General features: G+C 41.3%; 1 protein-coding gene and 1 long non-coding RNA gene across 3 annotated transcripts; one reads left to right on the top strand and one right to left on the bottom strand.

Annotated features, from left to right (window-relative positions):
• The first annotated feature begins 3,746 nt into the window (after positions 1-3,746).
• On the top strand, positions 3,747-7,490 carry LOC140704793 (leucine-rich repeat-containing protein 28-like). Of its 2 annotated transcripts, XM_072991927.2 has the most exons (2): positions 3,747-6,677; positions 6,841-7,490. In XM_072991927.2, the coding sequence occupies exons 1-2, from the start codon at positions 5,783-5,785 to the stop codon at positions 6,903-6,905; spliced, it is 960 nt and encodes a 319-aa protein (XP_072848028.2). In that variant the 5' UTR covers positions 3,747-5,782; the 3' UTR covers positions 6,906-7,490. The 2 variants fall into 2 exon arrangements, with proteins under 2 accessions (XP_072848028.2, XP_072848027.2); XM_072991926.2 differs by having other exon boundaries at positions 3,747-7,490.
• A 23,425-nt stretch (positions 7,491-30,915) lies between these two features.
• LOC144586506 (uncharacterized) lies at positions 30,916-64,180 on the bottom strand. The gene is made up of 2 exons (XR_013541363.1): positions 47,476-64,180; positions 30,916-47,133 (listed from the first exon to the last, which is right to left on the bottom strand). It is a non-coding gene; the product is annotated as an uncharacterized LOC144586506 (long non-coding RNA).
• Between the last annotated feature and the right edge of the window lie 7,909 nt (positions 64,181-72,089).

Below are 72,089 nucleotides of genomic sequence, written 5' to 3'. Positions count from 1 at the left end.
AAATCCAGGACCAACATTTCTGTCTTGGTTTTTCCCCAAAGCACTTTGATTTGAAATAAAAAAAGAAGGGCTTAGAAAAATTACTTTTCCTGGTTAGGAATTAAAACGGTCAATCAAAAAGCTACATGCCTTCTCCTTCCTTTCCCCCTTCCAATGTTGGGATGTTCTTTCTATGGAGAGGTTTTCTTGGCAGTGGGGAATGTTTCAGTCTGCACCTGCATGTACTTCTAAATTGCCGAGACTTTGGAGGGGTCTGAATTTACTTTAGCCTGTGCTCAAGGCCCTCTTCAAAGCAGGCCCATTTTCGTTCTAGATCTGGAATGCCTTTAAAAGCCTTTCCACACCCCTAACCAACAGCAGCTTACCGAAGCATGTTAGACTCTGGAAAGGCTACTTCTTCCTTGATGAACTCATCTTACTCAGTTGTTGAAAATATTCCTGAATTGATTTTATGAGCAGATCACTATTCTGCTCATGGATCTGGAAATCTCTTAGTACCCAAACATTTATTTCAGACTGCTTCCCACAGACTAGGGCAAAGACCTTTTATTAGTCTTCTCATAACATGATTCCAATTAAAAACTTCTTCTTGAGTTTTTGACGATGTTATCAATGAGGCCCTCTTCTGTGCTGACAGATCTCCTTCCATATTTCTTTTAAAAACTCTGTGGGAGGTTGCCACACTGTCAGCAAAAGCCATCTTTCTGCATTCCCTGGTTCCTCAGAAATCCCAGCATCCTATTAAGCACATTAAGAGCCAATCATTGAAACAGGACCACAGGCATGCCTGACTTTTTCCAGATTGCCCTCACGGTCAGGAAATGCTCAAAGCTGTGCTGGCTATGTTTTTACAACCACTGCTTTCTGTTGTTAAAAAGCGTAATAAATGCTCCACGTCTTAATTGTTGCCCTTCAGCCACAGAACCAGCTGAAAATATCTTGCTGGATCCCAATACATAGTCTTCCTCCTTGCAAGGGTGTACACTTTAAAAATAATACTTTGTGGAATTAAAGTGGATGAAGCCACAGGTAGCTGTGCTGTCCAGAGCTTCTGGCAGTTGCAGTTCAAGAACAACTGGGTTTCCCAAGGTTGGGAACCTCAGCTCTAGAGGTTTCAGGAAAAGAGGACTTAGTTCAAAACAGAGCCTCCCTTGAATGTGAGTGTGTGGGAACAAAATAAGCTCTTCTGTTGGTGAAAGGGCAGGCCTGCATTCCCACCTAGTGTGATTTATCGGCTATCGTCAAATAGTCATATTCCTTTTTTATATTCAAGGTATTTGTGCCCTCCCGATGTGGCTGATTTGAGTGTGATCTAAAGCCAAGCCATGCATGGCTGGTTTTGCCTGTCAGGAAAGGCTTAGTGGAGGATGACGGGGTTTCAGTGAAGTACGCAAGATCTTATTGCCTGCTTAATCAAGGTTTACTTTAGTGGAGGTGAGTATTTGCCATAGAGCCATAGAACTCTTTGAAGAAAGCGCTGATGGAAGAAACTCAAAGCATTTCTTAGGTCATGTCCTGATCAAAGATATGTTCTGTCTGGAGAGACAGCGTGTGAAGGCGGACTATTCCATGAACATAGATGTGGCGAACTTGTGAGTCTCCAGATGTTGTTGAACTCAACTCTAGCAACTTTGACTGATGTCCGGGCATGAGACACACTTATAGTTTCTTTAAATCTTCTTAAATGATTCTATACGCTTTTGCTGTTCTTGTTCTTGTTGTGGCTTTAATGGGTTGAGAACTCTGCCACTACAGCCTAAAGTTAATTATCTAAAGATCAGCCACCGAAAACTTTTTCAAGCTGTCTGCTTAGTAACATGTTTCTTACTTGTTTGAAAATCAGTGTTCTTTAAGTTGATTGGTTATTTTCACGCAAGCACATGCTTGCCATTTTAACATGTAACTGGAAAATAATTTTCTGGTTCTAGATGAAGTATAACTGGGTGCCAGAAATATGGAAATCCACGTATCTTCTCCCAGTGAAAGGTGTCTCTGTTGTTAAACCTGAGGAAGCTTTATCCAGACCAATATGATTTGTGGTTGATTGGAATGACAGCCTGGATGTCCCTTTCAATGGCATGATTCTAACCCTGTGACAAGGAAGAAGTTATCTTACTGAGGGGGATCGAACTTATTGGACAGATCTGGCTTAGCCACCGCTATTGTTTAGGAAATTTTAAAATGTAATTCTATTCTTTCTTCTTCCCCAACCAGGAAAGTACTAATGATCTGAGAGGTTATATCAGGTTGCGTGGTGGAACTCCAGAAGCATTTGCATAGTGCCAAACTCATCCTAATGAGGGAAGCAGTATCTGTTGAAGGTGATTTCAGTTGAAATCAACACAGTAAATGTTAGAGGTGTTTTGTTGTCTTTGCAGCCTAGCTTGCTGCCTCTTATAGATGTGGCTGGCGGGGGGGGGCACCTTTCTGGACTGGGATGGCCGTCAGTCTGTCCAACACTAACCAATTGTTCCTTCCCTGCCTCTGAATTCAAAGAGAGCCCTGTCCCTTTGCTCTGTCTCACTTTCCTTCTCTTGGAAGCAGTGAGTCTGTTGAGGCCTATTGCTGCAGGTAGCCATGCTTTGTTAGGTTGCTGTTTGATTGGTTCAGAACTGCAAATAAAAAAAAATGGTTCTTATTCTTTCTCTTACTAACATCTCATTAAACTCATTAAACTTGTTATTAAACTGTAAGTGCCAGCTTCATGGGAAAAGGGGTGGACTAATCTGGAGAAGTTGAAGCTATTCTGCTCTGCAGCTGAGGGAATCTAACTAAAAATCCAAAACTCTGCAGCAGTAAATCTCTATGTATCCTCAGGCTGTATTTATGCTGAAAACCAAGCATAGGAAACCCCCTAGCCCAGATACAGTCTTTAGAGGTTTGCTATCTCTTCTGCAAAGCTTTTCTGCTATTGTGTCCAATGAGTGATTGGAGATAAGAAAGTGTTTAAACGCAACCTGTTGAATGAAATCATACTTTGCAGACACTAAAGCATCTGCAGAGAACTGGGCTATGTTTTGCAGACTTGAAAGGTATCACATTGGGAGTTACTTCTGAGAAAACATGCATGGACTTACATTGCTCTTTGCATGTACAGTAGGAAAATATTGTTATTAGTATATATGCATTATTTATTCATATTCCACTCCCCCATGTTGTTAATCATCATCATCATCACCACCACCACCACCACCACCTTAGAACTGTCAAGCTAGAAGGAACCCTATAGATCAGTGGTCCCCAACCTTGGGCCTCCAGATGTTATTGGACGTCAACTCCCAGAAATCCTGGCCAGCAGAGGTGGTGTTGAAGGCTTCTGGGAGTTGCAGTCCAAGAACATCTGGAGGCCCAAGGTTGGGGACCACTGCTATAGATCATCAAGTCCAGTCCTTGTCAGAGAAGCACTGTGTGGAATCAAGCTCCTGACCTCTGCAGCCTGAGACCTACAGTAAATCACTGAGCTATCCAGCTGTTCTAGAGGCCCACTTGGTGAGAATTGCCTTGGTCCTGGCCCAGTTTGCTCTCACTCCATAGCTCAGTGGTTTCGGTCTTTGGCTGCAGAGCCAGAGGTTGGGAGTTCAGTCCCCTACTGTGCCTCCCTGACAGGGGCTGGACCTGATGATCCGGAGGGTCCCTTCCAGATTTGCTGTGCTAAGAAAAGATAAATCCTTGGCTCTACAGTATTTTCATGGTCCCCGCTATCTGTGGGAGATGAATGAAATATTCTATCCAAATGAGAATTTGCTTCCTTCCCCAAATTCCTCTCTCTCTCTCTCTCTCTCTCTCTCTCTCTCTCTCTCTCTCTCTCTCTCTCTCTCTCTCTCTCTCTCTCTCTCTCTGTGTGTGTGTGTGTGTGTGTGTGTGTACACACCCACATAATGGGGGGAGAGAAAAAAGGGGGAAAAAAGCAAAGTAAAGAAAAATAAAAATTAAAAACTGTAAGCCCCTTATTCCAAGAACATCAAAACTTTGGCTAAAGTTTGATCCATAGCATTCTCACCAGGTGGAATATTCAGACATGAAAGCATAGGACCTGAATTGCTTGGGTATGGATCCTTTCACTGCTGTGAGCTAGACAATGTGAAGGATTCAAGACTGGCCTGCAGTTCCTTCCTGACAATCATAAATCAATGCGCTGTCAGGCATTGCTCTGGTTCGATGACCCTCAAACAACTCACATCCCAAGGAGGAAATCAGTCCCTTCCCTTTTAACCCTTGCTTGATCTCTTCTGTTTGCGAGAATGAAATACAAATATTGAAAAAAAAGATGTTCTGAATTCTTTTTATTCTTAGCCTGAGAAATCTAGATATAGGGCAGGAGAGAACTAAGGCAATAAATAAGGAAGAAACAGCCTTGTTTGATCCCACCAAAAGGTGATTTAAGGCAGTGTTCTGTTTTCAAGAGTGCATGGCTTTTCAAAGCAAACAGGATAGGGTCAAACTGATGGTCCATCTTTTGTTGTGCAGATCTAGTGACCAGAGATATACTGCTGTTGACTATGGAGGCTTCACTAAAGCAGTAATAGACCCCATGCTCTAGATGTTTCTCTAATCTTTTCTTTCAATAGCTATTAACTGCTGGATATCTTAGTGGTTTAGATCTCCGGCTATGAAGTTAGAGGTTGGGAGTCTGATTCTCCTCTGTGCCTCCTTGACAGGGGCTGGACTCCATGTTCCAGGGGGTCCCTTCCAGCTGTGGAGTTCTAGGGTTCTTCTAAATCGTATTCCTGCATCTGTCCCAATCGGCCGCTAGTGAAATGGAATCGAGTGACTCACATGTTCCAGCTCTGTAGGGAACTTTTCTCCTCTACTTTCTTTAACCTAATTTCAAGAAAGTGGAGGGAACAAACTAGCAATTTTGTCAACCTCTGCTGCCCTGCTGGCATCCTGCCCAGTCATTTCTTTTTTTTTCTTTCCCTTCTGACCTAAAAAGTCTGACTCCTGACTTCTTTGGCTTCGCCTGGTAGGGATGATGCTCAGATGTGAAACACAGAAGAGGCATTTTGACTGGAAAGATTCGTGAGAGAATGAGCCTGCCACCTTGATGGAGAATTGTAATGATGCTCGAACGGAACATGTGAATGAGCCTCTTTCCTTTCTGGGTCTCTTGAGGGATTCTTTAAATGTGAAACTGGATCATCAACCTATTTTTGCCAATAAATGTCCTGTCCTCAACTCAGCCTCAAATCTCACATTTACATCTCTATCTGAACACAACTGAATCTTGTGGTTATGATTTAAGTCATGCAGCTGTCTCCTTTTTGCATTTCTGAGGGAAACTTGGTGCCTGGTAACATTCTGCTCCTTTGCCCAGGCAACCTTGATGGGGACCTTTGGCCTGACAATACGGCACCAAGAAGAAAACAGAAACTAAAGTGTCATGTGTGTGTGTGAGTGAGTGAGAGAGAGCCTAGTGCCTCAGAGTGAATCACACAAAATCCAGACAGGAAGCCATGCAGACAGGCAAGCATACCTATGCATTTGTGGTCCTAGTAGCATAACTGTCTACATTTCTAAAAAGAAGAGGGGCAGGAAGAAAAGAACATGAGATTGTGAAGCTCAGACAGCATGATAAATGAGAATATGCTTCACTCTGCACTGCAGCCAGAGGAAAGAAAGGAAGAAAGACACAGACACAGTTTTTTTTCCCCCTTGCCCTCCTGTTGCGCATGCTGGTGTGTGTGTGTGTCTGTGGGGGAAGAATTGTCACCCTCACGCCCCGCGGTCGCCTCAGGCGGTCAAGGCAGAAATGGCCTTCTTCTACAACATGTAAAGTTTTACTATGGTGGCTGGATCCGAACCTGCCATGGCATCAGAACTCTGCAAAACCATATCAGAGGCAAAGCTAGAAAGGCACAAGAACTTATTCTTAAACTACCGGAATCTGCATCAGTTTCCTTTAGAACTACTGAAGGATGAAGGTCTGCAGTACTTGGAGAGACTGTATATGAAAAGAAATTCATTGACCACCTTGCCTGAAAACCTTGCCCAGAAACTTCCAAACCTTGTGGAGCTGTACCTCCATTCAAACAATATTGTTGTCGTACCTGAAGCAATTGGGTCCCTGGTTAAACTCCAGTTTCTGGACTTGAGTGACAATGCCCTTGAAATCGTTTGCCCAGAGATTGGCCGCTTGAGATCTTTGCGCCACCTTCGATTGGCCAATAATCAGCTGAAATATTTGCCAGCAGAGGTTGGAGATCTTCGAGAGCTACAAACACTGGACATTTCAACCAATCATTTGATAACATTGCCCGAAAGGTTACATATGTGCCTCTCCCTTCAGTACCTAACTGTGGATAGGAATCATCTGTGGTATGTCCCTCGTCACCTTTGCCAGCTTCCAAGTCTCAATGAATTGTCCATGGCTGGAAACCGTCTTGCGTTCTTGCCACTTGATTTAGGTCGTTCCCGAGAACTGCAGTATATTTATGTGGATAACAATGTTCACCTCAAAGGGCTTCCCTCCTACCTTTATAATAAAGTCATTGGTTGTAGTGGCTGTGGTTCCCCTGTCCTCAAATTGGAGGTGAAGCTTCTTTCCTTTTCATCGGGGCAGTTGACGATTTTCCTCCCAGCAGAGGTGAAGTCAATAGGAACGGAGCTGGACCATGTGCTTCCCTTGCAAGAGATGGCCATGCGGACCCTGCATTGCACGTACAGCAGGTTTTTAAAAGGTGTGAAGTTCCTGACTCCCATTTCATTACCCAGAAGTCTCTTGGAATTGCTGCATTGCCCTCTGGGACATTGTCACCGCTGTAGCCAGCCCATTTTTACTATTGTCTACCCAAAGCTCTTTCCCTTGAGGGAGACACCGATGGCAGGATTGCACCAGGGGAGGACAGCTGTTAGTTTTGTGGCATACTGCTGCTCCACCCAGTGTCTGCAGACGTTTGACCTATTGAGTTGATAAATACTTAAAGCTGTTCAGGAGCTGTGCCAGTTTAAAGCTGCATTAAACAGTGTCTCCTGATGGTGCTGGAATACTGTGAGCGTGTGTGTGCCAAAGCAGCAGGAGGAGTGCCCAGCTCGGAACATGGAGAACCGCTTGAATCCTGTGCCCCTATCAAATTTGGATCGAAAGAAGGAACTCTCTTGGAAGCGGTTGATGCTCAAGCTTCGGGAAAATGTCAACACCTTTCTATTCCTCCCTAGGCAGAATGTGAACCAAACAAAACATGCAAGCAAATGAACCTCCAGGACGCTCTTGTGTCTTGCATGTACAATTCTAGTCACATTCATATTTTGTTCAAAGCTGTTTCACTCATTTGGACAATGTAAACTCGTGTTTTTAATAAGACATTTGCAAAACTTGTAATTTCCTTTCTGTTTCCTTATTTGGCTGCATTCTGTGAACTTTTTAAGAACAGCCATTTAAGGTGACAGTGAGATCCCTCTTTCCACAATTTTCCATTCAGGATAAAATGTATTCTTCATCCCCAACTGATATTTTGACATTAGTGACAATTACAAATCTACTTTTGGAAAAACGTTCTTTCTAAAGACTATTTTCTGAAGTTTGCCTGCAAAATTCGGTAGGTAGACAACATTTGAAATTTACCTTCTCTGTGAAGTTGAAGCCTTCAGTAGCATGTCTAACGAAAACAAAACAAATGCAAATGTGCTTTGGCACCTTTTTGGACGGACAGATTTATTTCACTGTATACATTTGTGAGGAGAAGGAAAACTCCGATTTCAAACCTCCACTGCCTTGTGGCTATATCCACTCATGGAAAAGGCTTCAGGAGTTAACCTCGAGGCAAAATCCGGAGCTGGAGTCCCGAAGGCAGCATGTGTCATTCTGCCGACTCCTGCGACATTGCTGAAACCAGTTGTATTGGCTCTTGCCTTTCCATTGGACCATTTCAGCAATGTGGAGAGGGGGGATCTGCTGCTTGGGTAACAGCCTATCCTCCATATTACTTTACCCAGGCTTCATGCTCTGGAGAGGACACTCCTCGATTCAGAGCATGTTACCATAGTCTCTCGAGACTGAAGGATGCCTATGCAGTCTTCCTCATAAAATATTGCTACTTTAGATGCCCCTTTCCCCACTCTTAATTGCCTGGTGCCTTTTTAAATTGCACCCCGCCTTCCTTCTAAATGTCAGATTTAACATGAGGAATCTGTGGGAGGTATTATTTCACCATATGAGTACTTGGAGGGTGTCTTTGTTTCACCCCATGGTCTCCCTGGAAATGCAGAAACACTCCTGATTCATTCTGTATGTACACATTAGTCTGTAGACAGTGCACATTATTTATTTATTTAATCTATTTTTGTCCCACCTTTCTCCACACAAGGACATATGAACTGTTGGATAGCTCAGTGGTTTAGGTCTCTGGCTGTGGAGCCAGAGATTGGGATTCCTCACTGTGCCCCCATGACAGGGGCGGGGACTTGATAATACATAGGGTCTCTTCTAGCTCTATAGTTTTAAGATGATGATGGTGATTATAGACAGCCTTTGCTAGTTGGGCTGATACCTCAAGATTTCCAGACCCCTGGGTAGAAAGGTCTGAATCGTACTGGCAGAAGGCAATACCAACACTTCCTTTTTCTCTGCTTCGGTTGGGTTTGGGTGATGTGGGGCTTCTTGGGTCCTTCTGGGTTGAAGTAACTTTTGGAGAAGCCTGGGGTCTTCATAGATTTTAAATGAAAGTATGGAATTCACGACCACAAGATGCAGTCATGGACACTAACTTGGATGGCTTTAAAGGGAGAATAGACTGATCTATGGAGGATAATGCTTCTACATGGCTCCTAGTCATGATGAATCTGCATCCTCTCCAACAACAGAGGCCATATGCCTCTTTATATCCCATGCTGGGAAACAGAAGCAGGAGGAAGAGGCTGTATTCATATGCTGTTTATGGGTTTCCCATAAACAGCTGGTTGATCCCTGTAGATAGTGAATGCTGGACTACTTTTGGCCTGACCCAGCAGAGCTCCATTTGATGATCTCATCTTCTGAATATGAGTCTTGCAGCTATTTTGCAACCACAAAATTTGGATCAACCACATTTCACATGATTTCCTGGCCTGTAGGACCCAGGGGCTTTTAGAAGGTGTTGGATTACAGCTCCCATCATCCCTGCTCAGGTGGCCCTGCTGGCAGAGGCTGATGGGACTTGAATGCCAGCCATATTTAGAGGGCCCTTCCTCCCATCTCCCTGGTCTACACACTGCTAGATACTGGCTAGGGTGTTTTTCAGCTATGCCTTTATTGGCAAGTCTGTACGACTGGGTTTGGAAAATCAATTTGTACTAAATATTTTTTTAAAATGTAAGGTTTTTTCCCCTTAACATTGAATTGGGGGAAAAACCCACTTGGTGAGAAAATAAAATTGCTCCAATGTTTCAACATCGCAGCTCTTAGGAATACCTAATATTACTTGAAGGGAAAGAGTTCCTTGCATTAGTCCGTCTCTTAATAGCTTTAGTATTAATTAAACCATGCCTGAAGGTGTGAAACTGTCAAAGAAACCTAATCTTTTGAATAAAACATTAAGCAAAGAGCAAAATGTTACTTTTCTCTGGTTGAAGAGGAAGCAGCTGAACCCCCCTGTAGAACTGGCATAGCAGTGATAAGGAGGTTCTTCTGCCACAAATTAGTGAGTATAATTTTTTTGGTGATGATTATATGTCACCTGTGTGTCGTTTGCCCCTCCAGTACCACTGGCTATGCAATGAGTTACTGACATAGAATACAATGAGATTATGCACAGGGCATGGGTTTAGGATAAAATGCCATGCTGGGTGGGAATGTGGGGAATAAGTAGGTCTGTTGTCAAACAGATGATTATCTGGCATTGGTGGTGAAGTTTCCTAGGTTTAAAGCTTGGGTGTAACTAGTTACAAATAACTAGTTACTTGTCATTGATTCCGTTTTCTCAGTTACTAAGATAAAAGCAAGTTATGTTATACGGCACCTCACTTAATAAGGGGTAACTTTATAGTTTGCATTTGCCTTGTTGGTGGTGTTCAGCTGAAAAGGAGATGAATGAGAAGAGAATGTCTTCTATACCAGTGGTTCTTAACCTTGGGTTACTCAGGTGTTTTTGAACTGCAACTCCCAGAAATCCCAGCCAGCACAGTTGGTGGTGAAGGCTTCTGGGAGTTGCAGTCCAAAAACACCTGAGTAACCCAAGGTTAAGAACCACTATTCTATACCATATGTCAAAATGGCTTGTGGCATTGATCCTATTTTAGTTATATTTGAAAAATTATAAATAGCTACTTTAAACAAAAATTGTAACACTAACACTAATTACCTTTTAGGGGCTTGGAACTGTAATAGTAACTAATTCACTTATAACATTCCAAACTCTCTGTAATTTACTGGTTTTATTCCCCCACACCACAATACCACTGGTGTTCAGAGAAGGGATGGGAAATGTGCAGCTGTTGTTAAGACTGTAGCTCTTCTCCTTGCTCACTATTGGCTATGATAGCTAAGGCTGATGGCAGAGTCCCAAAACATCTGGAGGGCCACATGAGGACATATCCTGACACCCTGTCCTGGTGGCACCACACTTGGGGAGAGATGAGGAGAAATGCCAGCGCTGCCAGCAGAGAAACGTTGACCCTCTGTTAGACCCCATTCCAGCTAAGCCGGGGACAAGGGAAACCCAAACAGAGGCAGAGAAGACCAAGCTGTTTTGTTGCCCTATATTTGATCCCTGCAAAAGGCTCTTTTTTCATCTTGCAATGCTTCATCATTTATAATTTGGAGAGTTAATGTTGTGACACTAGTTGACCTAATTGCTTACTGATTGATCGCATGATATAAATGGTACATATGCACTATATTGAATCCATGGACAGCACACTTTTAATACAAATCACTGGTAAAGTCCTTGCTCCTCCAACATTAAGACAGTATCTAGAGATGCCTTTTAATGACCCTGTTGGTGTGAGTTGCTAGAGCTGGCATTGTTCCTGTTTGCATGCTTTTCTCCAGTCCCCATGAATATATGTAAGCTAAGTGTGGGGTAAACCAAGTGCAGAAGCAAGCATACACACATGCATGGATATGAAAGCACCATGTTGTCCTGTTTTACATGACTTGCTCCGTGAAGATTATGGAGGGTACTGTTGATAATTGCAGGGAAGCTCACTGGGTGACTTTAGGTCAGCAGGGCTGGCCCTGCCATTGGACAGAGAAGCAATGCTTCAGGTGGCTGATGCTGGTGAGCAGCAGCTTCCCAGCTATTCCTCCCGATCCCCCCCCCCAGCCATGCTACTCATGTGTGATACATGTGAGGGCCCCTCTACCTTAGCATTCTGCTCTTCAGTGTGTACAGTTAGAGGACGCTATCCCATTGGCAGAGTTGAAGTAAAATTTGGCAGGCAAGCCAATTCACTTCGAGACCGTCCGCTATGTGGAGGATGAGGGTGTCATCATCACCATTGCACCATTGCAGCACAACAGGGCCTGCTCAGTGGTTCACCCCACCGTACTAGAGATGGGCACGAACCAAACCATGATCCAGAAAAAGCCACAAATTGGGCTGGTTCATGGTTTGCTTTGGGAATTCCATTTTATCTTTTACCAAAATGAAATGATGTGCCAAACTTTCCCCCTTGTTTTTTTTTTTTGAATTTTTTTTTTTTTTGCTTTGGCAAAATGGAATGCCTACCCCCTCCCCCTGAACTGTTGACTCCTTAGCTTGTCTTGAAACGGCCTCTGCCACTGCCATCCTGAGAGGCAGCAGGCCTGGCTCCATGCATGACCCTGGCACGAACCCCACAAAAGGAACCATCATGAACACTGGTTTTCTGCTTCTTGCCCATCTCTACACCATACCTTAGCCTAACCTATGTTGCTGGCTTGTGGTGAACATAACAGGAAGGCAAGGGAGGAACTACCTATGTGCCTTCAACTTTTTGGGGAGTAAAGAGCAAGATATATATAAATAAGAACAAACAAACAAACAAACAAACAAACAAATAAGAGAGGCCGTGCGTATGAATTTAAAAGGAACACATGGCTGAGTCTGAGCAAAGACGGATCCTGACAAGCCCTCTTTCTCCTCTTCCGGGGTCTCCGAAAAGGTGTCGCAAAAGATGCTTTGTCCCTGGCTGGAGCCTTGTCATGATGCCAGGCCAAAACCACCGCCCCCTCCTTTGGCAAGGGTCAGGGGCTGTGCTTTTATCTTAAACATCTTGAAAACAGTCCTCTCTAGCACACAGTCATTCCCCTGGAAGGTCGCTATCTAAGGGCATGACTGACGTCAGAGAAGAAAAAGACGAAGACGAAGATACAGAAAAAGCAAGTCTCTTTTACATTAGCTGCCCTGGATCAGCTTCTGTCTCATTAGTGGAAAACAGCAGGATACGCTGCTTCTCCATCCCGGAGACGTCTGTTGATGCAAGTGCTCAAGAAAGTCAACAAAAAACTTGTGTGTGGGGGGGGGGGGATCTGTGACCTGGTGTCTGTAATACTTCAGAATGATTCCTCCAAAGTGCATCCGCCCTTCTGCCCTTTTAAGCTAACAAAGTTGCTCCTTGTAAACTTAAGCAGAAGAAAACCATATCCCTCAACTCAGACACCCTTTTATGACTCAGCTCATCCAGAAATATCACTTCAAGGAGAGAGAGAGAGAGAAATATTTCCACTTACAATCTTTTGCTTTTTACACTTGAACATTGTTAAGGTTTAACCAAAACTATCCAGGTCTCTCTAGCTGCGCGCTGGTTTCCTAGTGTCATGTTCGGTTACCCTTCCATGTGGAATCTTGGATTGTCCAGTAGTACGTGATGGACTGAGTCAAAATATCCTCAGGAATGAGGCTTAAACCATTACCATGTCAAAATGTCCCACTGTAAAACTCATTAGAGTGAGCGAGGATGATTGACTGCAGGAGGTCTTGAACGGGGACCTTCTTTTGTGTTGATCTGGGCATCTCTCTAGAAGAGAGGGACATGAACCCAGAAAACAATGAGTCATTGTGGTTTGTGGTTACTTATGAATCATGAATCCTGAATCCACCCACTCCTGAAACCTGGAAAAATGAGCCATTATAGATAAGAAAATCTATAGTAAAGAAAAGGAAAGGGAAACAGGAAGCTGGAGTACTGAGGTGGTGTGAGAAGACAAAAAAGAGGTTAAGGAACTGTGTTTCATGGACTGAGAGCATAGTGTCCAGGTAAAACATAAATGACTTGTCCTGCATTCTGCAATTGCTGAGGTGTGAAGTGGATCCTTAGCAAAGTCCACTGGAATTTTTTCACTGAAGTTCGACCTGTGGCGAGGAGAGATGTAGCATTGGCTTGTTTAATTTCACCTTCATTTAGGACTGAATGTACGTTGGGTTCTTGGATTCTTGTCTGGGCATTGAGCTGTTAGGGTTAAGTTTTAATGCAGGAGGATCTCTTTTTCACTCTTTCTCTCTCTCTTTGGATTTGGGGTTTCCATCTGTTTAAATTCTACATTTTCAGAATTGGGGTTGGTCTTCTGTTTCGTGTTACCCAAAGCACTCTTGCTACTGCAACCTCTGGGCTGCCTTGGGCATTGTACAAAGATTGAGGACACTGTCTAAAGATGTCTAGCTTTTCCGTTCCTCCTTTGTGCTACATGAGAATTCTTACTAATGTGTAGAGCCTATGCATAATCAAGGCCTTCTCCTCTTCAGACTCATCATCCCTTGAATGGAAAAAGTGAGAACAGAGGAATCAAAGCTGGCCATTTTTGGGTGGGTGGGGGGAGAGAGAAAAGAAAATAATTGTATGTGAAGAAAGTGGTCCTAGATCAAATTAACTATCTCTGAAGGCAGAAGTGCTGAAACTGAGGCTGTCCTACTTTGGGCAAATAATGGGAAGGCAGGTTTGTCTCTGGAAAAGAAAATAATGCTGGGAAAGGTGGAAGGCAGCAGGAAAAGAGGAATACCAAATATAAGATAGACTGACTCCCTAAAAGAGATCATGGACTTGAGTCTACAAGAGCGGAGCAGGCCTGAAGAGGACAAGACATTCTGGAGATTGGAGACATTCTGGAGATTCATAGGGTCGCAATAAGTTAGAGGAAACTTGATGACACATAACAACAAAAAACAAAATTTAGAGGTTGCTTTCAGATCTGAAGACTTGTTTATTTGCCATTTGGCACAGTCAATCTTCTCTTTGTGGTCTGCCATTCTATCATGTTTCATTGCACTGTGTAAACTCACCCACCCACCCCAATTATTTCAAGTTATGTTTCCATTCAAGTAAATGGAATTTCTGGAGTTTTGGAAATCTGAATATCGGTGTCACAGGACCTCCCTCCCTCTGAGCCTTTTCCCAGTGGAACCTCCAGAGACCAGCACTTTCTCCTTCACAGCATGGGAGTCCTGGTAAAGCATCCTTGACTTGGACTCACTGAGGCTTTTGCTAGAGCTGCTGCTATCCCGAAATGAACCAAAACACAAAAAAGAACTCTTAACATGCCTCAGAAGCACACCTGGTAGGCATGGTTGACACTTTGACAAGGCTATGAGACTTAGTTAACCTGTGGCTGTCTTAAAAGCACTCTCCAGACCAGAAGGTCTTTTAAAAGTTTAGTTTACAAAAAAATAAAGAAAAGAAAGGTAAAAACAAAATAGAAATTATACCTGGGAAAGCCAGAAACAGAATGGTTGCTGGGTTAGGTAAAACAGTTACAAAATCAAAGAGCAAACTCCAAATAATGACGAAAGGTTTACAAGCAATCAATTCAAAGCAAAGCAAAACAAAGCAAAAGCAAGACGTGCTACTTATATACTGCTCCATAGTGCTTAAAGCACTCTCTAGGCAGCTTACAAGTTAATGATACAGACTATACATTCCCCCCTGCCCCAAGCTGAGTACTTATTTTACTGATCTCTGACGGACAGAAGACTAAGTCAACCTTGACTCACCTAGGATTGAACCCTAGGTCATGAGCACAGTTTTGGCTGCAGTATAGTAGTTTAACCACTGCGCCACGAGGCTCTGGATCCTATCATGATCTGGAGTGCCAAACGAGTTAATGGATTAACTCAAAAGATCCATGTGATAATGAGGAATCAAGTTCTGCCTGCTGCTCTACTTGGTCCATGACCCCACCCAGTCATCTAAACTCCATTGCTAATCTTGAAGTTGCCTGTATTATCCTCTTTACCAAAACCAAGCAAACAGTCCATGTTCCCTTTCCACTGCTGTTTAAACACTACCACAGCTAGAAACTGATTTCCACAGCCCCTTTAAAATATTATTTTAGTAAAAGAACCCTGATCATGCGTCCCAGTATTAACCAGCTGTTTACGAAATATATCTTGTGACTGCTATTTTCAAAAATTAAAAACAGGATTTGTAAACCTCAAATAAGTTTATTTAAAACACAGAAGAAAGAATAGGACAGTTCTGTATTACCATCTGTCTAGTTCTTACCCTACAGCTGAAATCTCATTTACTTTAACTTCTGTTTAAAGTTTAAACATGAAGAGTTCTGTTTTCATTAATTAAAGACTCCCCCGCTTTCCTGCAGCCTCCATTGCTTCCTGACATTATAAGGGATTACACGGAAGCCTCGGGATCTTTGGGGGAGAAGTCTTATATGTTTAATTTCTGAAAAATCACCACTGCAAATGGCATCATCAGCCTTACATGACGTTAAGCCACCCAAACAAGATTTCAGCCCCTGTTTATAATGAGCAACGAGTAGCTACAGCAAAAAGCAGTAAGTCGCTTTTCAAAAAGTAATGTTCCTGCCATTCTTCTTCTCTGTCTCAGACCGTCATCTGAGTGCAAGGAGAATTCCTCCCACTTCTCTTTTTATGTGCAGACAATATAATAACCACATGCCATCAAGTAAATTCTGACATGTGGCAACCCTTTCCAGTAGAGAGTACTCAAAAGTGATTTGCACCTTGGAACTGTGCAGCTTGCCCAAGGCTACACAGGCTGGCTCTACTCACAGGAGGTGCAGCAGAGAATCAAACTCCATTTGAAGCTCCAAACTCCGCCGTTTCGTACCCATCTCTAGTGATCATGGTCAATTGTTAAGAAAAAGAGGAAGAAAGGAGTTGGTGAAAAGACTTGGCAGGCTCTCCTACTCTTTCTCTCCCTGCCTCTAAAGCAGCAATAACGTCACTGTTATCCCTCCTGGTGGTGTAGATATTATATCCAAGGAAGGTGTCCAGAACCATTCAGATATTATGGGAATGATTCAGGCCATGCTATGCTCCTGATTAGGTTGTTACAAAGGGCTGGTAGAGTGATCCAAATTCCAAGGTCCTCAAACAGGACCACAGTAAGGGCAGGACTAGATTCAGGAGTATCAGCTCCAGCTCTGGACACTTTTATTCTCTGCTCTTGAGCTCCATCTGCCCCACTGGTCTGCCTGCCTGCTTTTATGGTCTACTGGGAACTGACCTCGGTTTGAGATCCTGACAGTATATCTCCCTTCCCCCTTTTGCCAGGCAGTTTGGTGATTTCTTGGCCTTCCTCTTCTGAACTGGCTTCTAAAGTTTGAGAACTCCCCAAGGAACCACTCCATGTGGTATGACACTTGCTCAGTGTCGTCCTTGATCTCGGAGGAGTTGTGGAGCCCTTTGAATGTACACCTCAAGGGAACACCGAACATCTGTTGGATATTAAAAAAGTTATTGTTTTCTAGCAATTCATTTTGTGGCGCTGATCTGAAGAGCGAGACTCCTGAGCTGTTGCCTCCCTTTAATTTTGCCCTTCCAGCCCATGTTCTTACCTTACAGCATAATAATCAATGTGTTCATTTCTTTCTACATCCATCCACTTATTTTCAAGGAACAACCTGCCTTGATTCAAGTGAAGATACAGGTACGCATTTGGATTGTGCATGGTTTTCTTCCCAGGGGAAAAAGAAAGACAGATTTGGGAGGACAGGTGCTGCTTGTCTCAGGTCTGTTGCTCATCCTAGCACAGCATGGTGTGCGGGATGTGTTGTTTTAGGGCTCTGTTGTCTTATTCTTCCCATATACCGTAACTTGGGACTATGACTCACTTTGTGCTAAGGAATGGTAATGATGTAGAGACAAAATGAGGCATGTCTCAGCCTAATAGTTTAACCTATTTAGCTTTCGGACGGAGATCAAACCCAGAAATGAGATGAGTTTGGGGGAGAGAAAGGAACAACTTCAGCTGCCTCTTTAGATGGCAACTAACAGAATTCATGACATTTATTATTTATTTTTGTACCTTCCTCCCACTCTTCATTATCCTGCTTGCCTTCCAAGATGGATTACAGGGTTCCTGTCAGGTTTGGGATAAACCTGAAATGAAATTGTTAAATGCGGTTTGGCAATATGATTTAAGTTTTGTAAGGATCAGAGCTATAAAGCTAAGCATAAGTCAATGCAGCTGAGCTGATTGTATCAGCAGGATGAACAATACCAGGATTGGCTAATCACTGGGATATAGCTGGGAGACCAAGCAGACACCATTGTGGGTTGTTGAGGGTATTGCTATGGTCGTGGAGTGCTGTTGTCATGCTGGAGAATCCTGTGGAAGCCGTATCTACGAGCTTGGGAGGAACTCTGGTGAACCGGACTGACTGCATGGTATATTGACCTTGACTATTTCCTGGACTCTGACACTGATTTATGCACTCTGTACTCTGTGGAACTGCTGTGTATGACAATTGGAACTGGAACAAGGACCACACTGTGTATATATGTAAATATCCTGTATATAATACAAGATATTCTACTATCAAGATTGTTTGCTGCCTGTGTCTTCACTTCACTTTGGAAAGCTCTGCTGGTTATCACCTCCTGGGGTAATCCTTGAAATACCGCCACTCTGTCAGTTCCCCTACTTTTATCCTCACAAGCACTCTGGGTAATAAATTAGGCCGAGAAATAATGACTAGCTCAAAGTCACCCACTGGCTTCCACCGCTGAGTGAAAATTTGTACCATAGCTCTGCAACCCTAGTCCCTTCATTCCATGGGTGTGATCACACAGGAAATAGATCACAAACTGGACTGCTTGTGGAATGGTCCAGCGGGTTATTTTCCGCGGCGATCACGTGATAGAGAAGGAAATGCACTCCAACCCAGCCCCAGCCAGTCCCCAAGCTGGACCTTTTTGGACTAGCTGTAGGGCTTCTACTTTTGGGGGCCAGGCTGGAGTGATTCCCCAGCAGATGGAGGAATTACTTTAGGGAAGATCCCTCCCACAAAAGCAACCCTTTCTGGTGCAATCAGGTGGGTATCTTTGCAGCCCTTGGATCGCAGCCTAAGTGAGGGATGGGTTGGGGACTGGAGACAGATGCACCAGAGGAGGATGGAACTGTCTTGAGATTACAGGTGGCCATGAGTGAGTAATGTCCTCAGATGCTTCCTCTTATGGGAAAAAGGGCCAGGAGGAGCCTGAACTGGCCTCATGCCCTCCACCCAGTTTCATTCTCTTTCCTGAGGATGCCCTTTTGGAGGTGAGGGAGGCCCACACTGAGATGGCTCAGTCGGCTGGGAAGTAAAGCTCCGCACAACAGCCCCATTTGTTGCCGGAATTCTTTTCAAGACTTGTAGATCTGGCAGTGACGGGGCCTGGTTGGCAAAACGGCATTTCCTTTTAGCTCTCTGCAGAGTCAAATCGAATAGCTCCACGGCTTAGGTCTCTGGCTGCGGAGGCAGAGGTTGGGAGTTTGATTCCCCACCAGGCCTCCCTGACAAGGGGCTGGACTCTACATAGGAGCCCTTCCAACTCTACAGATCTAAGGTGATGATGATGTTGATGGAAACCATTTCCTGGACCCTTCTCTCCTTTATGAGGCAGTTCCTGGTGAAGGTCGGGCTCTGGTTACACTGACAGCTTGAATATTTATGTTCTACCTTTTAAAAATCAAATTCATGTCACACGATGCTCAAACTGGTGGCCACATTCACATGCACTGAATGGAAATGCATTTGTTTCTGGTGATTTAAAGCAGTTTGGGATCAGAACAGCTGAAATCAACTCATTTCCTTCCTGTTTTGGGAGTATGCTGTTCTTAAAGTGATACATCGATAAATTGAGTGTCTAGGAGGTGCTACCTGGTGTCATAATAGTCGCTAGAAACCACATGGGAAACACCAGAGAGGTGACTCCAGCTGATTAATGATGAAAAAAAAAAAAGGAGACCAGGGAGGGGAGTAAGGCTTCCAGCTGTGTTGTGGGATGATGCTCCTAGCATGCAGACCGTCCTCTGTGTCCAGGTATGCCTGATCTCCACCTGCTCTGCGTCCTCTGGTCTTCTGCTGCTCCGCCGGCGCCTTCATTGGCTGAATGGACAGAACAGGTAGGTGGTTGTAATATTGAACGTACTGATGAAGTGATGCAGCAATAAATATTTTAGGAAAGAATTTAAAAAAAACATTGAAAAGAAAAACGGCAGTGCCCCTGCCACCCAAAATCCACTTAGGCACAAATTAAAATGACTGCAGCATTTCATATCCACAAAATATCAGTGAATTGACTTTAGAAGCAAGGTACTTTAAAAAGCCCCTGCCAGCCAGCTGGGGGGAAAAAAATACTAATTTTGCAGCCCATATAAATCGATTTCACCCTTGCATCATGTGAACAATAAAGTCTAAATCAATTTAATTGACACTTAATTGTGGTTCTTATTGCCAGTGTGGCTGCAGCCGCAGTTGCCTGAAGACTTACTTCACACCTATTTGGCTCTCAGCCCAGCTAGGATGGGACGATCCCATAGCACACAGCTGCAGAGGGTCACTGAGGGACCTGCTAATGTCCTTTTCCAGAGGCCCAGGCCCAGAGCTTTCTCCATAATATATAACTAAATTACAATACAACTGTAACTTCATTCCTTTTGTGGTATAATTATTTGTGTTACTTTTCTAGTGACTCTGGTCTCACCACTTAGGTGTGCTTTGTTATCTCCAGCCAGGATATTCTAACTTCCTGATGGCTAAGAAAAAGTAACTTATTTATGAAGTTTTGAATAATGAGAAAGGAAAGAGTTGCTTCTCAGGCAATGATAACAATAATGGTAAATAACTCTTCAGCAAGGGTGTAAAACAGTAATGACGACTGACTGCTCTTCAAAAGCAGATGTTGAGTTCTTCCCTGATTGTGTTATTCATAAATATCAACTGATTTTTCACTCTTTCATCGAAAATCCTTACCATCTTCGGATATGGGCCATGTGGAAGGTTGCAGAAGCATCCCCCCCCCCTCCATTGCGCTTTGCAGTCCTGAGGCTCTCCCCCCACCCTACGACCTTTCCTCCTTTCAAGGGTCAAGAAATTGGGCAGAAGCTCAACTGCCCTATTCATAGGCTTGGATCTGAGTTGTTGACAAGCCCTCCACCTCCTTCCTGTAACGAATGAGTGGCCCGGCTTATTGTTTTGGATTTATGCTTCATGTATTTCACCTTGTCTTTTCCCAAGCGCCTCTAAATCAGACCCACATTTTCTGCTGCAATTGCTGTATGGCTTGTGCATCTCCTGACAATTGCTCAGAGCTTTTACTGGTGTTGGGACCTGTGGTCTTATTTCTCCTTCTTCCCTCATTGTTTTGGGATATAGAGATAGATAGATAGATTCCAGCAATGCACCCTGCTCTTTTCGTGAACCACTTAGGGGAGGGGGGAAATGACAGGCATCAAATGCTGAGCTCCCTTGATATTACAGTGCTTCTGGTCTCCTGTTGTTCTCACAATGATTTCAGAAGTGGTCCTCCCCTTCCCTGGTGATTGAAGCACTCCATTGAGGGGGCCGCCATAAAGCCCGGTAAAAGGGTTTCTTTCCCTTCCCGCCTCCCAGACAGTTTCACTTTATTCTTCTGACACTGAGTGGAAAGTGAGGTTGGCAGCAAGGGGAAAATAGGAGACTAGATAAGGAGACTACAGAAAGAAGGGGGACCAATTGATTTCTGCTGTTTGTTTGCCACAAAAGGCTTGTTTCTTTCCAAGGGGGCTCCCACAAGACAGATGGGGGATTTTGAAAGGAATGCTTTACACTTGGGGCTTGCTGCAAAGAGAAAGGATACTGTCATTTTTAACTTCTCCTTTCTGCACACCTCAGCCCAGACTTTACTGTTTCCAGCCCATCCATTCCCACAGCAATTTTGTAAAGGCCCCTTTTAGTTAAAAGGTATACTTGATCTCTAGGTTAGCCATTCATTCATTCATTCATTCATTCATTCATTCATTCATTCATTCATTCATTCATTCATTCATTCATTCATTCATTCATTCATTCATTCATTCATTCATTCATTCATTCATTTCTATGCTGCCTTTTCCTCATAGGGGACTTAAGGCCAGGGATGTTGACAAGTCTTTGAGTCCGCGGCCTGAGTCTGAGTCTTTGATACTAAGTCCCAAGTCTGTGTCTGAGTCCTTGGTACCAAGTCATGAGTCCCGAGCCCAAAGTTTCAGTCCCTATTAAAAACAAGCTTTCCCCCCCAGAAAAAAAGTGAGGCTTAAGTGCAACTCGACAGTGAGTCGTATGACACGAGTTCCCGTCCCTGCCTAAGGCAGCTCACAGTCAATGAAAACAAACTCTTTCCATCCTCCTTAGGATAACAGGGCTTGGATTGGGGCCCATTTGCCTGCAGATCCGTTTCTCTTCCACTGAGATCTGTACAGCCTCTCCTATACTAATTCTTTGTTGCCTATAACTCTTTCCTCCCCGTTCTGATTTCAGTCCCCAGTTTTGCCTGAAGGTATAAGACAATGCGACAGTAATAGGCAGAGTGCCAGATTACAACTCAAGAGAGACGGGTTCAAATCCCCGCTCAGTCATGGAAACTCATTAGAACGGATGGTAAAAGTAAACTACTCCACGAATGCAAAGGATTTTGGGTTTTTTCTGTATGACAAATACCATAATTGTGCATTTTGGGAATTATACCTACCTTACAAACACTTGAATGTGATGCACCAGAGAGAAAGGTTGAAAGTGGAAGTCTTGAAGGCTTAGACAGACCTAGTTTCACCCAGACTTTCTGCTCAGAAAGAAACTTCTCAACTAGCATGGAGGCAGGAACAGGTGTCTATAAGAACTCCCAGAATAAAGAACTATGCTGCCGGCACTCGAGAAAAATCCAAAAATCGCTACATCTCACATACCTTGAAAACCCTATACAGTGGGGTCTCTACTTAAGAACTTAATCCGTATTGGAAGGTGGTTCTCAAGTTGAAAAGTTCTTATGTTGAATCTGCATTTCCCATAGGAATGCATTGAGAACCATTTAATCCGTATCTGCTCTTTTCCGTCCATAGAAACTACAGTGGAACCTCTACTTAAGAACTTAATCGGTTTTGGAATGGTGTTCTTAAGTTGAAACATTCTTAAGTTGAAGCAAAATTTCCCATAGGAATGGACTGAAAACCAATTAATCCGTTCTGGCTGTTTTTTTGTTATGTAGAGGTGCGTTCGTACATTGAAGCATTAGTTCCCATAGGAACTAATGCAAAGCTGGTTAATATGTACTCTACCACTAGGGGGAGAATTTTTTTTAACCTAAGATGACCTAAAGTTAAAAAAAGAGCAGGAAAGGTTTTTTTCCCTGTTCTTATCTTGGATTTCTGTTCTCAAGTAGAAGCAAAATTTAGCAAATGGAGCTGTTCTTAAGTTGGATTGTTCTTAAGTAGGGACGTTCTTAAGTAGAGACCCCACTGTATTAGTTTCACTGGAAGTCACAAGTAACCTGATCTCACATAGTGACAGACACATGATCTGCGGATCTGGCTGTAAACCTACCTGCTCACCTTTATTAATGTCCTTTAAGAAGGTCTTTCTGGCTATAAGGCTACCTCACATCTCAGACAGAAGGTGTTGAACTCCATGGCACTCCTTCCTTCCTCCTCACTGAGCATGTTCAGCGCTCTTCTCTCCCAAAGAGGCAGAGTGGCTTTCTAGAGTAGACTTGTAGATTGTGTCACAGGACACTGCTTGTCCAAATCAACACACTTATTCTGTCCATTTTTTCCAATTACACATCTGTCAGATGCCAACTGCACATTTGGGTCTAATCACATGCTACCTCCCCCCAGCAAAAATCTTTGTATACTTCTCTAAGAATAGTTTAGATATCTGGCTGCAGAACCAGAGATTGGGAGTTCAATTCCCCCCTTGACAGACACTGGACCCCATAGGGTCCCTTCCAGCTCTGTAGTTCTAAGAGGATGATGATGATGATGATTAAGAGTCATCATTTCTGATATTTATGTAATTCCTGATATTTATGCTCTCTGTGTAAGTGCTGTTCTTTGGAGCTATGGGAACAATGGCACTGATACCTGAGCTTCAGACATAGAGGGAATGAAGCAATGATATATAGGCATTAAGTACTCTCTTTAAAAAAAGATATGCAAACATTTTTGAGCAGTGCTAATCATAAGATTTTCTAAAGGCAGTCAGACCAGTCTCTGCTGTTCTGCCTTCTGATAATAAGCCCTACACATCCATTAAGAAATATCTAAAGAAGTACTTAATTTTATCTGTCCTGACCCTACTGCTAAATGAATTTTGTAGTGCAACTCTGAGTTGCATTACTGTAAGTGACAAGGAGAAAAAAAAGTCTCCTATCTACTCTCTCCAGTTCATCATTTGCGAACTTTTACTGGCAGGGAACCAAGCGCCTCTTTACCGGCAAAAATGATTATAAGGCAGAAAGTATCTCGTATCAAGGCTGCAAATAGTTTAGCTGTTTGAAATGTAATGTTGAATGTGACCAACTACTTGGTTGAAATCTCCTTCTTCTTCTTCTTCTTCTTCTTCTTCTTCTTCTTCTTCTTCTTCTTCTTCTTCTTCTTCTTCTTCTTCTTCTTCTTCTTCTTCTTCTTCTTCTTCTTCTTCTTCTTTAAAAGAATGAATTTATAAGCATTGTCCTCTTAGCACCATATTACCTGGTGTCGGCTGCCCCAGGTTCTCCCTATTTCATGGCTACCTGAGCTAGCTTCCAAGGCAACAGGTCAGATATTCAGATAGGTGACCTGTATGATCAAGGATGCCATCCTATAAAGATTCATCAGCTGACGCACTCTAGAATATGACCTGAGGTATGCGAGGAACCCACCTTCAGTACAAGTTTACACTTGCAGGAGTGCCTGTGGAATGGACACACTTTTGGCTTTTGGATCCTCAAATGACAGATCCTCTGGCCATTGGGGGTGGGGAGAGAGACAGAAAACATAGTTGGGTATAGGAAAATAAATGTATTTCAGCTCTAGGCAAAAGAGTGCTTGAACATGCTTTAGTCAATGGAAGAGAATGGTAAATCTCCTCCCCCTAGTTCTTATTGTGATGGAGCCACATTAAAACTTCACTGTGATCCTAATCCGAATTTCTGCAATGACAGTAGGTTAAATCCTCTTACGCCCAGCATCCATATTTAGGACTATGGTTTTCCCTATTGACAGAAGTAGGGAAAGATCTTGATCAATATTACCGCAGTGGGAGGGAGGCAATACTTTGTAATCCTGATCTGTATTCTGGAAGCTAGAGTTTCAGGCCCCACTCACTGCCCACCCATGTGCCTCCCGAAAAGGTTATGCAAGGGTCAATGCACTGCCAGCCCCAAAAGTTTGCCCCCTGCCTTAAAACCCTTTCAGTATCACATGTTTATCTGACAGTTGTTGCTCTTCTGTACCATCAAGATGCCTAAGTCCAGGGCTTCAGGATCCCTGCAGTTTCCGATCCACCACTGAGTCATGGCTTCTCCCAAATGGCATGTAGACGTGGCATGTAGTATGATGACATTTTATGTGGTCAGTATATTGATTTTAGCCTGCAGCCCTACGTCTGAGGTGGGTACTACATGTGATTATCAACACGCTGTTGATACTGAAAGTGGCAGATACCATTCTCTTCCCACCATCAAGCAGAATTACAGAAACATGTAAGGTAACATCACTTCATTTGATATATTAAGCACATTATGAGCTGCTCTTGAAAAGAGAAAAATCCGCTATGTTACATGTTACGAAGAAAAGGAAGGGGAACTCAATACAGGCTCTCTGTTGCTATGACTTGTTCCACCTTCATATTTCCATTTGTTGTTCAAATGGCGGTATGTTGGCCTTTGTGGCAAAAACAAGGTGTTCTTCTCTGCCTTGTTATTTTGGGAAATTGCTCCAATATGTTCTGCCGCTTTTATTGGCCTCTAAAGGAAACCAGAAGGAAAAAGCACAATGTTTTCCCTTTCATATCAAACAGAACAAACAGTTCTTTTCCTCAGACTTAAGAAACGAGCAACAAAATTTGAGGGACTTCATCAAGATGCTTGAGCAGCCGCAAGGTAGAGAAACAAAATGGAGTGGAATTGGGGAAAAAAAATTTAATGATCTACACTTGAATAAGCTCACCATTAATGGGCAGCCACTTGGACTTTGACGTGATGTGGTCAAGGACTGTTCCTTAGGATGTTTTGTTTTTGAGGAGATAGGCTTGACAGAACGCTAACAGAACTGGCGTTTCATGAAGTGTTTGGTTCAAGGCAGTAGCAACAGGAGTGAAGGATTTGCTTGAAGTGTTGGTAGATCATAAGGGAAGCCACGCTGGGATGCTTCACAGGCAGTACAGAAATATTACTGAAATGCTTTGCCACTTGCCAGTTATGAGATTTCCATCATCCAAAGTGAAAAACAAGAGAGGAGAATGGACGAAGAGCCACTTCTGAGCTATCAGTAAGGCTACTTTGAGAAAATGCAGTTGCTCAAGTCAGGAATGGGACACTATGGCCCTCCAGAATCCAGAAGGTGTTTTTTATTTTATTTTATTTTTTGGTGGGTGAGGCGAGGTTTGGGCTCCCCTTCCCATCGTTCTTAACCTGCGTAGGCAGTGTTGAGGAACTGTGAGAGTCACCGTCTGAAATGGCATCTTTAGGGCTACAGATACTATTCGTCAGTCCTTAAGAGGAATCCTCATCCTAGCCAGTTGGATAGTCCAGTGAGTAAGGTTTCTGGTTGTGGAGCCAGAGTTTGGTTCCACACTTTGCCTCCAGGGAGAAGAACCAGCCTGTGTGGCCTTGGGCAAGCTGCACAGTCCCAGAGCGCTCCCAGAAGAAGGGAGTGGGAAACCACTTCTGAATCTCTTCTACCTAGAAAACCCTGCAAAGGGTTGCCACAAGTCAGAATTGATTTGAGGGCACACATTTATTAGGGCTGCAGTTGCCCACCCTTCATCTGAATGGATATAAATCCCACAGAAGGGGTTTAATTACCTCGTTCTTTTCCACACTCTCTCCTATTTTGTTTTGTTCATTAATTCTCTGTCCATTTTACTTGCTGGAGAAGGGGAGTGATTTTCTTATATCATTGCAGATTATGATCTATGGTGGTTACAGAGCCTGTAATGTTTCATGAAGAAGAGAAAATACAAGCATAAGTTGGCAAGTTACATTATCCTGGCATGGAAAACTAACAGGGTTTTCACCACAGGAGGGAAAAAAGCTGGCTAGGCTTTAGTGAAACATGGCTATGAAAAAGGAAACAGAGTGAAATTCACATACTTCTGGATCAACCAACTTAGGGCCAATCACCATGGCACTAAACATGCAAACAGTTGAACTCTTAGTTGCAGGGTAGATTTGATTTAAATTTTTTAATGGATTTCTTTTTGATGATTTAAAGAAAAAGTGATTTAAAAATAAATAAATAAATTGCAATTTCAATCAATTTGATTTTTTTAAAAAAAACCATTGATATTTATCCACCCTGCTTTACCCGGCTAATACAAAAAGTTGTGGTAGGGTGAATCACTTCCTGGAGGGGGGGCACTTTTCATGTTTGCCAAATGATTGAGCACACACAAATGGACTGGGGCTTAAGTAGAAGGGGTAAGACTTGCTGGAACTTCTCTCTCTCCCCTCCCTCCCCATTTTATCACACACATATGGGACTATCTAGTTACATATAATGTGTCTAGTTTATCCTATTATATTTTATTAAAACTAAAATCTCAATATTAAAAAGAAAAGAAAATCCTCACAAGCCCACTCAGACTTCAAGAATAATTAATATTATAAAATATTAATTTAAAATCATTAATCCTTCCCACAAATTTCCTGGTTATAGCAAATTAATTAAGAGTAATTAACAATAATTAAACATTACATGTACTTCATTACAGAAAAATATAATTATCATAGGATAATTTGAAATCAACGTTTAGAACCATGGACTTTAAATCCAAATCAAAGCAGATCTGACAGACTGTTGTCCAATTTTTTTTCTTGAATGCTTCCAGAGTTGAAGTGCTCACTACCTCCCTTAGTAATTGGTTCTGTTGTCGTGCTGCTCTAACAGTTAAGAGGCTTTCCTGCTATTCAGCCTAAATCCGGCTTCCTGTAGCTTGAGCTGGTTATTATGTGTCCTGTTGTACTCTGGGACAGCAAGAACAGATCCTGCCCCTCAAGTATTTCTTTCAAGTATTTGAAAAGTGCTATCATATCTCCCCTCAATATTCTTTTCTCGAGGCTAAACATGCCCAGTTCTTTCAGTTTTTCTTCACAGGGCTTGGTTTCTACTCCCCTGATCATTCTTGTTGGCCTCCCCTGAACTTGCTTCAGTTTGTTGGCACCCTTCTTAAAGTGTGGTGTCCAGAACTGGAGACAGGACTCTAAATGAGGCCTAATCACTACTGAATAGAAGGGGGCGAGTATCTCATGGGGTCTGGAGACTATACTTCTGTTAATGCAGCCTAAAATAGCAGTTGCCTTTTTTTTGCAGCCACATTGTACTGTGGCTCATATTCAGCTTTTGATTTACAACAATTCCAAGATCCTTTTCACTTGTAGTATTACTGTAGTATTACTGAGCCAAGTATCCCCATCTTGTAATTGTGCATTCCCCTGTGTAGAATTTGCACTGATCCCTGTTGAATTTCATTCTGTGATGCTGAATTTCATTCAGCCTAATGCCTATCAAGATCTTTTTTTTAAAAAAACTTTGCTCTTGTCTTCCAAGGTATTAGCTATTCCACCCAATTTTGTGTCATCTGCAAATTTGTAAAGTATTCCCTACACTCTATCATCCACTCCCTCAATAACTTTCAAAAACTTGCAACGCTTGTTCTACTATGAAAGGAAGAGAAATGCTCATGAATACAAGGTTTCCTTTTTCAATCAGCCCTGGGAACCTTTTAAAGAAACACTGACCTTATTCATGTAAACAAAAGATTTACTGGTTGACTGTCCTCTTCCATCAGGAAATTATGACACTGATTTTTAAAATCAAAATTCGGAGGGCATTAGGGGTTTGCAATGAACAGTTTGGCATCACACAAGGTCCACAGCTCTCAGTTTGCCTTCCTCTAAAGTACAGAATGAGGGAGGAAAAAGAAGATATAGCCCTAACATCTGGCATAATATTTAGATCTTTCGTTTTCTCTCCTTATCCCCTACTATTTGTAACACTTGAAGAAATAGCTCTGGAGTATTCAAAGGCTTGCCAAGTTAAGGAGTCTGCTATTACACCAAACCAGCTTGAAATGGGGAAGTAATGATTACGATTGTAAAAACAGGCTGCAGGCTCTTGATCCCCGCCCTTCTCAGGGCCCTGCCCCCCACCAAAAGCCTGACAAATACAAATATTTTATACTCAAAATACATAATAGATTTAACATCAAGGACACCCTTCCTCCTCTGGGATATAATCATAATTTTTAACTTTTTGCTTTATGCCCCAATTCTTCAAAAATAAAATGAATCTAGCCCTGGAGTTTTTCCTTTGCCTTTTCCAAACACATGTTCTAAAAATACACTCCAGACATCCTTGAAACAATTTACTTTCAATATTCCTTTCCTGACTTTTAATTCTCCCATTAATTTATCATCAATAGCAATCTTCCCCATTTCCTTCTACCATTCCTCCATGGTGAACTTGTTGCTAGCTACTCTTCCAGTTCCTTGCAAATCTCCATCTTCCAACCGTTGCCATAATAGTAATTATTTCCCCATTTTTCCCAAACAAGGCAATATTTAACAAGGCAGTCATTTGACACATATGTGTATTTAAATCGATAATTTCTTTAATCTCTGTAAATTCCATTGCCTAATCTTTCTGAACTCCCTTCAAGATCTAGAGATCTATAATGGGTAATCCAGCGCTATGTGTAGCTGGAATTCCGGGCACCCAGTTGGCAAAACTACAGTACAAATTATTCAAAAGAGAATTATTTTGCCTTACGTCCGCTTTCCCTTTGCATTTCAAAGGTGTGTTTCATGTGAGCCAAGAGAGAATCTAAAATCCAGATTTTTCAAATAACATTATTCTGCCTGGCCCTATTATGCCCTCATTATTAGAGTTAAACCATTTATAATTGGCCCTTTTTAATTAAATGAATCAGTACACCTCATGCATCGGGAATAATCTGATGAAAGTAGAAATGAATTGGCTTAATGGAACTCTCCATTCAAAGTACTGCGCTCAATTCACCTCTCTCCAGGTGGACGGGAGTGTAATGAATGCATTAAAGTTAGTTTTCCTTAATTGCTTTGCTACCTTCTTTCGACAAAGAAAATTCTTGTAAATTAAAACTTATCTTTTGAGAGAAGTACCATCCACTTATATTTGCTTTTTACTGGATATGTATCTGGTTTAACATCGGAATCCTTGGGCCATTGGGTATATTTGTGTATATATATTTCTGTTGTTGCCCAAGCAAAGTGACTTCTTTGACTGGATTTGCCTACTTCTTTCTACTGAAAATGTAAATAGTAGAATACTATTTGGTGTCAATTTTCAGGGCTCAGTTCTATTACTTGTTTATGAACTGGTGCTCACCCCCCACACTCCATTGTTTTCAAAGTCAACTCAAAAGAAATTACAAAATACATAGGCCTAAACTGACAGCACCTGACACTTAGCAAACCAGCTTTTTCTTTGCCTTTCCTCCTTTCTGCAGCCTTCAGTAATCCTGTTCACCAATGTGCTGGAAAAATTTGAAGGATCCATGGGAGAATGGATGGGGAAAGAAGATCACCCCACTTTCAAGGTCTGGTCACAGCAGCAGTTTCAACAGGAGAACAAGTCCATCAGATTCCCTACACTGTGGAATGTAAGATCTGCTTTGTAGCATTAATTTCTAGGTGGAACCAAACCCTGAAATTGCCCTTTGCAACTTTTTGTGGAAGAGAGGCATCAAAATAGGTTGAAACATGATATTTGAAGGTAAAGGTAAAGGTTCCCCTTGACAATTTTTGTCCAGTCGTGTTCGACTCTAGGGGGCGGTGCTCATCCCTGTTTCCATGCCATAGAGCCAGCGTTTTTGTCCGAAGACAATCTTCTGTGGTCACGTGGCCAGTGTGACTTAGACACGGAACGCTGTTACCTTCCCACCGAGGTGGTCCCTATTAATCTACTCGCATTTGCATGCTTTCGAACCGCTAGGTTGGCAGGAGCTGGGACAAGCAACGGGCGCTCACTCCGTCACGTGGATTCGATCTTACGACTGCTTGGTCTTCTGACCCTGCAGCACACAAAGGCTTCTGCGGTTTAGCCCACAACGCCACCACGTCCCTAATATTTGAAGAGAGTCTTTTAAACCTGTTTATGTATAATATTTCATTGAGTTCCCCTCACCCTTAATCACACCCCTCACTCTGTTTTGCACAGGCGTGCCAGATTGGGGGCACAGGGCCTGTCATTCACTACGATGCAAGCACATGCAAGGAGGATTTGACAAAAAAAGAGAGACACCGTGCCCTGCCATTTGCATGTTGATATTTTTATTTCAGTAGGGATGGAAGTGTTTGAACAATTTAATGCTGTTTAGACTTAGAGGAGTGGAGGAGGGACTTGGAAGCAGGAATAATAAAGCCAAATCAGTGCATTTCCACTATACCACTGGCACACTGCTACAGTTGAGCGTTATGCCCAGAGCAGTTTGCACACATCAGGACTGCTGTGTACAGGGAAGGAGCAGAACTTGAATCCCTGTTTTTGCACACAGCAGGACCAATCCGTAAAGGTGTGAAGAGAAAAGGGAATAACTAGTTCTAAGAACACTTGAGAAATGTGTGCTTAACGTAATGTGTAGTTGGGCCATCAGACAGCAGGGAGAGCTGGCCAGTTAGATGTAATCAGCCACCACTGCTAGGGATCTTCAAGGGAGCAATGTTAATGGAACGAATGGAAAGTTTTAAAAATTAAAGGCACCCATAAATTAAAGCATAAATTATGAAAAGGGAGAAGGTGGCAGAAAATTAGTGTGGCAATTTTCCCTGAAATTCTGCCAGGGTGAAGGAATGGGAAAATGTGTCTGTGTGTGATGGAAACAACCCACTCTGCATGTGAGCTGAGCTGCTGGCTAAAATAAGACTACATTTTCGCTGCTAGGGAGAAGAAGGTCCTTTTGGCATTTCTTCTGGAAATTTTTTTTAAACTAAGCAATGTGACACAATGCCAGTAGTAACAACAACTGCAATGCTTTTATATAGGTAAAAAGGGTATAATTGTGTTCCTTCAATAAATAATGTTAACAACTGGTAACACCTATTTTTTTTCTATGTGAAATGTTTATTTTTTCATCTGCTTTCTCTTGCAACTTCTCTGAGAGCTAAAATAGTTTCTGATACATGTTGAAAGATGTTTATTTTCAAATTTTAGTCAATTTTCTTACACTTTAGAGGATTTCCACCCCCAGAACTAATCAGCGGTGAAAAATGGAACAAGTAGATAATAAGCATGAATTTTCTTGTAATGTTAACAGTAATAAGTTACTTTGTTTGGCCCTTATCATGGCTTATTCCATGAATTACTTTCACAAAGTAACATTCCAAGCTTTGAAGCAAGATTTACAGAAAGATGCATGATGTGAGATGCTTCAGTGTGAATCACATAAAAGAAATGTTCTGATGTTCAGAGGATGGCTTTGATGGTGATGGACAGGATCTGATGTCCAGGCTTCAAAGATTCAAGGAACCAAAAGCACAGGGATCCTTTGGTCATGAAACATGGAAACACAAGTACAAACACCAAAAGCGGAGACAAAAATAATCAGTTGCTCTGCTGTATAGAATAAGAAAGCAGTTGGAGATTGTCCTGGTAAATAAAAACCAAAAGATTTGAGCATTTGCCATCAGTCAGAGCATATTTGACAAAGACGCTTACCTGTGAACTCAGAAAAAAAAATACCCTTTAAAAATTAATGACATATTCATGTTGAACAGCCCAAGTTAGGAAGGGGATTGGGAGATCTTTACAATTCAAGCTGATACCACCCTCGATCATTCCCAAGTCAAGCACTGCATGTTTGGTTTTAAAACAACACAGCTAAGAACAGAATGTGGAATGTTATATTAAAAAGTAATTTGTTATAATTCCACAGCATCCCATTATATATAGAATATTAAAGACTAACCCTTTTTTTCCAGGATAATTAAAATAGTTACCTTTTAATTTACTTTAAAAATATGAATGGTACAGGTGCTAACCTATAGTCATGTGAAAAAGAAATTATACACTTTGAATTGTATGTTTTTACATATCAGGGTATAATAAAAATCATCTGGTCCTCAGTAGGTCTGAAAATTAGGTAAATTAGGCCTCACATTTGACTCTAGAAAACTTTGATATACAAAAGAGTTTATGGCTGCCTCAATGACTACAAGGTGCCCAGGTTCTGTGGCTGCAAAATAAGAATAATCACCCCTCCACCACCGTAGTTGACAGTTGGTACGAGGTGTTTATGCTGATATGCTGTGTTTGGTTTTCGTCAAATGTGGCACAGTGCATTATGGCCAAATGTCTCCACTTTGGCCTCATCTGTTCAAAGGACATTGTTCCAGAAGTCTTGTGGTTTGTCCAGATGCAACTTTGCAAACCTAAGCCATTTTCTTTTCAAGGAGAAGCTTTCTCCTGGCAGCCCTTCCAAACAAACCATATTTGTTCAGCCTTTGTCTAATTGTACTGTCATGAACATTTAACATGCTAACTCTTGAGTTTTTTGCAATTTCTCTGAGCATTGCACAGTCTGACTTTGGGGTGAATTTGCTTGGACATTCACTCTTGGGGAGACTGGCAACTGTCTTAAATATTTTCCATTTCTGAATAATCTTCTTCACCACAGAATGATGGAGTTTAAATTGTTTGGAAATGGCCTTGGAAACCCTTCTTGGATTATGGGCAGCAACAATTGCTTCACTATGATAATTGCTGATGTGTTTTCTCCTTGGCATTGTGTTAACACACACCTGAATGCTCCCGACAAGCAAACTGCTAAAACTTCACTTTTATAGTGGTGGTCACACTTGCTGATGAACAATTACTCAATAGCATTTGTTAAGCAACACCTGGCTGCTACTTAGCCTCTTAATTCCTATGGAAGCAGTAAGGGTGTACTTAGTTGTTCACACATGGCTTCTCCATTTTGGCTTTATTTTTGTTAAATAAATCATGACATGGTGTAATATGTCATCTGCTGCTGTTCATTTGAGGTTGTATTAACCTAATTTTTAGACCTGCTAAAGACCAGATGACTTTTATTATGTCCTGATATGTAAAACCACAGAATTCAAAGAGGGTGTATGTGCTTTTTCACATGACCATACATCCCAAAACATTTATGCATCTCATCTGCCTCATCATTAGTTCAACATCCACTCCAGAGCATAGTGTAGTAAAAACAGCACCGCAGCTATGGGATGGTCCTTCTCTGCCCTTTTGTGAGGCCACAGAAGGCTCGGAAATATAAAAGGAACTAAAAACTTCAGTTATACTACAAAGCAGTTGAAATTATCCCTCTCCTACTTTCATTATTAGTGAAAGGCATTTATTCAGACTACCTAGTTATTTGCTCTGAGTTCAGGTGTGCCAGAGGAGGAGATTGAGGAAGACCTCTAAAGTAATTAAAATGGCCGTCACTATCAGTCTATTTAAGCTCATTCCATTCCAGCTAGAGGTTCTGTATGTACAGCAGGGTGTGGAGAAACATTGGGCCTCCAGATGTTTTGGACTTCTCGCTCTTAGAAACCCAGCCAGTATGACCCAGGTTAAGGAATTACCAGGGATACTGGCAAATCTTCCAAGCCGAGGTCCACTGGCCTATGAGCTGGGTGGCATATGTCTGGTTGGAGGCAGCAGCTGGCTCTGAGGATGATGGGTGTGGCAGCAGGAACAGGTAGGGAAGCCATTCCTAATATAGCAACGCAACTGGAAGAATGGGTCTGAGTTGTGAGTCAAGTCAGAATCTTTCAAAGAAAAAACTCCAAATTGAGTCTACGTCACCAGTGTGACTTAAGTCAGACTCAACAGTGAGTCATGAGTTCCCATCCCTGGGAATTATGGGAGCTGTAGTCATATACCTACATCTTTAGAGATTACCCAGCTCCAGTTGCAAAGTTGTTTCTATGCACAAATCCTCCAAGCTGGAATGGGAGGTTTGTTGTTGTACTCTAGTATTATTTTCTAATTGTAGTGCCAGAATGTCAAGCGGTGGGAGAAACTTTAATCCAATATGTTGAAACAACTGCCAGCATAAAATCACTTAAATCTAGCTCTCGCCTCCAGGCTAACTGGGCCAGTAGAAAGGCAGTGATATTGAAGTGGAGTTCATCTCCCTACTTTTTCTATCAGTTCTCCACTTTTGGAATGTCTTAATGCGCCACATTACTTCAGTAGGCGTCCTTCAGTGGTTGCAAACAGTGATTGCCTTGCTGATTATCTGGCCTTATGAACAGATCTTTTGTTCATTGTTTAACACAAAGAAATAAACATCTGCCTTGATGTTTCTCTTCCTGTGTGCAGGTGAGATAAAATAAACAGTAGAAAACATGTTACAGTATCCTAGTTAGCCTAGAGATTGCTTAAACCAAATGTTTTCACTAAGGAAATTTATTAGCCAACGATATTTGTAGAACTATAATGCTGTGGAGGGTTTTTTTGTTTTATAAAAAATTCTGAATTTCAGTTGGTTTTCAGAATTTTTTGCTTGTCTCATTAGAAAGTAACACGTATTATGGAACTCAGAATGATCAACAAAAGAGATATTTCAGAGCTTAAAAACTGAGAAAATGGAGAACTCAACCTATTTCTTTCTGAGAAATGATTACTGGTTTGGGGCTATGGAGTTCTAAAAACACTAAAAAAGGGGGGGGGAATTATAGAAGTGTAGAGAGGGATACACGATGTGAAGAAAACTGACAATTCTCTCTCTGTCTGTTACTAGAAGGTGAAGCCCTCCAGTGATACTGAATGGTGGAATATTCATGACAGATAAAAACAAGCATTTCTTCACATATTGGACATATTGCACCCTCATATGATGCCTTTAAGGGGTTTTGGATGAGAGGGACCTTTCTGGACAGGGACTGCTGTCAGTCAACACTGTAGCCGCCAATTGTTTCCCTCTCTACCTCAGAGTTCTTTCTCCCCATTTTGCTTTTAAAAACAGTCAGTCAGGGTTCAGTTCATGTTCTGTGTGTGAGTTAATCTGTCAGAAGACAGTGTGAAGTGTTCTGTCACTGAGTTATGCAACTAATCAGTTAGTTTATAATGAAGTAAACTAAGCAGTTAAGTTCAGTACTCATATCTGAATCTCTTGAGTGAATGCATTGAAACAAATAAGTGTCAGCTGTGGTACAGAGGTGGTCTACTAAAGGAGACTAGTTCAAGCTGCTCTGTAGGTTCCTGACCAAACCATTTTATCTGCTGCATAATCAGAAGGAATGCTTATTATTATTAAGGCCGCACTCCTGAATTTTCCTCGCACCAACTCTACCAAACCCCAGGAAATTTTGATAGCACAAGATGGATTGCTAGTCACCAATTTAGATGGCGTCACAAGGTGACTCAACATTAATGGAAGATATGGCCATCAATGGCTGTGAGTTATGATGTATTACCTCCAGTTCCCTTTAAATATCAGTCACATCAGCAGAAGACAGCTATTGCTCTTCTTTCTTGCTTCTGGATCTTTAAGAGGCATCAGGCTTGCCATTCACTTTTCAGAACAGGATGCTGTGAATTGAATAGTCTCCTGGTCCGATCCAGTCAGACCTTGGATAAGTAACTCCTAAAACCCCTCCCCTGATGTGGCCCCTGGGACTTATGTTTTTTAAAAGTAACTTTTCAAAGCTCCAGACTGAGCTAGGCTTTCTCTCTCTTTTTCTCTTTTGAGAATAACCTTTCAATAAGAAAAATGCATCGTCAATGCAAATTGTTGTTGCAAGTACTTTTCAGAATAGCATCCTCTGTAAATATGGTAGGGAATCAAACCAGAGAAGAGAAGGAAACACAACAGCCCGACAACGGCTCAGGGGCACGGCAAATCACACAAGCATCATAAAGGAGTAGAATAAAGCAATCAAAAGAAACACAGCGGGGACCGTTCTTCCTTCCACAAGAAAGGCCTCTGCAGGAATGATTGATAAAATGGCAAAACTTTAATAAAAACAACACCCAAACCAGATCAACACACTCAAAATTAGTGTCGAAGAAAGCCGGATGATTTAGACCTCCAGCTGAGCTTGAGATCTGTAAATAACATTTATTAATTCTGGGGAACGTACTCTTCCTAATAGTTAAGAAATGTATTGCTGCCTCCAGGCCCTGCTGCCAAGTCGCTCTTCCTCAGTGCTTCTGCTCATAAAATGTAGTGCCCTGCAAAGATTCTGGGCCACACACAATCCTGTAGCTGCTATTTGGGAACTGAGAAATGTATTATGCCTGCGACATTTTAAGGGCAATTTTTTTGTCTTTGCTTTCTGCTTCTGGCTTATCCTCCAGCAGAGAGAAACATTTGGTGGAAGCGTGAAGAGATGCAAATGCAATGGCATGCCATTTCAGTTTACCCTCTGGTGTGTTTGCAGCAAAGCATCAAAGCTAAACCTGTTCCCTTCCATGGGCTATGATGTTAGATTCTGTGGATGACAGCTGTCACATACTGCCAGCAAAGCTCAAGTGTGGCTCTGCCTTATTTCAGCAGCAGGTGGGGTATGGCAGTGCTCAGAATGTTGGCTTTTGATGAAGGATGTTCAGATTCTGAGCCCAGTTCTGCTACAAAGGTCATATGGTAGCCTTGAACACATCCTCGTTTCTTACCGTAGTCCAGTGATCAGGCTGTAAATCTTAAATCGCAGGTGCTCATCAGAACAGTTCTGAAGCCACATCCCCAAGGAGAATTCAAAGATGATGGGAGCTGCATTGGTCCATATCACTGAACCAGTCCTAGCAATTTCATCAGGAGCAGGTGTTTTAGAAAATAAACAGGCTTGGTTTGCTCACCTATAAAACCAGACAGCCTTATAAAAAAGACGTCTTTATCCATGTAAAGAAATTCATTATCTTCCATACTGCAGATGGGGAGGGTAGAGACACTGAGGCCAAGAGAAAATAGCTCATCTTGGTGGTCTGTGGAAGTCAAAGGAGAGGCAAGATCTGAATTTGGGCTTCCTATTTCCTGGGCAGGCTTGTAACCACTACTCCAGAAAGTCGAACCCCAGACGTGTGGATCCAAATTGCATGAAGAGAGATTTCAACCAAACATTAGGAAGAACTGTGCTAGTCAAATAGTGGAACAGATTACCTTTGAAAGCAGTGTACCTTCCTTCCTGGGAGGTTTTTTTTTAAACAGCCTAGGTGATAGATAGATAGATAAAACTTTATTACGGTCAAAAGACCAGCCACCACAGGGTAGGTGCAAAACAAAAGAAAACAAAACAATATCACCTGGCAGGAATGCTTCTTCTATTGCCAGAGGATTAGACAAAATGGACCTTGATTGTACAGTTGCATGATCCTCTGGTTGCAGATGTGTTCCAGCGGTAAACAGAGTTTATGCTATGTTTGCTAAGAGATGGTGGAAAGGAACTATTTCAGACCCTTGGCACTCCAGATGTTATGGGCCTTGACTCCCATAATCCCCAGCCTCCATTGCCAATGATAAAGGATTGTGAGAGCTGTAGTCCACAACATCTGAGAATATCAAGTTTCACCAGCCCGATCTTGTTGAACAGCTGGAGGCACCCTCTAACAATAACATTAGATATGTCCCTCCCTGCTTCCCCCCCTCCTTCTACTGACTTGAATTCCAGGACAATTTCTCCAAGTGCTTTGGAAATGTTGTTCAGCATTATGATCAAATCAGTAGCATTATCTAGTTCAGTCTCATCATTTTTGACAAGATCTGTCAGACTGATGAAAGAGATCTGTTAAATCCTAAATCCAAGGAGAAAAGCATGCTTATCTGCCTGTGCAGATCTGTAAAATATTTTCAGAGCTGATAATCCCCTTTTAATTCACCACCATCAAGGACTGAACTAGTTGCTTAATTTTCCTGCAATTCATCAAAACTCAGGCATTTTTAAAATATAAATGTAGGATTAAAGGCATATAAAACCACAAGGCCCAATTAATTTCCATTTTGAAAACTTAGGGCATAAAATTTACTACAGGAGTTGCACAGCTTCCAGGCTCATGGAAAATCTGGTGTTTTCCTGTCAAATTCAGACACAAAATGATGGTTTAGCAGGCAGAGTAAATTGCCTACTGCATCTCATTTGTCATAGGATGGGGCAACTTGCATAAATAAGTATAGATCTCCACCAGATTTCCTATCAGTCAGGGTTCTGAAGAGTTTAGCAGTTACTTTTTTAAAAAATTCCTCCACATTTCCATTTAAAAAAGGACCCGAGGCTGCTTACATCATTAAAGACACAATATTAAGAGCTAAAAACAGTAAATTACTCAAATATTTTAAAAGAATAAAATAAACATTCTATTAAAATGTTAGATAAAGGCATTACCATAAACAGAGGTAAAAGCAATAAAAATACAAACAATTCCATTTTACACCTCTCAGGTAGCCAGTGATTAAGGGAAAGCTTGTCTAAACAGAAAGGTCTTTGCTTGCTTGCAAAAGGATAACAAAGATGGGGCCAGTTTGGCCTCCTGTGGGAGGGAGGGGGTTCCAGAGTTTGGGAGCAGCAACAGAAAAGGTCCTCTACTGTGTCCCCACCAAATGCACCAGTGAGGGTAGTGGGACTGAGAGATTAGTACAAGCCTGCAATCTTACTCACACTAAGTCTAATTGAACTCTCTGGCCAGTACCCAATTGTGCCTGAACCATGAGGAGAATAGTCAGTTCTACATGTGATTTTTCTTCCAATGCTGCTTGCTCAAGGGGAAATCTACAAAGCACTTGGATGAGTGCAAAGCCTTGTTTGCAAAGATATGACGCCCAGCCTCTGTAACTGTAGGTCAGAAATCAGAAGAACCAGGTGTGTACAAGACATCTCGGGCTCAAGTAACTTCCGTGCAACTTGGTTTTGCCCCACTTCTTATGTTCAACTGCTAATAATCAGTGTTTCAGAGCATCATCCTACCACTGGTCATTTATGGATGGCTTCAAGAAGGTTATTATGTTAATCCTTCTAGAGGGTAACTTTCTAAGCTACTCTAGAAAGCCTATGTTGTAGGTTCTACTTCTGGGTAAGTAAATCCTGGATTGAAAAGTGCCTCTGGGATAGGATTTTATCAAAAGTCATTGAAAGAAGGAATGTCTAAAGTGGTTTTCAAGATCGGTCCTCTTGTTTATTACCCAAGAAGTCATCTAATTATAGTGGCACGCCTGCCCATGCTGTGATCCTATTAGATGATTGCCCACTTTCTGACAGGCAAAAATATCCCCTTCCAATGTCTTCAGATGTATCCTGGAGAGTGCACCGCACTGATTTGCTTTTAAAAAGAATTGAATATCGTTAGCAAACCAAGGCTATGAGCAGCTTTGCCCCTGAAAGAATTTCTGTGTTTTTCCTCCAACACAAAAAAGGTCAGAAAATAATTTCTTTTACTGAATGGAGACCCAGCTGCCGCCACCCCCTCTGTGTTATGCAAGGCATTAGCACCTCAGGTAAATGGGGATGATGCAAGAAGAGGCAAGACTTGCACTGGAGAGAAACAGATTAGCTTTCTTGAAGATGCTTTCTTTTGTTGGCAGTAATCTTGCTCTTTAACATTGGAGTTCAGTGGCATCTGAGCAATCTCATATTTGCTTTGGTAATAGAGTTGGGGGTATTCCTATATGAATATCCCCCCAGAGGTGGAAGTAATGAGGTGGTCCACTCACCATTCTGCTGCTGGCGCGAGCTTGATAAAGCCTTCCTGTGGCGCTGTTGTCTGCAATGGGTTAACCTGGCAGAGAGGCTTGTCATCCCGCCTCCAGCCAGGAGTGGCTAATCTATTGCAGAGCACAGCTCGAAAGGAAGACGCCACTGCACCTGTGACAGCGGGGGAATGATCAGTGGACCATCTGGCCCCATGGGGTCAGACCTTCGTTATTTTCACCTGCAGAGGGATATTTGTATTCGTATACGAATAACCCCATCTCTATATTGTTAACTAAGTATTTGAGGAGAAACAAAGGCTTGAGGATCTTGTTGCTATGCAATTCACAAAGCCGGAACAAACACCCCAATTTATGGCACAGAAAGTAGACTAGTAGAAATAAATCTTTTATTTCTACTTTTATTTTGGTTTGGGTCCAAATTTTGTGAGAATAAACCAATATAAGGAGGATCAATTTCAACAGAGGTCTACACTAGGAATCATTAACTTTATATCCAGTAATTTGTCAGCAAGGCTATTCACACCAGAATTACTAAGAAGTTGCCTTGTCAAGTCACTGATCTAAATAGCCCTTTATTGTCACCTCTAGCAACAGCTGTCCAGGGTTTCAAGAACTCTTTCCTAACCTTATCTGGAGATCCCAGACAATATCTGGTGGTCTCTCATCCTAGCACAAATTGGGCCTGGCCCTACATATCTCAGTCTGGTTAAAGCAGTGTGTTCAAGATAATATGGGGGAACCAGAGCAATTCTGTTGTGCCTTTGATAGATGTTCTTCAAAGGTTCAGTGAGTTGGTAAACATTTGCATAGTATGCAGCATCAATATTTGACATTCAGTGATATTTGATCTTCATCTTTGTTATTTGAATTTGATATTTGATTTCAGTAACTAGTACCAGTTGGTATTCAATAATAAACAAATAATAATATTTAGTATTTGATATCTGATGAGCAATGACCCTTCCTTCCTTCCTTCCTTCCTTCCTTCCTTCCTTCCTTCCTTCCTTCCTTCCTTCCTTCCTTCCTTCCTTCCTTCCTTCCTTCTAGTATAGTTTTAATATAGAACTTTAATAGAGGCATTATCACAGAGTATGGTTCATGAGCTGTACTCCAGCCACTCTTTGGGATGTGGCTGCACTTACTCCTCTAGCATTATTCACTATGTCACTTCACTTGGTAGATTTCTGCATCTTAGGGGACTTCCCCCCCCAAAGTCAGAACTGCTAGGCTGATGCCTGCTGATCTCTGGTCTAAGTAAATGCATGTATCATTTCCCCACCCATGTTGTGTATTGCTTGGATAATGCTTCTAAATGTACAAAAATTTTCCAGTTAATCTGGCATTTGTAAATTACTTTGAGAGAATGCAATGGCAATTTATCTGTCAGTCCTGCCTCTGGTTTGGCACTAAGAAACAAAGCCGCGATAAGTATCATCTCTCTGTGTTTAGTGCACATTCAACCTCTTGCGTTATTTCAAGCAAATAAGCTATTCAGAGTTGCAAGTGATGCCTACCACAAAATGTTACGGTGTGGGGTGCCTTTGTTCAGTGCTTCCAGGCTGGAGGTATGCAATCCAGCTGGCCAGGCATGTCTTCTTTCCAGCTATTCCATCACACCTTCCCATCCACTCCAAGATTTTCCATCCTCCATCCCATCTGAAGACATAAACAGAAAGACAGGATGGGGAACATGTGGCCTGCCTCCAGATGTTGATGGGCTCCCAATCCCAGCACCTGTCATTTTCGGCTGTCCTTGGTAGGCATGATGGGAATCAATGTAACGACATAATGGGCTGTTAAGGGATCACCGTCGCTGCTCTTGAGCACACCTAAGAACTGGGCTATGCAGCAAATTATTCCTTACTTGTTACTGAATGCATTTACAGGCAACATTTTAGTGGTGTTTTCAGAAGACATTCTGGGGAAATCAGGGATTCTTTGTAATGTCACCAAAGGTTCTTCGGTTAAAGGACTGGTGATGGTGGACAAGATAATTGACCAGAAATAATGGTGCTTCAGGGAATTGTTTGCATTTGTGTGTCATTTAGTTGAGCCAGTTTGCTGTTGAATTAAATGTCTTATTACAGGCTTCCTGCTTGGCTTCTTTGTCTCAGATGTATAAACAAGATCACTGAAGTACTTTTGTTAGGAGCATTGCCAGTCCAGCAGAGGTCAACTGGGGTGGCTTGTACTCATGGCTACATAAATATGGCTGAGAGCTATGATTTCAAAGGTTTTCATTATACAGTACAAACATTTTCTAAGGCATATGTTTGCACTGTTTGGATGCACATTTATTTGAAAATAAGCAGAGCTTGGAAAATTTCATTTTTTGGGTTATGACTGCAATGCCCCAAATGGTATAGCCATGATGACAGTGGAAATCTGGGACTTGCAATCCACAAAGTAAAAATCCTGCACTCTTTGGATATGTTTCCCAGGCCAGAACCCTATGGTTGCCTTGTTAAGGTTTGCATAACCTGCCATAGCTGACGTGGATGGGCTTCTTGGTGCTGTAGTACCTTATTTCATTCATCATTTACTAATACCTCTCAAAATACTTCTGGGGGGACAATGCCAGCCAAATAAAATACTTTTTCAATAAGGGTAGGTTTGAGGCAGCCAGTAATAATCCTGCATGATTCATTAAGAGCTCCATAGGGCTAAACCTATGGAGAACAAAAACAACATACATTACATAATGGATAAATGCTGAAGAGTGTCCCTCACCAGGACAAGACTCTAGCTGGACCATCTGGAAGGCACTTAATGAAGGATTATTTCTGGTTTCCTGAAACCTACTCCCATTTAAAAAGTATATAATTTGCTGGCACTGCCCCTCCTGAAGTACATTGAGAGGTGCTAGCAAATAATGAATAAATAAGGTAATACAGCACCAAACCCATCCACTTCATGGACACCAACCCCCTTAAAGATGGCTAAAACTGAAGAAAAGTTTTCTGCATACCTCTCAAGCTCTAAATGTGAATCCAGAAGAGGTTAGTCTAAACCTAGGCATGTGCTGATTCATACCATATGGCACTAGCATATTTTGCTGTGGAGTGACACAGGGACAATGCTGTTGTTCTTAATGTTTGTGGGTTTGCACGGCTGATTTGGCCAGTTTCCTAAGTGTATTATTTCTGGCAGCAACTTTCTGTTTGGTGTTTAGACAATGCTTTTGTAAGTCAGGATTTCATCCAGAGTGATGCCCAAATATTTTAGGGTAGGGCAATGTTCCAAAATCTTGTCTTCCCAGTTAACTTGGTACTTCCTCCCTTCTCTGTTCTTTAGATCGAAGGCACTGGCCTGTGTTTTTAAAGGGTTTAGATTCAGCTGGTTGTTTTTATAATATAAGGAAAGATCTTCTAATGCAGAGGCTAGCTGGTGCTCAATGACCTCAAATGTTTCTCCCTTTACTGTCAAGGCAAGATCATCAGCACTGATGAAACTCCTGGAGTATGGGAATGTTGGTTGATCATTTATGTAAACATTAAAAAGTAATGGTGCCAATATGCTACCCTGTGGGAGAATGTTCCTTTGATTTCTCCAGAGACTGTGCTTGCCATGAAAATCAACAAAGAATCTTCAGTTTTGAATTAGAACAAAAGGAGCTATCCAAGGTATTGAATCTTATTTCAGCTTCTAGTGGGTTTTTTTTTGGTCAGCACCTTGGACAGCTCCTGCAGATCTCAGATTGAAAGCCAGAGTGGTTCATCTGTCCACTGACTCTGAAGCCACCCGACTCCAATGATGGGAGACTCCTTTCCATTTAGCCCTTCCTTAACCCACCTGTCCTCCTGACCATATGACAGAAACTATAGGAGGTGCACTAACAGTGCAGATACAAACTGTTTGAACAACCATTGCTTCTCCCCAGAGTAGACTGGAACTTCTGTAATTACATCAGGGCTGAATATCTAAGAAACACGACTTATGATTGACTCATTTGCCAGAGGGAGAGGGCAAAGAAAGGACAATTTTGTAGAGGTAGATGTTGACTGTACTGTACCATCTTGATACTGGCCTGATTATCTATGGCTGCTCCTGAGACCCATGTGGGAATGGTTTGTGCTGCTTCCTAGCAGCACCAGTTGCCTGAATATCAGCTGAGAAAAGAATAGGCATGAACAGCTGTCCATGAGCTTCTAACATTTGACTGCATCTTGGAGGAAGAAGAAGATATGGTTCTCTCAGAACCCACTTGTTTATCTTCTTTTTAAAATGCACTAAAATTGTCTTTGTCTTTCAATGAATATATGTCTCTTGGAAGCAAAGAGGATATTAAGGGGATATTTGATTAACCCATTTTCCCTTCATCAATGGGTTTCCTCAGTCATGTTGTGCCTCAGCAATCAGACTGGCTAATTAAGCTTGTGTTTCCCTTCCTCTGACAAACTAAAGTATATTAAGATATAGAGGTGAGACAATTAGAAGTCTTTCAGAACTTAAGGGAGCACCTCTTCTAAATACATGGTAAAAGTTTAATCTAGTTTGACTCAGTGAAGTCTGTTTTTGGTATAGATGCTATTTCTCATTCCATAGTGCAAGAACCTTAACTGATATGGGTTGATTATGGGATTGGTTAAACTTTTTGGATTGCTTACAGGTTTGGATTTGTTTGTGAAGAAGGCCTATGAGAGTCTAATAAAAGAATGACAATAATGAAATATTGCCAAAATATTGCAAAACTATCAGGAATTGAAGACGAACTGAAATTAAATGCCATTTAGAACTGAACTTGACTCAACTAACCAGCTCAACTACTAACATAAATTTGACCCAACTCCAGGAGGCAGTGGAAGACAGGAGGGCCTGGCGTGCTCTGGTCCATGGGGCCACGAAGAGTTGGATACGACTTAACGACTAAACAACAACAACAACAACTAACCAGCAATAGGAGTTTCAAAAGCTTTCCTAAAACAGACTTTGGAGGTAAAGATTTATGACAGTAGTTATAGAAATTGGTGCATTCCCCCTAGAGTTGAAAAAATTATGTATTCTGAACCTCCTGAAATCCATGGCCAGTGGGACTTGTAGCTCAAAAAGTACCTTGTTTGAGCTCTGATTTCATTGGATAGTAGTTACATGGGGAGGATGGACAATTTTAAAAGCCACATTTTTCACACACATAGATTTCATTTCAAGAAAGAAAAGCATTTTTAGTGAAGTGTCAGCTGCTTGTCTGTAGAAACAGGAGCAGTGCTTCCTAAGATCTGCAAGGCTCCTAGCTTTTAGGCTGTGATGCTATTCACATCTACAAGGACAAACATACATTGAAATCTAACAGGCTTGTGCTGGGTAGACATGTATAAGGTTATACCACCTGGTCAAAAAGCAGTCTCTCAAACTGGGCCCAGAAACAAATAAAACTAATAACTAGTACAGGAATTCCAGCTTGGGATCCTGGCTAAATCTCAGCCTTATCAAAAGGATGGTGTTGCAAAGTAGTTGAAGCTTCCAGCCTGTATTCCAAGGCAGCCCTAATTAATGTTTTCTAACTAGGCAGCTAGAATGCACAGAAGGTAGCCAGCCACCTAATCACTGGTGATGAGGTTGGCCTCTCATTACCAAAGGTGTCCTCTATTCTAGGAACTGGCAAATGGAACTTGAGTGCTGAAAAATTGATTTTATGTATGTATGTATGTATGTATGTATGTATGTATGTATGTATGTATGTATGTATGTATGTATGTATGTATGTATGTATGTACGTACGTACGTACGTACGTACGTACGTACGTACGTACGTACGTACGTACGTACGTGTATGTGTATGTTTATGTGTATGTATATGTATATGTATATGTATATGTATATGTATATGTATATGTATATGTATATGTATATGTATGTGTATGTATGTAAAAACATTACATATATAGGTATGTAAGCATATTATTCTATAAAATAGCTAAACAGACTTGCTGGAACAAAAGAAGAATTAAATTTCACCCTGAAAACAGCAAGGATTTTTTTTTATTGCGTACACACTCCTGTGGTGATAGTGACTGAGGAAACTGTGAAGGGGGGGGGGGAAGAGAATGATCAAGGAATCAATCTAACACACCAGGGGTGTTCCAGTGGATATGAGACAGCTTTATGGAGAAGAAGACCAAGGCTTCATATAAGATAACTAACTACCAGTTCATTTTAACAGGTTCCTGGCTTTCTTTAGAAAGAATAAAATGTGTCCCTTCCTGTTTTGGTGGGAGGACACCTGAAAACAACCCCCTCTCCTTTGTTTCAGCTCAATTGAGACTCAAAGTACAATTTAAGTTAAGTTTTCTGTCCTCTGCTCTTTCATGGGTATAACAAGCTCTATTGAATTCAGCGAAATATTCTTCCAGGGATGTCAATAATGCTAGGTAAATTTCTCGGTCTTGGTCATTTAGGCTGCCTTGACTGGACAAGATGAAAAGCACACAGTGGAAAGAAAATACATACAAAATTGAAGAATGGGTGATCATTAGGGATATTATATCAACACTAATAGAGGTTGTCAAAAAGGGATATTTCCTTCTTTTCTTCATTAGACGGCAACTCCCAGTTGTGCTGTCTGTAGCATGCTGAAAGGTATAATCCAAACATCGCTACCATCAACAACAAAAATGACAATTTTCCAACCTCTGTTCAAAACCATTACTGTTCTGATAATAACAGATATTATTCTTAAACGGGCTATGGAAAAGGATCTCTGAGACTGTTGAGAGTTTTGGAAACTTGCTTAAATTTCCAGTAAAATACACAGTAGAAGGCCAGCTTTCTAAATGTAAGAAATAGCCACAGAACTCCCTCTTTCTCTGTTCTACTCAAGTTTCACCCTCTTCCAAAGACTAGCACCTTTTATGAAATAAGACTCTGGAGGCTGTGTTTAGGTATAAAGCTTAAAAAAGCATTTTACTCCCTTATTCCAGGAGTACAGCAGGTTATCATGACTCAAAGTTGATAGAAGAAAACAGAAGAAGAAAAATAGTAAAAAGAAGTTTGTTTTCTCAGTCCACGTGGCTTATGAAGATCTCCAGGCTGCAGAGATTCAGCCTGGGGTTGTTCGTCTTGAAAAAGGTAAACGGTAAGGGTGTCTTCCAAACATATGTGGAGGAGAAGAGAGGAAGAAGGGTGGAGTTTCTCCAGCCCTGGGAAAAATAAGCCCCTCTGATTAGTCAGCATGCAAACAAACAAACAAATAAACAAGCTAGTTTTTGTGAAAGAGGCCTCTTCCTCTTATGTGTTGAAATTTGCATCAAGATTGTTAATTAGCCAACACCCCTTCTAAATCTAGCATGCATTATTTTCAGCAATTCACATCATGCTTCGCAGGGTCTGGAAGTGGTCTGTTGGTGGAGGCTTGGTCAGGATGTCTGCTGTCATCTCAGTAGTTGGACAGTAAGTCATCTGGATGATATCCTTGTTGAACAAGTCACACACAGACTCATATCTCACGTCAGTATGCTTGGTACGTGCATTCATCTTCTCACATTGTGACAGTTTAATGCAACTTTGTTGGTCTTCCATCATCTGGAATGGTATTTCTTCATCTATCTCAAAGTCCATCAGCAGTTTCTTCAGCCATAGCAGTTCCCTACATGCTTCAGCTGCTGCAACAAACTCAAGACTCTGTGGATGATAAAGGTACAATATCTTGTAACTTGACTACCCCATGAAATAGGACCATCACCATTCTGAAACCACTGGTAGATTTGCAATCTTCACTATTCTCTGCCCAGTCTGCATCTGTGTACTCTATGCTTTTTGAGATCTTGTTAGCTGGAAGTCTTAGCTTAAACTCCATGGTCCCTTTCAAGTATCTAGTTACCCTTCTGATAGCTGTACAGTCACTCTGGGTTGGAAAGCTAACTCTTCTGCTCAGTATTCCTACAGCGGTCCGGCAGTGGTTTTCAAGTACGAGAGCTTTCCTGTAGCTACTCTGTGCTGACTATTGTTGGGTAAAGGTTCACCTTTGTATCTGTTTTTAAGAAAATCTCTTTGCATGGGTCAACACTGTGGGTATCTTGCATGTCTAAGAGTTCAAGTATCTTTTGTCTCTGACTTAACAAATATGAACCATCTGCCTGTTTCTCAATTGGAATGCCCAGATAGTACCATGTTCCTTTATTTCTACCTCTTTGCTAAGTTCTTGTACTAAACTTTTGTACTCTTGTTCCTCATATATGCAGCTGCAATAAGATCACCAAGATAATCCAGAATAAAGGTTAAATGTCCATTTCTGTTTCCGGTGTATAGTCACTGATCTCCCTTTCCTTGCTTTAAACCTTGCTGAAGTAGCATCTTCTTCAGTTTCTTATTCCAGGCTTTGGCTGTTTGCTTCAGCCCATATAGGCCCTTCCTCTATTAGCAGACAAGATCAGGGTCAACACATGGTGTTTTTTTCCATATATAGTTCCTTCTCAATCTCTCCCTGTAGAAATGCAGTCCTGACATCTAGCTGCTTGACTTGCATCTGACTGGAGGTTGCCACACTCAGGAGCATTCTTGTCGTGCTATGTTTTGATAACTGAGCAAAGGTTTCATCAAAGTCTTCTATATACTTCTGTAGAAATCCTTTGGCCACTAACCTTGCTTTGTAGTGCTCCACTTCTCCATTTGCTCCCTTTTTCTTTTTGAATACACACTTGCATCCAGTTGCTTTCTTGCCTGGTAGTAGCTTTGTCGGTGCCCATGTTTCATTCTTGTGTAAGGCTTCTATCGTCTCCTTTGCAGCGTATCTCTTGTGCTGGCATCTGTTCAACTTCTTCCCAGGTGATTGCTTCATCTGTCTGCGACAGCCTTGCAAGGTAGGACAGGTGAGGGGGCGGCACACTGCTGTTGGATTGTGATGAGCGTCTGACTTCACAAACACACATATAAACAACTAGACCTTCAGTTGACTCTTCCCTCAGTATTGGTGATAGGAGGGCAGCATGTTCTAAGGCAGCAGTCCAAGTCGGAGTGCAGGATTAACTTAGCATGCAGACCTCTGCTTGTACTTTTCTGCCGCACATCCAGCATCTGTTGCCTGAGATGGTTGCCTCCTTCTCTCTAGATAGAAGCTAAGGATCTCATAGTAGTTGCAGATTTGCACAATAATTTGTAAAGTGGTGCCTCGCTTAACGACGTTAATTCGTTCCAGCGAAATCGCTGTAGAGTGAAAACGTTGTAAAGTGAAATAAAAAAGCCCATTGAAATGCATTGAAAAACATTCAATGTGTTCCAATGGGTTGAAAACTCACCGTCCAGCGAAGATCCTTCATACGGGTGGCCATTTTCAGTGCCTGTAGAGTGAGGAATTCATCCCTAAGCACAGCGGGGAGCCATTTTAAGCACCCGGTGGCCATTTTGAAATCCGATAATCAGCTGTTTTTGTCGTCGTAAAGCGAAAATTGGTTCCTGAAGCAGGGAACCAATCATCGCTACGTGGAAAAACCCCATTCAAACAATTGTTTTGCGATCGCAAAAAACTCACCGTCAAGCGGATTCATCATTGAACGGGGTAATCGTAAAGCGGGACACAACTGTACATTATTACTTTACTTCTTTCAGCCTCTGGAAAACCAAGCAAGTGTGTGTGATTTTTTTTGGGCAGGGCCACTTGCTCATTCTCTTGCCTGGGAGCCTTGGACATCTGTTTCAGAGTTCTGCTGTGAGTTGTACCATGACTATGGAAGTAATGGTGTGCCTTCAGCAATTTGTGCTGTTACTTGTGGTCTTTCCCACCCTCTTCCACTTGGGAGAGCCAGGAAAGTACATAGCCTTGGTTCATTTTGAAAGAGAGAGTGCAGGAGATGTAATAGCATCCTTCTAAATGTGCACTGTTACAAATCCATAGGTCAAGCAGGCATTGTGAGGATGCGGAAGCAAACACATAGGTAGGCCATGCTAGTCCCTAGGAAGATGCAACACTGGAAACATCCCCAGACTGCTTCCTAGACAGTGTCTTTTCCATAACCATACCAGTGTAATCAACAGAGAGCTAAACCTAGCCTTAGAACTGTGTCTATTTAGCTGTAAGGCTCACTGAAATCTCCTCAGAACCAGACACCTCTTATTTTAACCGACATCAGAGGGCTGCTAGGAGAATGAGGCACCTTCTTGTGTGTGCTTTTGAACTCATTGGAGGAATCACATGCTGTACATCTAAATAACCAATCATATATGTACATGGACACTGGATATCTACACTGTGAATTTGAAAAACATATGACAAATTAATACATGACCTTCCAAAGTAAGGCATTCCAGATGATATCTTCTGCCCCAAGCAATACAACTTAGAGTGAACTTTGGGGGTAGTTGAAAGCTGGAAGAAAACAGTAAAGAAAAGTCGTAATTGGCAGGGAGAAATTTTGACTTCTACCAAGTCTCTTCCATACTGCACATTTTACAAATTAGGAACAATCTGATTCACCCACTGCTTCATAAATTTCAAGGTAAGTGGCTGGTCCTGTCATGCCTGTCAGACCATCTCTCTCATATAGTAGCTGAAGTGGCTAACTTCTTCATGGCTGCAATTCGTAAAAGGTATTGCTTGCTGATGCTTGATCATTGTGTTTGTTTCTTGTTCTTTCTTTTTGTATTCATCATCTTCATGTACTTGAACATGTCATATGACTTTAAAGAACTTTATTATAATTGTCATAATTGCCTATTACCAATCACATGTGGACTTTCTTGATTTCTCTCTCTCTCTCTCTCTCTCTCACACACACACACACACACACACACACATACACACACACACTTACTTTCTGTCTTCTTTGACAGACTGACAGCCACTGTGAACTTAATCAAGTTCTGACTAACAAGCTGAAATGGCATGATTGATGTTGACACAGCAATCTCTTAATAACTCAGCATGACGTGTGAGCGGGCGCCCTTTCGGTGGTGTGTGGAAATGGGAAGCGTGGAGACAGTGATGCATGAAGGGGCTGCTGTGCCGAGCAGTTTTATCTTGCCTATCCAGCTGATTTTCCTCCAGGCCCTTGATTGCCAGGGACTTAAATTGCTATTAATCCAGTGCTGAGGTAAGCCATTACGGCATTCTCTGGTTTCCTATCTTGTGGTGCAGATGGGGAGGTTTTGGAAGAGAAGACCTTAGATTATTCTGTTGAACAGGATTAAATTCCTGCTTGGGTGGAGGTGACAGGAAATGGGAAATCACCCCCAAGTGGAATGGCTGTTTACAAATGAAGGAGTTTCCTTCGATGGAGACAGACCATTGATCTATCTTACCAAAGGTGAGCCTCTTATGGTCCATGAGCAATCTACGGCTATTGGCTCTTCTGATGGGACCCAAGAAGCCAGCCATAAATGTTGCCACCACACAGTGCCAACAAGAAGTGTGTGTATGTGTGTAGGGGGTGGGGGAGAAGCCCTATTTTCACTTCTTAAAAAACCTCACACCCTTATTCAAGAAATGTGCTTAGATACTTCAGTTATGGGGCAGGCTGGGATTCCTGAAAACTCTCAGGATTGCTGTATGACTCCCAAACATGGTGGTTCAATGTGGTCATAGCTTCTTCTTCTACTATCAGGCTTTTTGTTGCTGCCATTGATGCTGTCTCGACATGACAACAAGTGATGGAAGCCACTAATGAATTGAAGGATATCAGTGTGCCCCCCCCAGCACCCAGGAGGAGCCAGGAGGGAGATTTGAATGAGGCTTCAAATTAATGGATGGTTTCAATATTTGTAATCTCGCTTTGGCATTTCTTCATGTTTCATATATACCGGGAGCCTCAGAAAACAGAAGTGGTCCGGATCTCTCTTGGCGTCTGAAAGCATTTAGTTCTTAGCAATTGTCTGCTTCTGATGTAATTAACCTACTGATGCCTGCCTGCTTAAGACTTCGGGCAGAATTCTCCCTTGTCATTGAAATGAGAGATTGATAAAAGAGATGCTTTTTACAGCATCAGCCGGGGACTAAACATGAGATCTGTAGCAATGTGCAAAGTGTTAACAGGTGAACATCTTGCTCACCAGTTCCTATCCTACTTGACCTTAGGGACTGAACTGTATAGTTGCAGGGAAAGAACAGATTTCTTGGTACCTCAAGATATCTGTAAAATAATTCTCTTATTTTGTGACTAGTCTTCAGGATTTATGCACAAGACCCCTTTGATGTCTGGTTTCTCAAACATGAAAGTCTACATGAATCATGCTTTGGGAAAGCCAGTGTGACTTGAGATCTAGAATTGGGTTTTCTATAATGGATTGTTTGGCCTTCAGCCAACGGAGCTCTTCCTGCCAATAACTGAATCAGAGCTCCATGGATTTCAACTCAAATGTGAACCAAATTGATTTAGCTAATTGTTCAGTTAGTTTCTATTGCATGTTTACTCTCAGGAATGGGGAACAGTACTTCCAGGATGTTCTGTTCTATGTGCTAGAATAACTTGGCTAGCTTTGGTGTGTGCGCGTGTGTGTTTGTGTACACTTGCTAATCTGATCTGAATCCAAAACTGATTTGGGGGAGGTCTGAACAATTGGTTCTTATACTTCTGTAGATATTTTTTATGTATTTCTATGTTTCTGGATTGGGAGGGAGTGAGTAAGTAAGTACCCCAAAATGTGGAAAATAAACTGCTTTGACATGGGATAAAGGCAGTACTCAGTACCATTGACTTATGGAATGTATAGGCAGAGCAGCCATCAGGCTATGTCTTTCCTCCATGAAAAAGTTGTGCTCAGGGAAAACCTGTATTAGGGAGTATGAAACATGTCTCCTTAGTGTTCCCTGTGAGTAGTCTAGGTTGCTGAAATGAGCCTACTCACTCTGTGGCTTGCACAAATCAGAGTGCTGCAAATTTAGCACGCAGCCATTCTGGAACATATACAGGGACCCACAACAACTACAAAAAGGTTCTGCAAGCACAGGCCAACAGCGAGCATTAACAATTAAACGGAAGTAAAAAATGCAGGGGGGGGGAGGAAGTCTCTAGCACCATTTTGACCTATCCAATCAAAGCCTGCACAAGAGTATTAATCATCCATCTCATATTCACACCCACCAATCCAATCCTAAGTGCAATGAAGACCCAGTGTAGCTGTCTAAAAGAAAAAGCAAGAAAAACACACACCAAGAAAACAACACCAAACTGAAGAAGAAAAACGGCCACCCACAAATAAAGTATTTCTGCCATACATCAAAGGGGTCACGGACCGCATGGGGAAACTTTTGAAAAAACACAACGTACAAACAGCATTCAAGCTCACCACAAAAATACAACAAATGTTATGGTCCGCAAAGGACAGAAGGGGCCCCTTTACCACTGCAGGAGTATACTGGATACCTTGCAGTTGTGGCCAGGTATATATTGGAACCACAAATCAAAGCATCCACACCAGAATCAAAGAACATGAGAGACACTGCAGACTGAAACAGCCGGAAAAATCGGCAGTAGCTGAACATGCCCTGAAACAAGCTGGACATGAAATTCTATTTCAAAATACTGAAGTACTGGACAACACTAACAATCATTATGTTAAACTGCACAGGGAAGCCATTGAAATCCATAAACACCAGCAGAGCTGCAACGAAAAAGAAGAAAGTTTAAAACTTAACAAAGCTTGGCTCCTAGCACTGAAAAATACAGCGTGCAAAAGGTCAACGAACTCTACCCAGCCACAAGGACCGGTGATCACTATACACAAAAGACCAGCTAACAACACCCATCAATCACAGTGACAGATGATCTCTTCTCCTTATCACAACAATGCTTTCACAACAAAAACACGCTGATCACCATTATCACCCATCTCATGAAAAGGATAAAAGCTGATCCCACAGCTATAAATACTCAACTCCCAAACAAACTGCACCAGAGCACAGAGTGCTACTCCTGTCCTCTGAAGATGCTGTCCACAGAGACTGGCGAAACGTTAGGAAGAACAACCTTCAGAACATGTCCAAAGAACCCGAAAAACCCACAACAACCACAAGAAAAAAAATTACTAGACTTGACTAGTCTAGTAAGCAATGTGCCATCCTCATGCCTGGGTGTCATGGCGGGACGGATATGGAATAAACAGAGTCCAATGAGGTTGATCTGAGCCCTTCTGAGGCCTCAGTGGTTGGATTTTCCTGGAGAGTTCTTGGCTTTCATTGGGGTTTCAGCTGTCCATCTCCTTTGACTCTTCTTTGGCTACAGCAACTGGTGCTAGGTATTTTTCTTTGAAGGTCAGCATTTTAAACCCCCCAAATGCCAAGAGCAAATGTTGATGTGCCTTAGCTGATCCAAATGTAACAAGGGGCTTCTTGAACTGCCTGTATCTGCTTTGGTAACACAGAAATATTCCTGCTTTCCCTTTTATGAACACTTTCTTATCCACTTTTTTCCCCCTCCCCTTTCCTCCTCCAAAATCTTTGTAGAGCCCCTACGGTCATAGGGCACCATTTGCTGCTGTACCTTAAGCAGCAGAATGTGTTGGGCTCGCCTTCTTGGCACTTCTCAGAAGTGAGCAAGCTTCCAGAACAGTGGCCATGATTCCTACTTTACCGAGCAGAGTCCCCTGTTTAAAGTTGGGGAGCAGTCTATTGGAAGGACTGTCCAGGCCAAATTTGGTAGAAGGAACCAGAAAGAAGTGCTCACAGTCTCACTCCACAGGCAGACATTGGAAAAAAATCAGTTGCTTCGGCTGTTGTGTGTTTTGTGTCATCAAGTCACATCCAATTTACAGCCTCCTTAATAGGATTTTCAAGGTAAGTGAGATATTTAAGGTTTTACCAGTGGCACATCCACCCCTGAGTTTCCATGGCTAAGTGGGGGTTTAAACCCAAGTCCTTTGTGCCCTAGTTGGACACTCTGTCCACTCCATTCCACTGGGTTTAGATGGCTGCAACTTCCAGGATCCCATAGCATGGCCGTGATTTCTTAGCTCTTTCTTGCTTCAACCTGCCAGCCCTTCCAAGAGGACTAGAATTCCTGAAATCAAATGTCAACAGACCCAATTCACAGGAATGCCTCTTCCTTCCTTCAGATACTTCATCTTGCAACCCAAAAATGTTTCGCAGAGTGGTTTAAAAACCGAACATACCTGACAAAACACAGTGGCTAGAATCCTGTTGCCTTACAAGGTCACATAAGGCCAGTCACACTAGCAACCTGATCTCTTCAGATGGCCAGCCAGTGCTCTCCCTTCTGTTGCAAAAAAATTGCAAGTTCATTACTTTTGGCAGGCAAAAAGCCAAACAAGCCTGAAGGAGGGGAGAGAAAAACAAGGCACAACACACTAAATGAAAACACAAGATTTATTCTGCAGAATGGAGACACATGGGACCTGAGTCATCCAAATTGGTGTCTTGCTAAACAACTTTTCTACACAAGTTATATAGACAAAAGTTGCACACACACCATGTTAATTATTCTCTCCTCTAATGATCACCCATGGCTACATTTTCTTTGTTATGAATATATAGATTACATATAGCATTCATGTTCCCTAGGTACATGTGGCTTACATTTCAGCTTTGCTTTGAACTCATCCCCTTTGAGTACTGATGTGTCTCATTTCCATCCTTCCCCCAGACCTATCTAAACTGTCCTCCTAGCCAACTGTGGAGGTCAACAGCTTCCTGCTTGTTTATCTCCTTCTGCATATTTGAGCTTGTGTATCCCCTTGTTTTTTTGCCCACTTCCTTGGCTAATATTTTAACTAACTTGAAACAAGCCAATTTTTATTACACTCCCATCTATATGCTGATTACACAATCAGAAGCCGATGTAAAAGGCTGAAACCCAGAGGGGGAAACTGCCTACTTATTAGCCCTTTTATGTATGGTTTTAATTCAACAGGATTTTGGCCAGCATGGTACAAAAGCTCACAGGTTAGCCAAAGACTAAGATTTGTGCATTGTATGGGCTTTGAGCAACATAGCAGTGTACGCTGCATAGATACTTGGTGTGCCTGATAATAAATCCTTTGTGAACGCATTTAATCACTTTTTCTTCTCTCTCATATTAAAACAACCCCACACCTAATGTGTTACCTTGGCTGATTGGCATCCCTTAAAAAGCATGTCTTCTGTTTGTTCAGCAAGCGGGAACAGGTAATTGCTTTCCAAACTCTCATAGAGGCCAGTGATAAAGGCTACGAAACATTGCTAAGGTTCACTGGAGGATTTATACCTCACACTTCTTTGGACCTTGGCGTCAGTGATGAAAAATGATAGCATAAAGCCATAATGGAGGAAAGCGCTTTATTTCCCTCACAGAAGATGAAAGAGAGTGAGACCAAATATGTTTGTTTGTTTTTTCACTGAAGTGGGGGGAGGGAAGAGAAAAGGCTCTTTTGGCTGGGAATTGCCCATTGCAACCCAAATGGAAAAAAAAATGAAATAGAGTTGCCGAGGGGCACAGAATAAGCCTCAAACCTTTTATGATCCCTCCTCCTCCTCCTTCATTGTATTTTTGTACCACTTCCCCCCCCCATAAAGGGACTCAAAGCAGCTCATAATAATTAAAATACAAGTACGGCTAAAGAAAGGGCAACAAATATACAAGCGGTTAAACATAGGATAATATTCAGAGCACAGAGTGCTACTCCTGTCCTCTGAAGATGCCGGCCACAGAGACTGGCGAAACGTCAGGAAGAACAACCTTCAGAACATGGCCAAAGAGCCCAAAAAACCCAGAACAATCATTAGATCCCGGCCGTGAAAGCCTTCGCGAATATATTGTTTTTGAAAGAGTTGGGTAACTGGCTCTTAGCATATGCAGGTGGGGTGAAGTTCACAAAAATTGAGCTAAATAAAAGTTGTCCATTTGAATAAAAATTGTCGGTGGCACTAGAGACTCTTTGTCCTTGTTTGTAGGTTACAGGCTCCTTTTTTCAGACAGGAAAGTGAGGTAGCAACCCATGGGCAGCAACCCATTCAACAGGTTCTTTCTTCTCTGAGTTGGCCATATTAGTTTTAAAGGGTGCATTGGCTGCCCTGAATAAGAGAGCATGGTTTGTTGCCTGTCCTGCCCTGTGCTGTTTTGGAGACATTCCAACCCAGTCCTTGTCTGTATCTATGACAGTGTTTGTATATTTCTTGTTCTCTTAAAGAGCAGCAGCAGCAGCAGCAGCAGCAGCAGCAGCAGCAGCAGCAGCAACAACAACAACAACAACAACAACAACAACAACAACAACAACAACAACAACAACAACACATCCCTTCAAATGGGAAAACCCTAAGGCCAGCTCATAGGATGAGTAGTGCAACAGAACAAAAGGTCTTCTGGCTAGGAGAGCAGCAAAACTAGGCACTCTTTTTTCTTTGTCTTTGTCTTGTTCTGCTCCTCCCCCCCCCCATCAGCAAGAGAAAGCTCTTCTCTCACCAGGAGCACAGCAGCTTCCTAAGGCAGCCCTAGGGAAGGGAGTGAGGGGAAAACCTTAAAAAGGCAATGCACATGCTCTCCTTCGATTCCTTCTTAAAAGAGCAATGCGAAGAGCCTCCTCTTGTTGAAGCTTCCTGTCCTTTCTCTCTTCCTCCCCAAGTTTTCTTCTTCTTCTGAAATCACTGGTAGTGTAGGTACAGTATTGAGTTTGATGGCTTAATGAATTACCTTGCAGCAGGAAAGGCAAAGCAGGTCTAAAATGAAGGGTGTACTTTCTTTCTCTGCTGCCAACAAGCCAGCATCTTCCCTACCTTTCCTTCATCTAGGGATGTTGGCAAGTGTTAAGGTCCAAGTCCCAAGTCCAAGTATGAGTCCCTATTAAAAACAAGCTTTCTTCCCCCCCCCCCAAAAAAAAAAACAAGGGAAGGGGTGTGTGGGTTCTGGGTTCTTAATCAAGTCTGAGTCACTGAAGAAAATACAGACAAACCCAAGGAGTCTGAATTGAGTCACTGGTGTGGCTCAGGTCTGACAGCAAATCCTGCAACTCGAGTTCCTATCCCTGGCTTTCCCTTTCCCAACTTCTATTCATGAGAAGACAGTGTCAGATTTAATAGAAAGAACCTATGAGAAAGTGCCACTCCATCCACTTGATGCCTCTGGGCCCTTTGCTCTGCCCGAGGGTCACCCCAGAAATGCAGACATGCACCTGATTTGGTTTATATTTATATATTTGTCTGAAGAGAGCATCCCACGCCTCTAGCAGGATACATGCCCTGTGTTTGTTGAAATTATTCAACAAATTTCTTGACTGCAATTCCCAACATCACACAACCACCAAGGCCATGGGCTATGCTTGGGCATTCTGGAAACTATACCGCCATCCCAAAAATAAGTCTTCAGTGCTGTGGTTGAAAGGCGTGTTAAATCTGACATCACAGGCACGCTGGCTGAGTTCAGATATGTAGCGTACATAATATATTGATGCTTATAATCAAGTATATTATCATTTTTTTTTCAAGGGGCTTTGGGTGGAATAACAGAGCCATTTCTATTTGTGAAGTGTATGATATATTTACTTCAATCTTCTGTTCACACATTACGTGGGCTGTTTCCCAGTTTTTCAATAAAACAGCCAGGAACGAGAGTGGTATAAAAGAAAAAAAGCGGACACACACCTCTGGGAACATCACAGCTTTGTCATAGCATCTTCAGCTCTCATAAAGCCGCTTGCCTGTCTCCAGCCAAAACCTCTGAGTCTCCTGTTAGCGCTGCTTCCCTGTATTATTCTTGCAGTCTCTCCTTGGTGTTCAGTAAGTGAAAGAATAAGCAGCAGATGGCAATGACCGGAGATGAGTTGGTCTTTGAGAAATTGGCATTATCACATTCTTCCCCATGTGTCAATGAACAATAACACAGGAATTTCGTCTGTCTTGTTCATTCCCCACTGAACAGCAAGGACAAGCAGAGTAAGAGTGTAGGGAGCGACAGAAGAAATAAATCATGTTCTTTTGTTGGAGGCCTGCAGCTATTCAGAATCTGATCTCGATCTGATGGCAATGGTGCCAGTGGAACCTGGAAATGGCTGCACTAGAGAAGGGGGTCAGCTGCACTTAGAGGCCTTCTGCATAGACCTCTCCTGCGCCTGTTAAAATTTGTGGGCGATGTCCGTAGGGATGAACAATGCTGTCACTCTGGATTTCACTCAGATCCTCATTGCTTAACCTCAACTATCTGCCTGGCTATTTAAGTGGATTTTTATGCAGATTTCCCCTGCCTTTGAAAAAGTACAGAGGCAAATCCAATGATAGTTCCAAGTAGAGCAGACCTACAGAAACAAATGGAACTCGCTGATCATCAGTATTATAGGTTCTGTTGATTTCAGTTGGACTTGGGAGTAGCAGAGGCTAGAGCTCCTTGAGATTTACCACCTTTACTCCTCTTGAGGTGGGTGAATGTCATCTGCTTCAATTGAAGGTACAACTCCATTGGCAATAAGAGCCACAGTTCAATCCATTTTAGCCTTATTTAAATTAATTGGACAGTGATTGGACCAACATGAATTTGACCAAACTCCCGGGGGCAGTGGAAGACAGGAGGGCCTGGAGTGCTTTGGTCCATGGGGTCATGAAGAGTCGGACATGGCTAAATGACTAAACAACAACATTATGATGTAGCGGATAGAATGATGGACTAGGATTCTGTCAACCAAGGTTTAAATCCCAACTTGGCCATTAGAATTCACTGGGGTAGTAGAACTGATAAAGTCACTCCTTAAATGCTCTATTGAAAGCTTCGTTAGGGTTAGTTTAAGTCAATTCCAACCGAATGACAGGCACACACTCACACACAATTTTATTGATATGTTAATGTCAGAATTCTCTGATGGCAACTCTTCTGGGAAGGCAACTTCAAATTTGCCTTGGCATTTCCTGGTGAACTATAGAAGGAACCTGTATGTACCTGGCATTAATTGCCACCAAAAGAACATGATGGTTGAAAAATAGAATGGATTATCAGACGGTTGGACCTGGGAGCTTGTGGGACCATTGCATGTTCTCAGGTAGTCTTTTTCCTGCTTGTACTTGCAGACAGAAGTTGTTGTTGTTTAGTTGTTAAATTGTGTCTGACTCTTTGTGACCCCATGGACCAGAGCACGCCAAGCCCTCCTGAATTCCACTGCCTTCCGGAGTTTGGTCAAATTCATGTTGGTCGCTTCAATGACACTGTCCAACCATCTCTTCTTCCGTCATCCCCTTCTCCTCTTGCCCTCACATTTTCCAATGTCAGGGTCTTTTCCAGGGAGTCTTCTCTTCTCATCAGATGGTCAAAGTATTGGAGCCTCAGCTTCAGGATCTGTCCTTCCAGTGAGCATGCAGGATTGATTTCTTTCAAAATGGATAGGTTTGTTCTCCTTGCAGTCCAGGGGACTCTCAAGAGTCTCCTCCAACACTGCAATTCAAAAGCATCAATTCTTTGGCGGTCAGCCTTCTATATGGTCCAGCTCTCACTTCCATACATCACTACTGGAAAACCATAGCTTTGACTATGTAGACCTTTGTCAGTAAGGTGATGCCTCTGCTTTTTAAGATGCTGTCTAGGTTTGTCATTACTTTCCTCCAAAGAAGCAGATGTCTTTTAATTTCGTGGCTGCTATCACCATCTGCAGACAGAAGTACTACTGCATTAAAGCTTGTAAGGATACTTGATTCTATTCAGTTGGTGGTGAAAACCAAAGAGAAATTCTTACCCCACTGCACGTTTCTATATTCTTCTTTTTTAGGCCAGAGAGAAGAGAGAACATTAGCCTAGCAATGCTGTTTAGCTTACCAGTGGTAGGAGAACAGCATGCTTTTTGTCATTTTTTACCTCCTGTGCATGGAGGTTGATGGTTTTGAAGAGGAAAACCTTCCGTGTCTGTAGAGGCTATCCGCAAGATCTTTCAGTGTTCTAAATCACCTGGAGAGCTTCTACAGAGACTCTATGGTTCAGAAGACCAATCCCTGCATCCAAGTGAGTGGTTGAACTGATAGATGATGGGAAGTGGCATGCTCTCCATCCTCACAGGTTTATTCAGTACATTGTTAGAAGTCTGACTATGCTTTAACATTAGTTATCACCAAAGACTACCTGTGAATAGTATTGTGCTAATTTTACATTTCAACTGAATCAACAATTCTGTTTTTCATTTAAATATGGTTTCCCTCTGACCCCACTGGCTATGTTTTCTTTCGTAAGGTAAGCTTATGGCACAGTACATTTGTCAGTCTGCAAGGTGCTGTAGGACCCTTGGTTGTTTCTAACAGTACCCATAGTAACCGCCAGGATGCAACACTTGTCAGCAGACTTCCTTTTTTTTCCTTTTTCTTTTTTCCTCTCCTCTTTAAACTGCAATATAAAGTTCAAGGTTTCCTCTCATTCTATTTCTAGTGGTTTCTAGGCCAGAAAACGAGACAAAATGCAAGGGTGTTTTGATTGCTTGTCGAGTATGTTCTGTTCTCAGGCACAGAATAGACTTCTGTTTCAGTAATTCTTTCCTATGTGTTTGCTATCCTTGCATAAGGAGAAGTGAAAAGCTCCAAGAAGTGTTTTTTGTGGTTTTTGAAGATGTAGTTGTCCTTGAAAAAGCAATATACAGCATGTGGTGGGTATGTGCATTCAATTGGTTCTTCAGTAAATATAATTGACTACTATAGAGTCTGTGTTATGTTCCAGGGGATGTGTTGCTGGGTCAGAAGACCAGCAGTCGTAAGATCGAATCCACGCGATGGAATGAGCTCCCGTCACTTTGTCTCAGCTCCTCGCTAACCTAGCAGTTCGAAAGCATGCAAATGCGAGTAGATAAATAGGTACCATCTCGGTGGGAAGGTAAAAGTCACACTGGCCACGTGGCAACGGAAATTGTCTTCAGACAAGTGCTGGCTCTATGGCTTGAAAATGGGATGAGCACCACCCCCTAGAATCGGACATGACTGGACAAAAAATGTAAAGGGAAACCTTTACCTTTACCTTACTATAGAGTCTGTGTTATGTTATAACTCTGGGATGACCCAGACCTACGGAGGGCAATGGGCTAAACAGTAGCTGCTTGAAGCCCATTTAGATTGGTCCCTTTGGGGCAGGCTACCCATCATGGTAAGGTGTTGCTGCTATGCTTTGTTTTCATCGGAGAACAACCAATCTCTTTGCCACTGAACTGTTTGCTGGTGTTGGCGTGTCAAGAGGTGGTGAAAAATTGGAAGTCGGCTGAAGAAATATAAAAGGATCGGTGGTTGGGTACGATTTTAGAAATGATGCTGTTTGAAAACCGTACCTGTAAAAGGATGGCCTGCTGTGGAGTGACCAGGAGAAACATGCTTTTTAGTGCCTGGTCCCTTTTTATTTTATATGTCAGTAACAGGCTGATGATTTAGCATCAGAGATGGGCACAAGCTGGATAAATGCCAAACCACAAACCACCCATGAACCCCAGAAAAAATGAACTGGCTTGTGGTTTGTTTTTCCAGTTCGTGCCTGGGGGAGGAGAACCTATCATCCTTGCCCCCTTCCCACTGCACCCCTTTCTATTTGGTCCCACCATGTCCTCTTCTTCCTTCTCCACCACTGCCATCCTTCAGAGACAGTGCCCTGAGTTCTCTTGTGGGAGATGAGCCAGCTGTCCCTGCACATGGGCAAGCTTATCACCTGAAAGGGGAAGATATGAGAATGTGGAGCTCATCAGCTGCTCTGCCCAAGGTGTACCACCACCAAAATGACAACTGGCCTCAGACCTTGGCAGTAAGTTTGGGGTTACTGGGTAAGCGGTGAATGGGAACTCCCTCTTCTGAAGTATCCCAGCCACCGCGCATATGCAAAAAACACACACACACACAAAAACACAGTGTTCCCTTTCGATTGCTTTTTAAATGCTGCCACACCTAAGGGTTAATTTTGAACTGCCCTTTGAAAGAATAAAGATGCTTTTGGTGAAACCTACAGCCTTTGTTGGTCTGGTGACACTGCATACACTGTACATCCCAGAACTGTTCAGTGGTATGCAGGGAATATAACATCTTGTGACTGCAGTCTTCAAAATATTAAGCAGAATTTGTTAATCAAAAAGAAGCCTATTTAAAAAAAACATGAAAGAATAAGAAAGTTCAATATCACCAACTGTGAAATTCTTATTATGTATACAGTGACAATTCTTTTAGTTTGTGTGGCATTCGCCCTTTTGGCCCCTGCTTGTCTTTCCCTCACAAAGGCTTATGTCGCGTTTTCCTCTCGCTGCCACCAGTGGATTGCCTTAATCCACAATATAAATGACGTTTGTCTGAACACTTGACTCGTGAACAGAAACAGAGCTTATTGAAGTGAAGCAGATTGAATAATAACAGAAGTTCTTCAGATACACATTATACTGTACATAAGCAAATCATCAACAGTTCTCTCAGTACATACTTCTTTTCTCTTGCTATATCATTGCCGCTTTCTCTACCTATTTCCTAACCAGCTTTATCTCTCTCAGTATCTGTTCCCTCTCTCCCTGACTAACCAGCCCTATCTGACTCCTCCTTCTCCCGCCAAACCTCAGGTAGCTGCTGACCTCGCCTCTCCAGTCCTCTCATAGGTTCGTGCAAATCAGCTCATGAATATGAATGGAATGAATGACGTGGGTGATTGGCACATTCCTCCCCCTAAGAAAAAGTTTGCTTCATGAGGGAAAGCCTTACAGTTTACCCTTATGAACAACGGAACATACAGGGAACATTTCATACAAAACGGCATCATAATAATATGCTTGCCAGTTATGTTCTAAATTATATACCATATTTCAACATACCTTATACTAGTTTTCTCTCTATTACCATATTTACTAGATCAAACTTATTACTTTAAACATTTAAGCAATCAATATAGTTGAAACATTTGCATTAACCACATTAATACCAATTGCATCACATCACCTTTGCATTAATAAAGACATATCAACCTCTTGCATTACTTACATCAATACAATTTACATTACATTACCTCCACATCACTAATGCTACTCACCATTATCTTTACCATCATTCTACACCTCTCAGTTCATCAGCATCCAAACAAACTTTGTATTTTCATCATTCTTCATAACTATACACAAACAGAACATTTAATACAACATTACAAACTTTGTTTATCCACCCATTAGTCATTTGGCCTTTGATGCAAGATATCAGCATCCACGCTCTGAGTCCCTTTTATGCTGTGGATTACAAAGTCAAAGTCTAGCAGGTTCCAGCTGTCATCTGCTTGGCACAGCACCACTCCAAGTCCGATGCTCGATGCATCCATACAGATTGTGAACCCCCGGCTGTAGTCTGGCACAACAAAGGCAGACCTTGAAGTCTGCACTCTCTTCTGTTGACTGGCAGTCACCGGGCACTCTGAAGTCCACTGGATATACTCGGCTCACCTCTTCCGGGTTAAGCCTGTTCTCTTACTGAATAGTGACTTAATTTTCTCAGCTCGGGGAAGGTTAGGCAGTTTCTTCCACTTCCCCAGCACAGCTATGACTGCATTCTTCCTTGAGATCTTATTGCTCATGACTTCCTCCTCACCAACAAACTCACCCACAGGTACTTTTGTTGCAGAGTTTCCCATATGTGGGGGACCACTATCATGGGTCACCTCCAAATGCACAGGCATGCTTCTTTTAAGTGTAATCTAAAACACTTTGGTTTATGTCAGATGTATTGAGATTTTCAACATCTGGTTCAATTCCTTTAATATCTGGTTTCTCAGGTAGGGGTTTGTTCTGCAAGATTCTCAGGACTTTTGCAGCTGCATGGGGAGCATTCTTAATACTAGCCCCTTCAACTTTCCAGTGCTGCTGCAACAGATCCACGGGTCCTGACCATGCCAACAGCAATTCACTCCCCTCTATGGGTCTCAGCCTTAGCACTTTGTCCTCAGTACAGAATGCTCTTTCCTAGGCCTCATACAAGCCTTTCTCCTTTCCAGGAGTTCCCCCCCCCCCCAAGCTTGGCACTGTTACTTCTAAGGACTTTTCCCTATATTTTACAGGTACAATCAATTGTTTGTGATGTCCATTTCTGCTCCTATGAGGTGCCGATAAAACCTCTCTACATATCAGTTTTTTTATCAGCTATAAACCTCACTGGGTGTTCAGGTGTCAGTGGAATGGTATTCTCATCAGGTGTTCTAATACAATCATTTAAAGTAATATCTTCCTTCTGCTCCTCAATACAGGAATTATTATTAGAGTTTTTCAATATGACCTCCTCTGCCATTCAGGATTTTCAAGGGCCACTGGAATTTCCTTAACTTGCGCAAAGCATTCATTTAAGATAGGGTCTTTTGTTCTTTGGTGATGGATAGACTCTAGGGTTTCTCGGAATAATCAGATCAGCTGTCTCTCTCAGTTCTCTTATTTCAGGAAGATTTCCATCATTTTCCTCAGTGGCTTCAATTTGCCTTTCCTGAGAGTGAGTTCTCATTAAAACGCTCTGCACATGCCCAGCTAATTCCAGACCTATTAAACACGGGACAGGAATTTATTTTTTTTTTAATATTTTATTTTATACAAAAAAAATACACAAAAGAACACATACATAACAAAAATACAAAAAAATACAAGTAATAGTGCTTATTATAAACTAAATTCTAATGTGCACCCCATACCCACGGGACTCTATTTACTATAATAATTTTTTTCTTACAGATTACCTCTCCAAAATTGTATTGAGTATTCTTTAGAGGCTTTCCCCCTTCCTTTCACTAACACAAATTCCACAAATTTACCCCAAATATCATAGAAATTGTTACATCTTATTTCCCCTCTTTTTATTTTAAGTTCCATAGTCAATTTATCATTTAATGCAATGTCCCATACTTCACAATACCAGTCTTCAATTTTAATATAATTCTTGTCTTTCCAAAATCTAGCTATTAATATTCTAGCACCTGTCATAAAATTAGTGATTAATTCTTTCGAGTGATGGTCCAGATCTGTATTATCAAAAATTGACAACAAAGCAATTTTGGCATTAAAATCAATATCTTTACCAAATATATCACACATTTCCTTAAAAATCAATTCCCAAAATTTCTTAACCACTTTACATTCCCACCACATATGAAAATACGTACCAATTTCCTCATCACATTTCCAACATGCTTTGGAGTATGTTGGATTTATTATATTCAATTTTACAGGAGTCAAATACCACCTTAGACAGATTTTAAAAAATTTTTCCTTTATTCTTGTTGACATTAATCTTAACACTCTCATCCTCCACATTTTTGTCCAATCCTCTATTTTAATATCTGTTTTTAAATCGTTTTCCCAAATTAATTTTAAACCTTCTATTCCCCATTCTTTTTCCTCTTGTTCCAAAATTATATTATATATTTTACTTACTATTCCTTTCAAAGTTGTATCTTGCATATCTTCATGTGATGACAGAAATTGTTCGTACTTAGTAAGTTCTCTACATTTACCATTAGTTTTCAACCAATCCTTTGTCCAGGTGTCTAACTGAATAAGATTATACCATGATAGTTTATTAGATTGCAGTTTAGACATAATCAGCTCCTTCGATCTCATGTTACCCATCCAGTCCTTCAATCTTGCAACCCTTTTATTCTTAAATAATTCTACTAAATCCTTTAAATTTGTAGGAAAGTTTTCTGTCTCAGTCACTAGTTTTAATGGTGAAGTTAAGGGACAAAACTTTTCTTTATATTTATTCCAAATATTTAACAGGTTTCTTAAAAAGGGGTTTTTAATCTGATTTATTGAACTTCTCTTTAGTATATTAAACAAGTATCCTTCAGCATTTCCATTTATTTCTGAAGATTCCATCTCCCACCAAATTAATTTTTCTTTATTGAATATAATATCTCCAATAACTCTTAATTGATTTGCTATATAATAATTTTTAACATTGGGCATACCTAAACCTCCTTTTTTTTGAGCCTTATACCAATATCTTTTATTTATTCTAGATTTTTTGCCTTGATTACAAAATCCATTAATTAATCCCTGCCAATATTTAAAATCCTCTTCTTCTAATCGTATTGGGAGCATCCTAAATAAAAAAGTGATCTTCGGTAATATTTTCATCTTAATTAAAGCGATTCTCCCAAACCATGATAGTTTCAATTTGGCGTACTCTTGCAATTTATCTTTAATTTCATTTTTTAATTTATTAAAATTTTTCTCTTTTAATTTTTGAGTTGTTCTAATTATGTTTATACCTAAATATTTGATAAGATTACACATTTTAACGCTATATTTATTCACAAACATGTCTTGCTCCTGTATATTATAGTTAAACATCATCATTTGTGATTTTTGCCAATTAATCCTTAAACCTGTTATTTCCCCAAATTTTTCTAAATGGTTTTTAATGTTTTCCATACTCTCTAATGGATTTTTAATAGTCAGTAAGGAATCATCAGCAAACAAATTAATTTTAATCATTTCATTTTTACCTGTTCCTTTAATTAATTTATCATTTCTTATTGCGTTAGCTAATAATTCTATAATCATGCAAAACAATATTGGTGAAAGTGGGCAGCCTTGTCTAGTACCTCGGCCTAGAAAGATCTTTTCCGTTATACCATCATTAACTATTATTTCTGAAGTATTATCTAAGTATAATTGATCTATAACACCTCTAAACTTTTTACCAAATCCCTAACCTCTTATAAGAAGTTTTAGTGTTGACCATTCAACACAATCAAAGGCTTTAAATATATCCAATGATAAAATCATTGCTTTTATTTTTTCTTTTTCTATTTCATGTATAATATTTAAAACTCGTCTAGTTAAATTGTCCATTTGTCTACCCTTAATGAAACCACATTGGTCTTCTTTAATATAATTTGCTATAAATCTATTTAATCTATTTGCCAATATAGCGGTAAAAATCTTAGCATCTTGGTTTATTAAAGATATAGGTCTATAGGATCCCGGATCTGTTTGATCCTTATTGGGTTTTAGAATGAGAATCGTTAATGAATGCTTCCATGAAGCTGGTATTGTCTCTCCTTCCATTATCTTATTATAAATCATTTTTAGCTTAGGTATCAAAATGGTGCTAAAGTGTTTATAATATTCTGGACCCAATCCGTCAGGACCTGGTGTTTTACCATTTTTTAATTTATTTATGACTTCAGCAATCTCTTGCTCCTTAATCTCTTCTTCTAATATTCTTTTATCATTTTCTGATAATTTAGTTTTTAAATTATCGTTTATATATTTTTCTATACATTCTTTCTTTATGTTATTTCCTTTGTATAGTTTCTGAAAAAATTCATGAAAAATCTTCAATTTTTCTTTCATTATATTACAATTTTTACCTGTTTGATCTTTAACTATCCCTATTGAATTTTTTGCTCTTTTATTTTTACACATTTTAGCTAACAATTTTGAGTTTTTGTTATTAAATTCAAAAAAATGTCTCTTTAAATACATCAGATCTCTTTGAACTTTCTCTATTTCTATATTATCTAATTCCTTTCTCTTAGCCTGAATTTCTATTAGTATTCTTCTATCTCTTTCTGTAAAAAATCTATTTTCTAAGTTTTTCAAATCTTCTTCTAGTTTTTTCACATGTCCCTCCTTAATTTTTTTTAATTTACACGATTCTCTTATCGTTATTCCTCTTGTGATTGCTTTCATTGTGTCCCACAACAGGCCTGGCTTAGCACCTCCTGTTTCATTTATCGTCCATAATTCTAGCCATTCCTTCTTTATCTTTTCTATTATTTCTGGATGCTGCAGAATATTATTATCAATTCTCCATCTTTTGGAGTCTTTATAATCTTTCTTTATTTCAATCTCTATTAACATCAATACATGATCTGTTATTTTAATAGGGTTTATTTCAGTATCAACAATCTTAGAAATTAAATCCTGAGATGTAAATATATAATCTATTCTAGAGTAAGTATTGTGCACAACTGAAAAATAAGTATGTCTTTTTTCATCACCTTTCATTTCTCTCCAAATATCCTTCAAATGGTTATTTTTTATCTTTTTACTTAATATTGTGTTTCTATGATAAATATCATTCCGACTGTATGCAGTTTTGTCTTTTATCTTATCCATAACCATATTGAAATCTCCTGCCATAATAACATAACCTTTCTTTACCTTTTCCATTTCTTTAAAAACCAAATCATAAAATTCACCTTGTTTATTATTAGGTGTGTACATATTTACCAAAGTATATTCTTCCAACCCCATTTTACCTTGCATTATTATAAATCTACCATTACAATCTTTTACTACCTTTTCTACTTTAAATTCGCAATTTTTGAAAATTATAATTGCTACACCCCTAGATTTAGAAGTTCCAAAATTTTTTTCATAAATGTCGATATTGTTCATCTTGCGGGACAGGAATTTGATCAGATATGGCCACCTTCCAAACTCCTGACCATCCCTCATATCTCATTGGTATTTCTGCCATGGGCAGCAGCGCTATTTCAGAACCAATCCCTTTAATAGAAATATTTTCATGGTCTAACATATTTTCCTTAGGGACTATATCAGGGTGACATACTGTAACTTGTGAACAAGAATCTTTGAGTGCTAGATACTTATTATTATCAACATAGATAACATCTCTTGAGCTACATAGATTCTGATTACTTTCTCAGAAAGCACTGGACAACCCTGGCCACAGGGGGATCTTGGCTCTCTGGATCTTCTGTTACTTGTGCTGCTATGGCAACAGCTCCACAGCTAGCTTCAACTGCAGTATTAGCTGTTCCATTATGATGTACACAAAACACCTTCTTATGGGGACTAAAATCTCCACCTTTATGCTCATTACAATCCCTAGTCTTTTGAGTCTCACACTGAGCCCAAAAATGATCTTTCTCCCCACACGTATAACACCATTTACTGGGTCTGGGTTCAAAACAAAGGGCCTTATTAACTTTGCCCTCAGAAGTATTAGGTTTCAGATGAATGTGCTCTGGAGATGAGGGTCTGTCTCTAAAATGGCCTCCAGTAGCTTGGTTACTTCTGAAGTAATCTCTACTGGGTGGGGGTCCTCTCCTCCTGTTGTCCCACACTTTTCTACCAATTTTTACCTCAGAAAATCGAGGATCTCTAATCTCACTAATGGAATCAGCATATTCAGATGCCTGTAATATATTTTTAGGATTTTTGTCCTTGACCAAATAATGCAATTCTCCTGGCAACACTGAATAAAATTGTTCTAAACCAACTACATTTTTCATTTGGTCCAGAGAAGTGACATTTTCACGCTCTATCCATTTGTCCAAACGTTGAACCAATTTAGCCCCTAATTGGGGATAAGATTCTTCAGGCTTTTTGGTAAGGGAATGAAATTTTCTCCTAAGGTGTTCTGCATTTATGCCAGATCTAGAATATACCATCTTTCTATATGCCTCAAAATCTCTAGCTTGCTCCAGAGGCATCTGAGAATAAAGCTCAGCTAAATCTCCACTTGTGATCTCAGCACTATCATTGTTTCATCATTGTTAATCTCAAAGTCCCAGGTTGCTCTCTCAAATGAAAAGAGGAAAGGTTCAGGGCAATCTCCTTTCCTATATTGGGGAAATTTCTTTAGGTTGGTTTTTAAGAGATTTCCCTCATTAGAGTTGCTATTGTTATTTTGAGAAGCTAATTCTAATTTTTTCATCTGTATTTGAAATTCCATTTCCCTTTGTCTATTTTCTTGCTCAAATGCCATTTCTCTTTGTCTTAATTCCATTTGTCTGGCCTCTTGCTCAGCTTTCTCCTTGAGCTCTAGTTCCCTGAGCTGTAGTTCCTTAAGCTGTAGTTCCCTAGCTCTTTCTTCTTCTTTTTCTCTGATTCTATACTCCTGTTCCAGTTTCCATTTCTCCAGATCTAGGGAGCTTTGAATAATTTCACTTGAGGGTTCCTCAGGTTCCTTGGGTATTTGAGGGTCTCCATTTCCATTCCCATTCCCCTCAACCTCTTGAGGATCAATTTCCTCCTTTACTGGTTTTTTAGTTCTTTTGGGTGGCATAAGTATGTACTTTCTTGATAAAAGGAACTGATTTCTATTGCTGAGTTAGTGAGGCCTCTTTTTATAACACTTTTACTGCTGTTTTCTTTTTCCCAGTATTTTTCTGGGGTACTATATAGCTCTCGCTTGGCAGCTAAAGATGGCTACACTTTCTCTGGCCTCACATACAAGCCACAATGTTTCTTGGTCTGAGAAATCCTTTTTGCCTCCAGACACAAAACAAATTCTATTTTCAAGCCTCTTCTTTTTATTTTCCTATCACCTCAAATCTTCTCTGAACCTGGCTTCCACTTTTTATTCACCAGTGCTCTCTTATTTCTCAGAGCCTTGGATTTCAAGCTAGCCACTGGGTCTCTCAAATCCTGAGGTAACAAAAAAGAGTTTTCCCTTTTGAGTTGGTTCCCTATCTTTAGTTCCACCAGATCTGTGTTCAAAAGCCCTGCCACTAAGCTTTTCCACAAAAGTTCTAGCAGGTCACCCACTTCTTCACTAGAGACCTCTGAATAAAAGGTACCCACAACTCCAGAAAATTAACTTTTAAATTTTGGCTTTACTGGATTATTTTGTATCCCGCTGCTGGACACCAATTGTGGCATTCGCCCTTGTGGCCCCTGCTTGTCTTTCTCTCACAAAGGCTTACGTTGCATTTTCCTCTCGCTGCCACCAGTGGATTACCTCAATCCAAAATATACAGTGGTGCCTCGCATAACGGGCACCCCGTTTAACGAGGAATCCGCATAGCGACGATGTTTGTGCGATCACTTTTGTGATCGCATAATGATGTTTCCTATGGGGAAAAATCACTTTGTGACGATCGGTAAGCTGTTTCGCTTACCGATTTTTGCATAGCAATGTTTTTTCCCCAGCTGATTGGCGGTTCCAAAATGGCCACCGGGTAAAATAAGGACAGATTCCACATTTACTGGGCAGCTAAAATGGCCGCTGTATGGAGGATTTTCGCTTAAAAGGTAAGTTTTAAGCCCATAGGAACGCATTGAAGGGGTTTCAATGCATTCCTATGGACTTTTTAATTTCTCATAGCGACGAATCCGTATAGCGATGATTTTTGCTGCACGGATTATCGTCACTATGCGGGGCACCACTGTAAATGATGTTTGTCTGAACACTTGACTCGTGAACAGAAACAGAGCTTATTGAAGTGAAGCAGATTGAATAATAACAGAAGTTCTTCAGATACACATTATACATAAGCAAATCAACAGTTCTCTCAGTACATACTTCTTTTCTCTTGCTATA

The sequence above is a fragment of the Pogona vitticeps genome, chromosome 2, assembly GCF_051106095.1.
Source record: "Pogona vitticeps strain Pit_001003342236 chromosome 2, PviZW2.1, whole genome shotgun sequence".
Classification (NCBI taxonomy): Eukaryota; Metazoa; Chordata; class Lepidosauria; order Squamata; family Agamidae; genus Pogona; species Pogona vitticeps.
Note: the sequence above shows the minus strand (reverse complement) of the source record. Positions and strands in the feature narration are given on the sequence as shown.

What these genes read in the sequence shown, in the direction of transcription:
- LOC140704793 (XM_072991926.2), top strand. Translation starts at nt 5,783, where the DNA reads ATGGTGGCTGGATCCGAACCTGCCATGGCATCAGAACTCTGCAAAACC.